This window comes from Pteronotus mesoamericanus, unplaced genomic scaffold, assembly GCF_021234165.1.
Source record: "Pteronotus mesoamericanus isolate MK-2021 breed Mesoamerican mustached bat unplaced genomic scaffold, CSHL_Meso_final contig_245, whole genome shotgun sequence".
NCBI lineage: Eukaryota > Metazoa > Chordata > Mammalia > Chiroptera > Mormoopidae > Pteronotus > Pteronotus mesoamericanus.
The window spans coordinates 688,868-760,956 of NW_026555103.1; the positions used below are offsets into that span (position 1 = coordinate 688,868).

Sequence of the window (72,089 nt, forward strand, 5' to 3'; positions counted from 1 at the left end):
CACTTTACATGGCCTTTCTTACAGTAAGTGCTTCACAGATACTTCCTGGCTTAATGAATGAATAAACTGCACAAGTATCCTTGCTAGTTAGTTTTCTTCTTTAAGATTTCAATACTTGGCTAAGTGAAGAGTAATTGATTCGAAAGTTCTCATGTGGAAGACGAAGAATTGCCAGCAAATGTAGATATCCTGAAAAAATTCTGGGGATCCAAGTGGCAAGCAAATTGTCCTTAAGCACCAACCAAGCAGCATGCTTTTTGAATCCTTCAGGATCACAACAGTTAACTGAGGAATATAGCTCTGGGCTTCACAGACAGGAGTACAGACCAAAGAAATGTTTTCTGCTATGAGAATATGCCAGGCTGCAATGCACTTAAAGGTGAACATTGCCATATTGATTTTAAGAATGTTAAGAAGTCACCTGCCTATAAATAAACCTTTAGAAAGGCAGCTTCTCCCAGGCAAAGATCAATACTGACCTTTACTAAGCCTAAATGTATGCCTAGTTATGCTGGCCTGAAGCTAAGAACACCAGCCTTCCAAGATCCTTTTTAACTTAGCTACTTCCCCAAGTCTGGGAGCAAATTTAGAGCCCTGAGGAGACAAGGCATGAGGACAGGGGTCTGGGACACTCTCAGTCCCCAGAGGCAGCCTCCTCTGCTCTCCAGCCTAGACTCCATTTTCTTACCTCCAGTTGACAGCTTTCAAGGACCCCAGACTTTGGTGGCACAAGCAGGAAGTCATGAAGTCCTCCTATATGCCTCCCATGCTCTCCAACCCCACTCCATGAAGCACAAAGAATGGCCTGATTTAGCCCTTCATCATTTCCTGAATCTGTTTTCCCTAATCCAGGTGCCTAGCTCAGTCCAAGTCACCACCCTCTATGCCTGGAAAACTTCAGTTAGCTGCTGAGTGGCCCTGACAGTGTTCAGGGCCCATTAGCCTGCTCCCCACTCCATGAAAGGAAGCACTCTTTTTCACGCTCATCTCAGAATGTCATCCCCTCACTGTTTCTCCATGGATTTAAGTAGCCCTAAATCTTCATTGTTTGGACTCACAGAGCTCCACCTTCCCAGACCTTTCATCTTATTCTTAGGATCAGTCTCACTGCCTTCCCATTACTCCCTGTGAAGGCCATGACCCTCCTACTACAGAGCCTTAGTATGTGACGTTCCTCCACTGTGGACATCAATTTCCCTTTCAGTTATTCCTCCCTAGACTCTGGATTAATTGCCATTTTTCCCCAGGGAAGCCTGGGGCTTCCTTCCCCCCGCCCCCCACACCCAGGCCAAGACATCTCTTGACATCCTGAACTTCTCCCTGTGGTACCTGTCACAGTTGCAACTGTTCAATGTATTCAAATATGTCTACTCAGATTTTAGGGTCATGAAGGCAGGATTTCCCTCCTAGAATCTTAGTGCTGAGCCTAGTATATAGTAGGGGTGTAATTAACTTTGGGTAGACAGATGGATGGATGGGTTGGTGGGCAGAGGGTGGGTGGGTGGGTGGATGGGTGGATATAGATGGGCAGATGGATGGGTAGGTAGATAGATATATGATGGCTGGATCTCCATAGACACCAAGGAGCACAAGGAAGGTCTCATGGGTTCTGAAAGATGGTCCCTGGACAACCTGAAATACCTTATTAAAATAAGCAGGACATAAGAAACACCTCTGAAAGATCTCCAACTGAAATCTGAAATGGACACCTTATTTATGCATTGGGGAGGTTGAAAGCCAGTGAGTTCCTAAACCCCATGAAACCTTAACTCAAATTTCTGTAGAGGGCTGAAATGGCAGATACTGGTACTACATCCACAGCCCTGTGGTAGTCCCCTGTGATTCTCCACCTGAGTGTTCCCTTTGGTGTACTGGGTCCTCACTGTCAGCCTAGAGCAACGAGGAGCTGCTGCTGCCCAGTGAGGAGGAGAACTGGAGGATACCTGTCCCAGCCCCCTCCCCTCAGCTGGCAAGGCTCTGTCATGTGGCCCACATCACCTCTCAGGGTGTCCCAGGGAATAAAGTTCCAGCAGCCTCAGTGTTATTTGCTCTTTCAACTCCCTTGTGTTGGCTCATTCTTTTTCTGTCTTACCTCTCCAAAATAAACTAATTGCTTCAAATCCTTATCTCAGAGTCTACTTCTGGAGACCCAAATCAAAGACAGCTCCAATAAGCACACTGGGTCTGTGATTCTGGAAAAGAACCCTTGTAGTTCAAAGCCTTTGGTGAGTTAATATGCAGAAGGTGGTCAGCAAAGCTGTCTGGCTCCTTTTAGGAATGACAAAACTATGATGAAGGCAACAGAAGTCAGGCCTGGATCCACCTTCCAGGCTCAGAGCTCTGACCCTTTCTGGGAATCCTGAGTAGGGGAGGCAGATGTCAAGCCAGTGCCAGGTCAGAAACATTTTTTTTCTTTGTGGTGCTTTTTGTGCATTGCCTTCTCCCAACACAACATTTGTACTGTGAAACCCTGGAAAATGCTAAATCTCACCCGATTTGCTTTAATGTTCTCAAGGAGCTTGGCACTGTATTAGAGATGTTCAGACATTCCCACGGCCCAGTTTCTATTTAAAAACTGCCTCTCTATTTAAAGTTCATCATGGGGGGAATAAAAGAAAAAAGACTTCCAAAACTTAAGGGAACATGAGATAGATGAAAGAAAAATCCAGTTTGCTTCTAAAAAAGGCTGAAAATTATAACCATCCATGGCCTTATGTCTCAAGCCTGAGGATTTTTCCCCTTTTCTGGTTCTCTGCAAACCAAAATGGAATTTTATTATGGGTTACTCAGTGAGCTTTTTCTTGGCTCACAAACATCTCTACTCATCTGTAGCATGCCATTTAAGTTCCTCGTCCAGATGGGAGAGAATGGAACCAAAATAAAGCAGCCAGTGTCCTAGAGTTGTAGCAGTCTTCCCCCAGTGTGGCCACATTTTCCCAGTGCTTAGCCAGGGACCCAGCAAAGTTGCCTGGATCCTTGTGAGAACAACAAAACCATGATGAAAGCAACAAGAGTCAGAAAACTATTCACTGCAGGAAGTCCCAGTATCCGGTGAGAAATAAGAAATTCAACAGCACAGGATGTGCCTTGGGTCAGGGGGATGTGATAAGCCCACAGCCTTTGTGTCCTTCCCTGTGCCAGAGTGTCAGTGCCTGAACCCTCAGCTCCCCTCTGAATTCAGCTGGAGCAGCTGCTGTCACTGTCAGGCTTCCAGCCTCTACGATGGACTCCTCCACCAGCCTGCTGCTGCTGCTGCTCCTGAGCCAGCCTTGGATGGGGGCTGGTGCTGAGAAACACGCTGTGGTGTGTGCAGGAACTGCCTGCTACTCAGCCCACTGGGGAAAGCTGAGTGCAGCTGAGGCCCAGCTTCACTGCAGCAAGAAAGGGGGCAACCTGGCGACGGTGAGATCTGAGGAGGAGGCGCGGCACATCCAGCGAGCACTAGCCCAGCTTCTAGAGCCCGGGGTGCCCCTGGAAACCCAGAAAGGCAAGTTCTGGATAGGACTCCAACGGGAGAAAAGGAAGTGCTTAGACCCCAGCCTTCCTCTGAAGGGCTTCAGCTGGGTGGGTGGCGGAGAGGATACATCTTATTCCAACTGGCACAAGGAGGTCAAGAGCTCTTGTATCTTCAAGCGCTGTGTGTCCTTGATGGTGGACCTGTCCCACTTGTCCCTCTCCAGCCACCTCCTCAAGTGGTCTGAAGGACCATGTGGGAACCCAGGCTCTCCTGGAAGCAGCATTGAGGGCTTTGTGTGCAAGTTCAGCTTCAAAGGCATGTGTCGGCCCCTGGCCTTAGGGGGCCCAGGCCAGGTGAACTACACCACTCCTTTCCAGGCCATCAGCTCCTCTTTGGAGGCTGTGCCCTTTGCTTCTATGGCCAATGTGGTCTGTGGAGATGGGGATAAGAGTAAGCAGCTTTTCTTCCTGTGCAATGAGAAGTCTACTGATGTGTTCGACTGGGACAGCTCAGGACCCCTCTGTGTCAGCCCTGAGTTTGGCTGCAACTTCAATAATGGAGGCTGCCATCAAGACTGCTTCGAAGGGGGAGATGGCTCCTTCCGCTGTGGCTGCCGCCCGGGGTTCCGGCTGCTGGATGACCTGGTGACTTGTATGTCCCGGAACCCTTGTAGCTCCAGCCCATGTGGAGGGTTGGCCACATGCATTCCTGGACCCCTCGGGAAAAACTACACATGCCAGTGCCCCCAAGGCTACCAGCTGGACTCAACTCAGCGGGACTGTGTAGATGTGGATGAGTGCCAGGACTCCCCCTGCTTTCAGGAGTGTATCAACACTCCTGGAAGCTTCCACTGCCAGTGCTGGGTAGGCTATGAGCCTCGTGGCCCTGAAGAGGGAAACTGTCAGGATGTAGATGAGTGTGCCCCTGGCCACTCACCCTGCGCCCAGGGTTGCACCAACACAGATGGCTCCTTCTACTGCTCATGCGAGGATGGCTATATCTTGACTGGGAAGGATGGCACCCAATGCCAGGATGTGGATGAGTGTGAGGGCCCAGGGGGCAGCATCTGTGATAGCTTATGCTTCAACATGAAGGGGTCCTTCCGCTGCGGCTGTTTGCCAGACATGGAGTTAGCGCCAGATGGGGTCTCCTGTATCATAAACCCCACGTCCCTGGCACCATCTACAGAGCCTCCCCAGGAGGAGAACACAAGAGATAGAGAGGGAAGACTTGTGCTTTCTATCACAACATCAAGTCCAACTGGGGACCCTGAGGATACCTCCAAAGTGGCACACACAATGAGGAGACCCTTCTTCCTACCCAATGCTTCCATCACCCCCACATCACCCCAGACTCTAGCCACCAGTGGGTCCCCTGGCATCTGGATGGAGCCCAGAAACCATCACCCTAAGGTCACCATGGGCCATGAGGAGTCTACAGGTGGGGATTTCATGGTCCAACAAAGGGATGACGGCACCGATGGACAAAAGCTGCTTTTGTTCTACATCCTGGGCACTGTGGTGGCCATCCTACTCTTGCTGGCTTTGGCCCTAGGGCTGCTGGTTTACCGCAAACGGCGAGCCAAGAGGGAGGAAAAAGAGAAAAAGCCCCAAAGTGCAGCAGACAGCTACTCCTGGGTTCCAGAACGAGCTGAAAGCAAGGCTATGGAGAACCAGCACAGGTAAGGAGGACGGAGGTTGCCTAGGGTTGGGAGGGGGCAGACACAGGGAGGTGGGTGGGCAAAGACTCCTACACAAACAGGCGGGGGGCAAAGGTAGCTGCTGTCCATACTGGATGATAAAACTAACCCTGTTGCCAATCTGGAGGCATGCTGGAGCTCTCTTAGGGCAGTTGCCCTGCTTGCAGCTTGGATGCACATGGACCTCCCTCAGGGTTTAGACATGCATGGAAGGGTGCAGCAGTTTCCAATGCTGTTATCTTCTGTTTTCCATAGTCCAACAGCTGGGACAGACTGCTGAAGATGAGGTGGCCCCAGAGACACTGTCAGTCAGCTACCACTATCCTCAGAGCTTGAAGTCCCTGTCAAAAGGCGGGACCCACATCCTTCTGAAAGACTGAACTGGAATCTTAGAAAACAATTGTAAACTTGCTCCTTAAAAGTCTGGCAACTTGGAACGTGCAGGTGTATTCTAAATGTGTATGATATTCCTGAAGTGGAAGCAATGAACTGTCATGTCATTGGGGGAATTTTTGAATATTAACAATTCGCACTCATTCCCTTTTTCAAGTTCAAATATGACTGATTTCATTTTTTTTTTGTACTGATTCTGAATTACAAGTTAGGTGCTAGTGGGCTTCCCTTGAACTGATTTTCTGCTAGCTGGACTCATCTAAAAAGAAAAGGGGTCTGATAATTCTAATTAGAACTGAAATAGTTTGTTCACTTTAGTATAATGAAGACTAAGTCAATTATTGCTTAAGTATATAAAAAAGTGTTTTGTTTTGTTTTGTCAAAGGGAACATATTTAGGACTGGAAACATGTCTTTGCATTTACATTTATTCATTTTTTTCATCATAAGTCTTTTGAACTTGATGTTGCTGAAATCATCCACAGTGACCAGAAATACACTTAATTGTTTAGTTAGTAAGGAGGTAAGGAATTTAGAGATCACATATCTCACTCTTAGGTTTCTGATTACATTGGATTTATTTGCCAGTGAAACCTGAAAAATGTGTTAAGAGTTGTATGAAGAGAGTCAAACGATTTTGAAAATAAATAATCAAAAGTGCTAAAGAGAGAGGCCAGGGTTTTTTTCACAGATACTTGAATCTAAATTGGTTTAAATATTCTGATGTTAACACAGACTTAACTATTGATGAAATGAACAGTCATAAGGAAAAAGCCCAGGACAACTTGTCTCTAAGCCTGTACATCCTCAAGACACCCCACTATCAGGCTGCCCTGCCTTTATCTCAGGCATCCCTGAATCTGGGTGATTTGGCTGTAGATGGAGGGTGCACTAGAATGTCTCTCATTCTGATTGTTTCCAAAGGATGTGTGAACTAAATGACTTTCTGAGTTCGAAAACTGTCATTGCAAAGCTTTTTAGCACAGTTCACGGTTGACATTGAATCCTGACAACTTGATCCTGATCTGTGGCTGTAGCATACAAAAAAGTCAGGGACTAGTCATGTTGGATGATTCTCCCAGTGTTTCTTCAGAAACTTGTGCCCCCTTTCTTTCTTTTCCCCATAAAGAAGGGTGGGGTGGGAAGGGAGAGAGAAAGAGAGAAAAAACTAAAATCATTTGCAACTACTAAAACTACTCAAAACAACTTTTATGTATATCCTCATTTTAAGGTGCTCACTTGCAAAGATTTCCCCTTATGATGTGATCGATAGCGTGAGATTCTGCCTGTGTAGACAGAAAGGAGCTGGTATGGTCAAACTTGTTAGAGCTGCCCAAGGGACACCATGAAGCCTCTGGTGGCCTGGGGGCTTTCTCCTGACACCATGCAGAAGGACAAAGGTAATGTTTTTCCTTCCAGAGACTCCAAACTATCTCTCAGAAAAAGGGTACCCTATCGTTTCTTTTTTTGCCTTAAAAATGCAACTGTCCCCAGAGTTCAACACTGTGGGTGGGAGTAGAGGCAGGTACATAGCCAGCCTTCAGAGTTAAGTACATATTTTTTTCCTTGGCCAATTTTGAAATGTAGATGCTACAGTTTATTATTTTTTTTTTAAGAAAATGGAAAACTGCAGGGGAATGTAAAAAGAAAGATGAAGGCTCTGAGGTTTGGAATTTCTGCTTTTTAAAGTCAGTTTTCACTTGGAATAAGTGATATTTAACACTCAAGGAGACAAAAGCTGTGTCCATTGGCCATAAGACCCTTGGCAGTCTGTTGTATGGGAAACAACTCTTCGGTCATTCAGATAATTTTAAAGACTTGGCCAGATGTGTTGCTGACCAGTATCTGCACTTACATGAAATAAATGCAAATTCAGAAGTTTTACCCCTAGACCTTTACAGTTTTTCTTTTCTTTTAGTATAAGGGAGAGATTACTACTCTCGGGTCTGCCCAAGTCCTCTGTGATGCTGTGGGCCTTAAATTGGCTGAGGTTACTAACGATTTCACAGTGTTTGATTCTTCCATAGCCCTGCTTCACTTTCTGGTCTATGTTTAAATTTTTCTGTGGTAGGAATAGGCAGCCTAGTCTCCTACCTTGGGGAGACCACACAGATTCCCAATGTGGAAGCCACAGGGAATAAATGGGTTAATAAAAAGCAGTTTTTCAAAATCTGCTCCAGCAGAGTTAGCCCTCCAAAGGCCAGTGGCTATTCTTTATCTCGCTCCACTGCCCACCAGTGGCCAAGATCCTTGACCTGGATGACCTTAGGCAGATTATCTGATGAAACTACTGACTTCAAACAGATGTTTTATTTTCCCATTCAGTACTCTTGTAATTCTGTCTGAGATATTCAAACCCTTGTACTGGGGAGTTCAGGGCCACAACAATGGATAAACAAGTGTCCATCAGCTACATGGGCATTGACAAACTGCCCATTTATTCACAGGGAACCCAGGTGGGTTTGGCCATGACATAGCCAGAGAAATGGATGGGAATAAGCATGTGAAGAGGTAGCTCTGCCATGTGCAGACCCCTCCAACTATGTCCCTGGGCAGGGACAAACCAGGTGCTATTTTGTCCCTGACCTGCCAAGAAGCCGAACAAGTGAGTCCACGGGGAGAGGGAGAAGGTTCTACTTGGTAACAGTCTCAAAGGTAATGAACTTTTTTGTCCAAATAGTATTTCCCATAGTTCAATCATTCTAGGAAACTTTTAGAAAACATATTTGGGACAAACTCACTTATTTTTACCCTTCACCTCCCAAAGCAGATAATTTGAAGGGAAGGACAACTTTAAACACACAGCCCATGAGGCCCATTTCTGATTTTTAGGGACAATCATTGCTCTTTTCTTCCTTATTATTTGGAGGGGCCTGATGCAAGAGGACAGTTCTCCCTAGGGAATCTGAATGCTGAACAACATGGCCTCGAGGTACAAACAGTCATTGAGAGCAGCTTGATTATTGTAGTGGTGACATTGTGATGTTATATATCTACATGGTGTTTTCCTAGCAGCATTCAGTAGATGAATTAAGCAGTTTCTGGATTGAGGACAGGAGTGCTCTGGAGTGTGGTCACTGCCAGGCTTTGCAAGGCCATCTCTGGCCCTAAGTGTTGTTCAATGGTAGCCTAGCAGACCTTGGCAAAGACTCCTACTCACATCTTCTCATGATCAGGTAAACAAGTAGAATAAAAAGTTAACCATATAATATATGCTCATGTACACCATGAAGAAGGAACTGAGTAGGAAATGAATATCTTTTCTCTTAAACACACTTTTGCATCACTATTCTGTTTCATGTTCTAATCATGAGCACTTATCTGAGCATATTGTGATAGACTCTTAGCACAGAACAAGCAACTTTTGCAGAACATGGATTTCATCATTACTTACATTGCAACTTTCTTTTCCATAAATATTTTTTTGTGAAGACTAGAAGAGGAGAGATGAGATTTGACAAAACAAAATGTAGTCCTAACTTCAGTATTTTAAAGCAAATATAGGAAAGCCTTTGTGTATTATTTTTCTTCTGCGCTTCTCCATTGTCTAGATCAGGGAAACAGGAAAACATTGCATTCTAGCAGCTGCAAATCGTGCAATGGTTCTGCATATTTCCATCATTTTAAACAATAGGTTCAGTGTGGGAATCTGAGATATGAGCCCTTGAAAACATCTGTTCCTAACTGGCTGCAAAACCAACTGCTTAAATCTGTGTGGTTTGTGGAGTCAACTAAAATAAAAGGACGATAATCAAAATTCCCCACTATACAACAACAAATATCTTATTTGACTCCAGATTCTGGGAACTAATATTAACTAAACTGCTTTTATAAAAAATCAGTTGTGTTTTGGTGTGTTCTTAGAGTTAATGTCCATCTATTTTAGGAAGAAACTCTAGATTCCTTTCCTGAACTATTCCTTTTATCTGTAAGGTGGCCAGTGTTTTCTTTCAGCAGATTTTGTCCTCTGCTTTACTGGGCTGAAGTCCTTTTCTGCATATTTGGCTTAAGCTTAAACTATGTTGTATGCAAGCTCTTGTTCTCTAATATTAGATGCAATTATAAATGTCTGTAACCACTTCATGAACGCTAAATGAGAATTTAATTATTTTTAAGTGTATGTATTTAAGATTTGTTCCACTAATTCTGAAATCATGGAATTTTAACGTGGGGTTTATTTTCATCTTAGGCATACGTTTGTGCAGGTTGGGGGGGTACACTTGAACACAGCACTGATCCTCAGAACACAGAGAAACTGAGTGGCATCTTGCATCAGCCTCATGCAGTGGCAGGTTTTTTGTTTTTTGTGTTTTGTATTACACATCTATTTTAATAAACTCTGAAATACATTTGTTATCAACTTGTTTTAATATATTTCATAACAACTCAAAATATATGGCAGACATGCATGTATGGTCATTAAATGTATCTGTTTTCCTTTTCAAGGAGTTGCTAAAAGAAGGTAACTTGATTGCCTCATTTCTGTCTCCACCTACTGGAGGCAGCAATAACCCCAGAGCACTGGGTGGGTGCAAGGCAGTGTCCTCCTGCCTGCTCTGTCCCTCAGCACTCTGGCCTCAGGAACATGGACATACAGAGGGACTGGGCTGCAGTGTGACCAGCAGCTGAGACCCAAACCTGACTTAATGCTTTCAAATTTTGCCTTCGGATTCAGAGTCCATTCATTGGTGACTCCATCTTCACCATTATATTCTCTGCATCATTTTAAATGCATGGGTAACACTTGGCGCAGGATTAAACATGTTCAACTAGAATGATGAAAAACACCATCCTCTCATTATTATGGGAGCATTATCATCACTTTGTCATAGAAGTGTTTTCAGTTTATTTAACTAATTGGACAGGTTGGCCAGATTGCTCATTGTTTGGCTGCATATATTTTGTTTTGAGTGGAAGTTGTGGCAGCAGATGGTGGGTCAATTCTGAGTCCATCTGTTTTGCAGATCGTGAGATCGTGTACTGGCAAGAACAGAACTTAGGTAGGATCAAGTGCTCTGCTGCTATGCTAATGGACAGAACACTTGGGATAAACAGTCATTACTCAATGTTAAATAAAGCTGATCTTTTAAGCAGTCTAGTCACTAACAAAATACATTTAGAAATTTTATCTTAATATGAACAACCTTGGCTGGGCCCCAACACATACACCTCTGTATGTGCATCATAAACACAACACAGAAAAACAGAAAACCACCCACAAATATACATATACACAAACACACAAACATACACCCATAAACACACACACAATTTTAACATTCTTCTGTTTCACACTGGAAAACCTGAGGCTAGTATTTTCTGTCTTAGGAAAACCCCAAATGAACAAAAACGCCAAATTTTAATGGTTACTCCTCTTGATGACTTTTGCTATCTGCTAACTAAAATGACTTTAATGCTAGATAAATCTATCAAATATGATTAATTTACAAAAAAATTCAATTTTTACAGATGTATCTGTTACACAATACGAAACACATTAGTAACAGACAACAGAGAAGGCTAAAAAGCAAGACTAACATATTATGTACATTTCATGACTTTAAACATGACTTGAATAAGCTATTTTAAGTTCTTAGCTAACTCAAGTATATTTAGTAAAAGAAGACAGATAAACCTGAAAACAAAAAAAAGGTAAGATTGCTTTTCTCTGGATTATATTTTGACATTACAGCTGCTTAGAAAGAGAACAGTTTTCTCAACTTCTTTATACCTCCTGGCTCATCCTTCTTGGAAAAAGAAGGAAGGACAAGTAAATGGTAAAAAAGAAAAAAAAGGCAAAGGAAGTGAAAGGTCCAGGATAATCCAGAAGGCCAACAATCACTCTCTGGGAATCTGACTTAACAGTATGCTCTCCACAGGATTACCACACATGTGCTCTCTGAGACTTCAGGTGCCCACAGCCAGAATTCACCACAGCTGTTGCCCTGCACTGAAAGCCATTTGTTGGATTTTTATTTGAGATTTGTCATTGTTGACTTGGCTGTTGTAGTACTCTTGTGGTTGAAATTGGTCCATAGAATTCAACTCTGTGGAATAAGGGAAGGGAAGGGAAGGGAAGAGGAAGGAAGGAAGGAAGGGAGGGAGGAAAGAAGAAAATGATTGTCTAACTACGATGATTTACACCTGAAACTAATACAGAATGATACCGAATGTTAAGTATAATTGAAAAAAAATGTTCTCCATTAAATAAAGAATGAGTGGATGAAAAACAGAAAAGGTGGGAAGGAGAGAGAAGAAGAGGGGCTGGGGGCGGACAGAGAGAGAGGGGGAGAGAGAGAGAGAGAGAGAAGGGGGCAAGGGATAACCTAGATGTTGTGAAGATCATTGGGTCACCATTCACACATCTTCTCTTTTTGTTTGAGATAATTAAGGACTATTTGCCCTCATTGCCTCTGTAACTTTCTGGTCAACGCTTGCAGAATGGCAGAATTATATTTCTGCTGACCTTGGTTGAGGACCAAGCACGCTTTTCATTGTGTTCTTGTCACCTTTTACTGAAAAACACTGTTTCTCTCTTCCACTTCACTTTTTTTTCACTTGTTCACATAATTTATATTATAAAGCCTTAAACTGGGTTCATCATTCTGTTGAGCTCCTTCTGTGTTCAAATATCACATGAAAATAATGAAACTGGTGAAGTGGAAGAAAATAATTGTTCCTTTTACCTTTTTTCTCCAGGGTCTTCCTTTCCCCCAAAAGATTATGTCCCAAACTAAATGTTTCATTTCACTTTCTTTTTTTTTAAATTTTATTTTAATTTATTTTTTCAAATATGTTTGTCTCTGCCTCCCCCCAACACTTTCCCTTGCCCCCTCCCTTCTTCCCTCCCTCAGCTCTTCCCCTTTGGTGTTGTCCATGAGTCCTTGCTATATGTTCCTTGACTTTCCCCTTCCCTTCTTTTTCCCTGCCCCACCTCCTTCCCTCTTGTCTCTGTTGATTTCTTTTCCTTTCAGTGTTGCTGGTCTTATTTTCCTTGCATCGCTTTTCCAAGGAGGAGATACAGAGGGCCCAGAGGCATTTGAAAGGATGCTCAGCATCATTTTCAAAACCATCACTGGCCCTCTGAAGCATATAATGTCTGTATATCTTAGCCCCATCCTCTCAGTCACAGTGTGTGTCTGTTGGGCGCAGGTTTTGCATATCAGTCACATCACACCTGTCCATTATCTTTGTCCATGTTATCATCGCCCACACAATGTGGCTTTGTCACTTCTTCTTGTGTTCCTATCAGTTTTGTCTTCTACTTAAAGCTGCGTGGTTAGGTGATTGATACTTATTTGACAGGTTGCTTCCTTTACCAATAAGAATGATAACATTTTGGACATTTTCACCTCAAAGTATATTTTGTCTAACTATTAAAACTGTTATGCCTGATTAATCTGTTGCATATGATGGTCGCTAATTTTTTCAGGATTTTTGGCAATTGGCTTTTTTTTTTAAACTTTTTTCCTTGTTTTTTTCTATTACAGTTGTCCCAGTATTTCTCCCTTTGCACTCCTCCATCCAGTCTACCCACTGCTCCCACAGTAAATTCCCACACCACTGTCCATATCCGTGGGTCATTCATACATGTTCTTTGTCTAATCCCTTCCCCTTCTTTCCACCATTCCCCTCTCGCCTGACCACTTGAGCAGCTGTCAGTCTGTTCTATGTTTCCATGCATGTGGTTCTGTTTTGCTTGTTAGTTTATTTTGTTTATTAGATTCATCTTGTAAGTGAGATCTTATGGTATCTGTCTGTCACTGACTGGCTTATTTCACTTAGCATAATGCTCTCCAGTTCTATCCATGCTGTAGCAAAAGGTAGGAATTTCTTTTCCTTTCTGCTGAGTAGTATTCTATTGTGCAAATGTACCACAGTTTTTTAATCCATTCATCTACTGATGGATACTTAGGCTGTTTCAAATCCTTGGCTATTGTAAATAGTGATGTTATGAACATAGGATGCATGAGTTCTTTTGAGTTGGTGTTTCAGAATTCTTAGATGTATTCACAGCAATGGAATTTCTGGGTCAAAAGACAGCTCCATTTTTAGTTTTCTGAGGAAATTACACACTGTTTTTCGCAGTGGCTGCACCAGTCTGCATTCCCACCAATAGTGCCCTAGGGTTTCCTTTTCTCCACATCCTTGCCAATACTTGTCGATGTTGACATTGATGATAGCCATTCTGACAAGTGTGAGGTGATATTTCATTATGGTTTTAATTTGCATCTCTCTGATGGCTAGTGATGTTGAGCATTTTTTCATATGTCTATGGGTTATCTGTATATCCTACTTGGAGAAGTGTCCATTCAGGTCTTTTGTCATATTTGGCCACTTGATCTTAGCCAAAAGGCCGAGAAGCGATCTTTTGTCATATTTTAATAGAGTTGTCTGTCTTCCTGGTGTTGAGTCATATGAGTTCTTTATATACAATGTGTATTTTGGAGATTAAACCCTTATCTGATATATCTTTGGCAAATATGTTCTCCCATATGGTCAGTTCCTTTTTCGTTTTGATAATGTTTTTACTTTTTTAAATTTTCAGCCTTTTCATGTCTCATTTTGTTCTTCTCTTGTAAACAATAATGCTGAATTTTGCTGTTTTTTCTTTAACCAAAAGCCATTGTTTTGCCCCCAGTAATGGGATTTGCTAGCTATCTGATGGCACGCTGATTATATCGACTGTTCTCATAAGAGAGAAGGCATCCTTTTGTTTTCACAGTGATAAGCAAATATTCTGGATATGTATTTTGTTTCTCTGTCGACATTACTTCTGTCAGTAATATTATTACAGAATGCCTTATCCATCATCATTGTATTCCACACAACAGTGCCTCTAAACAGGGACCCACTGACAGCAAAGGAAGTGTGGCAATGGTTTCAGAACCACAGAATACACTAACAACATGTGCCATCACCTAGAAACAACCGGCTCTGACAGAATGGTGGTGTCACTTGCTGAAGCTCAGGCAAGCCCCAGCTGGAAGACACCTGGTATAAGTCCGTGCACATGAATAACAATCTATTTTATTCTCAAAAAAATCTTAATCCATAAGTGAGCTCTATCTATTTCTAGTTATGTGGACATTTCCATCTCAAACTCCACAGGTCCAAAACTGAATTTCTTATCTTCCCCATCATAAAAATTGATTTTTTTCAGCATTCTTCCTAGTCTCAGTTTATGACACTATCGTGTACCCAGTCATCTGAGCCAGAAATGTAGTGGTTATCCTAGATGTCATACCTTTCATAAACTCCAATTTGAAATCTGTCATTAGGTACTATTAATTTTGCTTCCAAAGTAACTTTCAGTTCTATTTCCCCCACTCCTCACTGCATCATCTCATTGTTCTCAACTCTACTTCAGCTGTGCATTCCATTTAATTTTTCTGTTTGTCCCTAATCTGTTCCCCATCCCCTGTGTAAACAGTGAAGTGGTTATCTCTTTTAAAAAGAAATTTTTTATTGTTCAAATACATTTGTCTCCATTTTCCCATCATCACTTTCCACTGCCCCACCGACCCTCACCTCCCACCCTCAATCCTTCCCTACTTGAGGTTTGTCCATGGGTCCTTTAGACATATTCCTTGATTTGACTGTTCCCCTTCTTTTCCCTGTTATCCACTTCCCCCCTTCCCCCTTGTTACTATAGGTTTCTTTTTTTGTTCAATGTTGCCAGTTATATTTCCCTTGCTTGTTTGTTTTATTGATTAGGTTCCACTTATAGATGAGATCAATTCTGTTTGTCTTTCACCCCCTGACTTATTCTACTTAATATAATGCTCTTCAGTTCCATCTATGCTGTCGCGAAGGGTAGTAACCCTTCCTTCCTTCCTTCCTTCCTTCCTTCCTTCCTTCCTTCCTTCCTTCCTTCCTTCCTTCCTTCCTTCCTTCCTTCCTTCCTTCTTTCTTTCTTCTGTGTGGTATTCCATTGTGTAACTGTACCAAAGTTTTTTGATCCACTCATTTGTTGGTGGGCACTTAGGTTGCTTCCAGCACTTGGCTATTGCAAATTGTGCTGCTATGAACATTGGGGTGCATAGGTTCTTTTGATTTGATGTTTTGAGATTCTTAGGGTATAATCCCAGTAGTCGAATAGCCAGGTCAAAACCAGCTCCATTTTAAGGTTTTTGAGGAAATTCCAAACTGATTTCCACAGTGGTTGCACCAGTCCGCATTCCCACCAACCGTGTACTAGGGTTCCCTTTTCTCCACAACCTCGCCAGCACTTATTGTTTGTTGATTTGTTTATGATGGCCTTTCTGACCTGTGTGAAGTGGTATCTCATTGTACTTTTAATTAATATTTCTCTGATGGTTAGTGATGGTGGGAATCCTTTCATATGTCTCTGGACCTTATTTATGTCCTTCTTGGAGAAGTGTTTGTTCAGGTCCTTTGCCCATTTTTTAACTGGATTATTTGTCTTCCTGGAGTGGAGTCATGTGAGTTCTTTAGATATTTTAGAGATCAAACTCCTGTCTGGGTATCATTGGCAAATATATTTTCCCATACAGTTGGTTCCCTTTTCATTTTGCTGATCTTTTCTTTAGCTGTGCAGAAGCTTCTTATTTTGATGAAGTCCCATTAATTCTTCTACCCTTTATATCCCTTGATAGTTTCCTGCCTGTGTTCTCCACTAGGACTTCTATGGTATGATGATATATATTTAAGTCTTTTCTCCAGATTGAGTTTATTTTTGTGTATGTTGTAAGTTGGTGGTTGAATTTCATTTTTTTTTGCATGTAGCTGTCCAGATATCCCTACACCATTTGTTGAAGAGGTTATTTTTATTCCATTTTATGCTTCTGTCCCCTGTGTTGAATATTAATTGACCATAGACACATGGGTTTATTTCTGGGCTCTCTATTCTCTTCCATTGATCTATGTGTCTGTACTTATGCAGGTACCAAATTGTTTTGATTACAGTGGCCTTGTAGTATAGTTTGATGTCAAGAATTGTGATCTCTCCGATTTTGTTCTTTTTTCTCAAAATTGCTGCAGGTATTTGGGGTTGTTTATGGTTTGATATAAATTTTTGAAATGTTTGTTCTATATCTGTGAAATATGGCATTGGCATTTTAATAGGGACTGCGTTGAATCTATAAACTACTTTGGGAAGTATGGACATTTTGATGATGTTAATTCTCCCAGTCCATGAATGTGGTATATGCTTCCATTTATTTGTGTCTTCCTTAATTCTTTCTTCAGTATTGTATAGTTTTCTCCATACAGGTCTTTTACCTTCTAGGTTAAATTTATTCCTAGGTACTTAATTTTTCTTGTTGGTATAACAATTGGATTTATTTCCTAAATTCTGATTCTGATATTTAATTGTAGGAGAACAAAAATGCCTTTGATTTCAAAATATTGAGTTTGTATCCTACTGTTTTGCCAAATTCACTTTCAGGTTAAGTAGGTTTTTGGTGGAGTCTATAGGGTTTTCTATATACACTATCATGTCATCTGCCAAAAATGATAGTTTAACTTCTTCCTTTCCTATTTGGATGCCTTTTATTTCTATTTCTTGTCTGATTACTGTGGCTAGGACTTCCAATATTATGTTGAATAGAAGTGGTGAAAGCGGATATCCTTGTCTTGTTCCCGATCTTAGTGGGAAAGCTTTTAGTTGTTGCCCATTGAGTATGATGTTGGCTGTAGATTTTTCATATCTGGCCTTATTATGTTGAGGTATGCTCCCTCTATTCCCACTTTGCTGAGTGTTTTATCATAAATGGATGCTGTCCCTCATCAAATGCTTTTTCCACATCTATTGATATGAACATGTGGTTTTTGTCTTCACTTTTGTTTATGTGATGTATTATGTTTATTGATTTGCAAATATTGTACCATTCTTGCATCCCTGGGATGAATCTCACTTGATCATGGTGGTTGCTCTTTTTAATGTATTGTTGGGTACGGTTTGTGAATATTTTGTTGAGGACTTTAGCATCTATGTTCATCAGCGATATTGGCCAGTAGTTTTCTTTCCTGGTTGTGTCTATATCTGGCTTTGGGATTTGGATGATATTGGCTTCATAAAAAGAGATTGGGAGGCTTCTCTCCTCTTCAATTTTTTGGAATAGTCTGAGAAGTACAGGGGTTAGCTCTTCTTAAATGTTTTGTAAAATTCTCCTGTGAAACTGGCTGGTCCAGGGCTTTTGCATGTTGGGAGGTTTTTGATTACTGCTTCAGTATCACCAGCTGTTATCAGTCTGTTCAGGCTTTCTTCTTCTTCTTCTTCATTTAGTGTTGGAAGGTTATTTTTTTCTAGAAATTAGTCCATTTCATTGAAGTTTTCAAATTTCTTGGCATTTAATGGTTCATTGTAATTTCTTAAAATCCTTCTATTTTTGTAGTATCAGTTGTTATTTCTCCCCTTTCATTTCTGATATTACTTATTTGGGTCCTCTCCCTTTTTTTTCTTGATGAGTCTGCTTAAAGCCTTGTTGATTTTGTTTATCTTTTCAAAGAATCAGCTCTAAGATTTGTTGATCCTTTGAATTGTTCTTTTATTCTTTATGTCATTCAATTTTGCTCTGATCTTGATTATTTCATTCCTTCTACTTGCTCTGGGAATTGCTTGTTCTTTCTCCATTTCTTAAAGCTTTAGGGCAAGGTCATTTATTTGAAAAATTTCTATCTTTCTTTGTTAGGCCTGTATTGCTATAAACTTCCCTCTCAGGTCTGCCTTCACTGTGTCCCATATGGACTGTTGTGTGTTCACTTTTATTTGTTTCCAGAAACATTTTGATTTCCTTCTTTATCTCATTATTGACCATTGATTATTTATTAGCATGCTATTCAGTCTCCATGAGTTTGAATATTTGTAAGTTTTTTTCCTTGAGATGGGTTTCTAGTTTCAACCCCTTTTGGTCTGAGAAAATGCTTGTTATGATATCAATTTTCTTGAATATTTTGAGGCTTGTTTTGTGTCCTATTATGTGGTCAGTCTTTGAAAATATTCCATGTGCATTTGAAAAGAATGCGTATTTTGCTTCTTGGGATGTTAAGTCCATTCGATCTATTGCATTACTTATTTCCACAATATCTTTGTTGATAATTTGTTTGGAAGATTTATCCATTGTTGAGAGTCAGGTGGTAAAATCCCCTACTATCAGTGTATTGCTGTCTATATCTTTCTTGAAGTCCTCCAAGATTTTCCTTATGTATTTGTGTGCTCCTCAGTGTGCATATAGATTTAAAATGTTTATGTCTTTTTGTTGGATTCTTCCTTTGAGTATTATGAAGTGTTGTTCTGGATCTCTTTATATGGCCTTTGATTTGCAACCTATTTTGTATGATATAAATATTGCTACCCTTGCTTTTTTTTTTTCCTGCCCACTTGCTTTGAATACCTTTTACTTCCCTTTACTTTCAGTCTGTGTAGATCTTTTGTTCTGAGATGGGTCCCTTGTAGGCAGCATATGTGTGGGCCATGTTTTCTTATCCATGCAGCTACCCTATATATTTTGACTGGAGCATTTAATCCATTTACATTTAAGGTTATTATTGTTAGGTACTTATTCATTTTTTCCCTTTGTCCCTGTGTTTCTCTCTTTCTCACTCTTTTTCTTCACCTTCTTAAAGCAATCCCTTTAGCATATCTTGCAGCGCTGGTTTGGTGGTGGTGAACTCTTTCAGATTTCTTATTTTTTTCCTGGGAAACTCCTCACTTCATTTTCTATTTTAATTGAGAGCCTTGCTGGGTAGAGCAGTCTTGGTTCCAGTTGTTTGTTCTTCATTACTTGGAGCATTTCTTGCCATTCCCTTCTGGCTTGCAGTGTTTCTGTTGAGAAGTCAGCTGACACCTGTATTTGGGGCCCCTTGCGTGTTACTACCCTTTTCTCCCTTGCTGCCTTTAGGGTTCTCTCTTTGTCTTTGATATTTGCCATTTTATTTATGATGTTTCCTGGAGTGGACCTCATTGGGTTCCTCTTGAATGGGACCCTCTGTGCTTCCTGGACTTGTGTAACTTTTTCTCTCCTCCAATTAGGAAAGTTTTCCATCATTACTTTTTCCAGCAGGTTCTCTATCCCTTGCTCCTCTTCTTCTCCTTCTGGTACCTCTATTATATGGATATTATTACATTTCAGGTTGTCCTGCATTTCCCTCAATACCTCTCCATTCTTTTTGAGTCTTTTTCATTATCTTGATCTTTCTGGGAGCTTTATTCTACCTAGTCCTCCAGCTCACTGATTCGATCCTCTACATCCTCTAACCTCCTTTTGATCTCTTCTACTGTGTTCTTCAATCAAAAATTTTATACTTTATTTCCTCTTGCCTCTTATTGACAGTTTATGTCCTTTTTTATGCTGATATAGTTTGCAGTAAGTTCCTTGTAGTTTCCCTGTGGTTTTGGGGATTCTCTTTGAGCTCACTGAGCTCAGCGAGCTTCCTTAGAACCATTGTTTTCAACTCAGTATCGGAATGTTGATTTGCTTCTATTTCATTTATTTCTTTCTCGGGATTCTTCCTTTCCTTTTGATTTGGGTGGAGTATTTTGTCTTCCCATTATTTGTGAGACCCTTCTTTTTTACTTCTTCTTAAATTGACCTGTCTTGATCTCCTGACTTTGTGATGTGAACTTCTATGGTAGAAGATCATTCCTTTTTCTTTCTAGATCTGCTTGTGATAATGCCAAACATTGACTCTCTCTGACTTTAGGCAGTCTTTTTGAAACTTCCGGGAATCTACTGTCTGTGGCTATCTCCTTTAGTTGTTAATCTAGTCACTCTGCACTCAGCTGTCAGGCTTAGACACCACAGGCTGGGGCAGAAACCCTCCTGTGGGCAGGGTTATTGTGTCCTCTCACACTGCTGGCCACAGTGGGTGTGGTCTGCCTGAGAAATATGGCTGCTGCTCTATGGGGCAGGATTCAGCACTAGAATCCCACTGGCTGCTCCTCAGTTCTCTCCCTAAAGCCTCCATCTCCAGACTCTCTTCAAGTGTCTTTAGACCACTCTGTGTCCCCTTTATCCAGGTATCTACTATTTGTGGCTGCAACTCTGTACTCAGCAATCAGATTTAAGCACCATTGGCCAGGGCAGAGCCTCATGAGGGTGTGGCTTTTTTGTTCTCTCATGCTGTTGCCCCTCAGGGGAGTGGTCTGCCTTAGCAAGATGGCTGCTGCTGTATGGGCAAGGAGTCAGCATTGGGACCCAGCCAGCTACTCTCTCAGTTTTCTCCCCAAAGCCTTCTTCCCTAGTATCTCCTCCAGTGTCTCTAGCCTACTCTGCTTCTGCCTTTGCTGGAGCCCAGGGTAAGTGGCTACAAATGAAAATGTATGCATTGGCCCTTTAAATGGCTCTTTACATTCCAGCCACCCATCTCTGGCAGACTTCAACCCCACCACTTTTCACAGCTGGCATTTATCTGCATACTTTTTGGGCTCTGGTGCTGTAGGCTGGAGGTCCCCATTTATGGTTCAGACCACATTCTTCTCAGGGGGATCCAACTGGCCATTTATATATATCCTTCTGGCACTGCTGCCCATGGGCACCCAGTCAGCCTTCTCAAGTCTCTACTACACTCCTTACCAGTTAGGTTGTGCTAAAGCCGATTCCCTTGTCCAAGATTATAAGGCTCCTCTCTCGCTATTGTTCAATTGTTTGTTCTAGGTGATTTCTCCACCATTTATTTGTAATTCTAGAGTGTTCCTGCGAGGAGGTCAGTGTGACCTCCATTCACTCCTCTGCCATATTGAAGTCCTTGGAAGTCTATTTTTCTTTTACCCAATCAAAAAGCTGTCATTTCATGGGAGGAGTTAACCTGTTTACATTTACTAAGGTTACTCGTGTGTGCTGGCTTATTTTCTATTCTAACATGTTTCTTGGTCGTCCTTTTTTTGTTTCTTTTCAATATTAGTTTAACTTGAGGTTCTTTGTTCTACTCTTTCCCTCTAATCTTTTAAAATTTTATAAGGACTATTTGCATTCTCCAAATACTTATCTTAATTTTTTACCTCATTTACATAAACCCATGCCTTCCTCTGAATGTCTAGTGTTCATCATTAGTGATAGCGTTCTCCCTGAAAAAGAAAGACAAATATTACAGCTATCTGTTATTTCTCTGTCCCTTCTTCTCAAACTACCTGAGCCTGTGTCACCATCATCTACCTTGATTGTATCTAAATTTTATTTTTCAACTATGTAGTTTTACAATAAACAACTCTTTAGATGCCATAAATTTTTCAAGATTCTCTTCTCATATTCCCTGATTATCTTGGGTTCAGTTTTCATAGACATGGAGCTAAAACTGAGTAATTGTGTTTGTTTGCTTTTCCCTTTTTCTGAGAAAGTTATGGAAAAACGAATTTGTTTTTTGTATCCTTGCATGACTGAAATGTCTTTTTTCCCAACCAAATGATGGTTTTCCTAAACATCGATTTCAGAGATGTAAACAATAAGTACCTAACAATAAGTACCTAACAATAAAAAACAAAAGAAAATTTTATTATTTTCCTTTTCTGTTGTGTTCTGAGGTTGCACTTCAGGGGAACAAGTGGTTATTTTTCCCTATCCTGCCTGCATGAAGTGAGCACTTTCCATCTCAGGAGGGTGTTTTATTCCAGTAGTTTTTGGAACACTTGTTGGGGGTCCCCTGAGGCCCCCTGAAGGGCTTGTTAAAATATAGACACCTAGGTCTCAGCCCAGAATTTATGAGACAGCATGTCTGGGATGGAGCACAAGAATTTACCTTTCTGACAGGTTTCTGAATGAAGCTGCTGCTGCTGGTTAGGGACTCCACTTGGAGAACCTCTGTTTTATTCAGTTTGGGATAAATTTCTTCTCTTATTATTGTGAGTATACACTCCTAGGCATTCTCTTGACTCATTCTGGAAACAATTTTTAATTGGTACGATATCCCATGTCTCCTTTTCTTGTCTTCAACATTTTCCATCTTTTTTCCCTCTCACAGAGCATTGTGAAATGTTATCTTTTCCTCAGCCCTTCAATGACCCTTGCTTGTCCTACTTTTTTTCCCGAACACTGATCACCTTCTAACATAGTATATAGTTTCCTTTCATACAACTTATTATTTATTGTCTATATTTATATACATGTACACTCTATCAGAGCAGCAATTTTTGTCTTTTGGTATCTGATATGCCCAAGGTACCTGAACACGAGCTAGGCACAGAGTCGTGCTCAGTAAAAACCCCATTCCTTCCCCCAAAGCCATAGCTTGATTTCCTCAAGAGGAAGCTGGGTCTCTGAAGAAGGACTTCTTTTTCAGGAATTCTGTAGTGGCCTCACATGAAGGCTCAGTGGCTACATGACACACCTTCTTAAGAGACTAAGGCACTTGAGGGCAGAGGTGTATCTTTACTGTGCCTCACATAGTGCTTTACAAGTTGAGTTCAACTATTTTTTAAACTGAAGACCAGCTGGATATATTATTTCATGAAACGTGTTATTAAAGCAATGTGGGGAAAAATTCATTGAACTTTTACTTACAAGGTATGAAAGTAGTATTTATTTATTGAGAAACAGGCAGTACTCCTATCCCCACTTTATAGATAAAGAAGCTGAGTCAGAGAGAGTTTGGAAAACTTGCCCATAATCACACAGCTCATAGGTGATGAAGTGGGGGTGTGAAATACTACCGTCCCACTCTTAGCCATGAGGTCTCATTGCCTTCCATTATATCTGAATGGGAACTGGTCCTGTAATTTAAAAGTATCATTTAGTGATAAGCTGTTTTCAACCTATTCAAAATAGGAAAGGTGGAACATTAAGAAGTTATGGGTATTTTTAATACTCACACTTGTGAAGTACCCAAATGCACACACACTCACATTGGGGCTAGAACTACTTAAAAGCTCTGCCATCCCCAGAGAGATTGCATAACATGAGATGCATGATCTGAGGGCAGATCCCATGATTGCACCCTCATTGATCCACCATAGTGATCGTGTGCACTCTGTCTTGGTCAAATGATGTTTGTGTGTAGTAGAGGAGGAGGAGGAGGGAGTGAAGTATACATGAATCACCCTGTAGTTACATCCCGCCATTAAAGGCTACCTCTCAACTGAATTTTCATAGACACTGATGGAAATGTAAATGCTGCAAACTCTTCAAAAACTGTTGATTTCTTAAAGAGTTAAATATGCACATATCACTCAGAAATTCCACTCTTATAGTTAAAGGATATGAATCCATGACCCAAAGTCTTGGCTATAGATATTTACAGGAGATAGAGTCTCAATTTGGAAACAATTTAGATATTCATCAACAAGTACATAGATAAAGATTGTGGTTTATCCATACAGTGGGATATTCCTCATGAAAGGAAGGAAGGAAAGAAGGAAGGAAGGAAGGAAGGAAGAAAGGAAGGAAGGAAGGAAGGAAGGAAGGAAGGAAGGAAGAAAGGAAGGAAGGAAGGAAGGAAGGAAGGAACTTCTGATATACACAATGACCTGAATGAACTTCAAAAGCATTGTGGTGAACAAAGTAAGCCAGACACATAAAAGTACACCCTGTATAACTCCATCTCTATGAAATTCTAGAATAGGTAATAGTAATCATTAGTGATATAACGTAGATCAGTAGATATGTGAGGGTGGGAGCGATAAGTGACCACAAAGGACACTGAGTCACCTGCATGGATGGAAATAGTCTTGATTGGGTGGTGGTCATATGTGAATACTTGCATTTGTCAAAATTCATTAAGTCAAACATGTAAAATGTGTACATTTTATTGTATGTAAATTATACCTCAATAAAGTTGATTTTAAACTTATGTTTATCAATGTTGTGAATAAAATAAATACGTGCAAGTTGTAGTCTGTATTTTTTTAAAAACAAGGAAACATGATTGCTTTGGACTTAATTTTTTCACAAGTAGTAAATAATGAATGGCTTTATTGTGGACTGGTTAGCCTTCTATTACGTGAATTTTGTCTGTTGTTGTTTGTCTAAGTCTTCTGCTCAGCTTTAGTGATTGGAAGATACCTCTTTCCATGGCCAGTCTTTTCACTACCTCTCTCCAAGCCAGCACAAGAATGAACCCCCCTCATTTTATTGGCCTCTATCAAAACATTCAAATACACCATGAAGAAAAGGCCTCTTCTGTCTGCTCCAAGTTCCCTTTTCTCTCTCTTATACTGAATATTAACTTTTTAAATGTGCAGTTAACATTATTTTATCCTCCATCTTTAGAATCACCTAACTGTATTTCCTTCCTTGAAATGGCCACCGGCAAACCCTACCATTTGGATTTGGGCCCAGTAATTTTAAGCGATCATCTTTTTCTATAGAAATAACCTTCCATGTTATTAAAATCTATAAGTAAAACAACCTTGAAAAAGCTCTTGGGCACTGCAGATGCCAAGTTTGAAGTGAAACCAGTGTCAAAAATAAAGTCATGGACTTTCCTTAAAAAGCTTTTTCCCTTGCACAGAGGAGTATAGATTATGAGAAAAACTTCTTTGATGCTAAAAGATTGGATTTGATGTTTAATGATTTGTGGCTGCAACTGAATGTTGCTTTAGTTACGTATTGAACGGTTTTCAGCACAACATATTTATCTTTTTCGAGTATAGGAAAAGATAATTCATTTGAAGCTTGTTATTTCAAAATCTGGAGTCACATGGTCTGGCATGAAGTCATCTATTAGCTTAACACACAAGAAAACAACCCAAAAAATAAAATAATAAAATAAAATAAAATAAAATAAAAAATGTTTGTTGGGGAAATGAGGTTTATTAGAGATTTTCAGCTAAGCTGTTTGGCCTTAAAACTTCATCTTTGGGGACACTTATCTGAATGTTTACATCTATTTATGTAGAATAGGTATGTTATAAATTATTCTTACATAAGTGTTAATGGATAAATACTGTTCAGTATCTGTTCTAGGTATTTTATTCTGCTTCTATTTGTTTTTTTAAACAGACTTGTAATATTTGTCAGTGATTGTGTCTGAATTTTATAGAGCCTGGTTGACAGAAGACTTATTTTTCTAACTCATGACAGAGTTCAGAGATGGGAGCCCCATTGCTGCTCCAGCCAAGCTTAGCTGTCCTCCATCTTTTTTGTCCTCCATCACCAGTGTGTCACTCTCACCCTTGTGCTTACAACTTGGTCTTGCAAGGCAGTCCTTTTCATTTTTATTTTTTAAATTATTTTTAAATTGAAATAACATTTATATGCAATGAAAGGTACTAATTCCAACTATACATGAGTTTTGATACATATATACACCCTCCAAATAATTGCTTTAATCTAACATAGTACATTTCTTCACTCAGAAAATTTCATGTGCTTTCTCCCTGAAGTTAATCCCCACCTCCATAGACAAAATAGTGCTCTGCTTTATATCACTATGACTTATTTTTGCCTGTTCTATAAATTCATATTGATGGTGTTACAGTTTAACAAGTCTAAGTATGCCATTTTGTTAACTAGATTTTTGCTTATATGACCTAATTTTTTTCATTTGATAATCTTTTCCTGTTTCTTGGGGGGGATTCTATTCAAGTATTCTTTTTAAATTATTATTATTTTTTTAGAATTTTCAGTTCTGCAGACAAATTGAGCTGAACATACAGTTACTATATGCCTCCTTTCGTCATTATTGCACAATTTCCCTCACTATTAACATCTTGCATTGGTACATTTATTACAACTCACTGGCCAATTTGATGCTGAAGTTTATAGTTTACATTGGGGTTCATTCTTCTTTTGTTGTACATGCTTTTTGTTGACAAATGTGTAATGGCATGTATCCACTTTTACCTTATCATACAGAATACTTTCACTACTCTAAAGATCCTGGTGCTATATCTATTCACTCTCCTCTCTCCGTCTCCCCTGAATGCTTGGCAAAAGATGATATTTTTAGTGCTTCCATAGTTTTGTCTGTTCTAGAATATCATTTAGTTGGATTCATGCAGTGTGTTGCCTTTTCACACTGGTTTAATACATCATTTCTTTTTAGTGCTGATTAATATTTCATTGTCTGGATGTGTCACAGTTTATTTATTAACCTACTGAAGAACATCTTGGTTGCTTCCTTCTTAGTTCTAGTAATTGTGAATAAAACTCCTGTAAGCACTTGTGTGCAGATATTCATGTGGATATAAGTTTTCAATTCATTTCTGTAAATAGCAAGGAGTATGACTAGTAGATAGTATGGTAAGATTATGTTTATTTTGTGGGAAACCAACAAACTTTCTCCCAACCAAAGTAGCTGTACCAATTTGCATTCGTACCAACAATTAATGTGAATTCCTGTTGTTCTAGCATTTGGTGTTGTCAGTGTTTGGGACTTCAGCCATTCTATAGGTGTGTAATAGTATTTCATTGCTTTAATTTACATTTTCCTCATAACATGTGATGTGGAGGTTTTTCATATGCTTACTTGCCATTTTTTTGTATATCTTTTCTGGTGAGGTGTGTGTTCAGTTTTTTTCACAGATTTTTAATTGGGCTATTTGTTGTCTTATTGAATTTTAGGAATTATTTTGTATATTTTGGATACTAGTCCTTTCATCAGATATTTGTTTAGCAAATATTTTCTCCCAGTCTGTGGGCTGACTTTTCATTCTTTTAACAGAAGTTTTTAGTTTAAATTCCTCTAGTGGATGTCAGGAGCTCAGTTGAGCTGGCAAGAGAGGGAAAGATAAACTGTAAGATGTTGGAGTAGCTGGATAAAGAAATAATGAGCCAAAATGAATAAAGAGTGAAACCTCTAATCACTTACTGAAATGGTATAAGCAAGAATCCAAAAACAGAGAGTGCCAACTCCCTTGTTTCATTTCCCTTTGAAAGGTGCACTGGTAGAGGTGAGCTGGATCTGCAGAGACATGGAGGTGTTCTCACTGTAGAGGGAGCCCTGAAAAAAGGACTCCAGCCATTTTATGGACCTGAAGGTGGAGGAGAGATGGGGATTATTAGGAATTAACTGAGTCAAAGTGGGGAAAAATGTCTTCAAGTTTTCTCTTCCTCTAGAAATAGACCTCAGCAGGGGTGCCTAACGAAGACCTCTGTTGCAGGCCTCAGTAAACAGACCTAGATATGGAGGTGCCCAGGGCTAGGAGTTCAAATATGCAAAGAGTATGCCCAGCTATGCATGAGTACTGGGTCCTCAACCTCACCTCTCATTGCTGTGTTCCAAGCATAAGGTGGGGAGGACAGCTTCCCTCATGATGTCTGTTAGGTAAAGTATCTGCAATTACAAGTGGTCAGGCCTGAAAAATCACACCAAGGCTGTGGCCAGGAGTTGAACTCCTCATTGGGTTTTCCTGATTTCTTTTTATATGATCATTTAGTTGTTGCTCTAGAAGTTATATCATCACAGTCCCCTTAGAATTAATACTGTACCACTTCATGTAAAATATAAGAAACTTGCAATAAAATAATTGCATTACCTATGTCTTTTGCACTATTTTTGTTATATGTTTTATACCTACAGATTGTATAGATCCTACAATACAATATCAAGTTTTTGTTTTAAAGAGTAAGTTGTTTTATCAGGGAATTGAGTGAATATTGTCTTTTTTTGTTTTTGTTTTTAAATTATTTATATATATAATTGACTATGCTATTACATTGTCCAATTTACTTTTTCTCTCCTTTTTTCTCCTCTGCACTGCACCCCTCTCCACCAGCATCCCCCTGCCCAGCGCCCCCCCACCCCGACTTAGTCCATGTCCATGGGTTGTACATATAAGTTCTTTGGCTTCTCCATTTCCTATACTATTTTTAACATCCCCCTATTTTGTACCTACCAATTATGCCTCCTATTCCCTGTACCTTTCCCCTATTCTGTCCCCTCCCTCTCCCCTCTGATCTCCAGTTCTGTTCTTGTTCTAGTTGTTTGCTTGGTTTGTTTTTGTTTTTGTTTTCTTTAAGGTTCAGTTGTTGATACTTGGAAGTTTGTTGTCATTTTACTGTTCATAGCTTTTATGATCTCATTCTTTTTCTTAGACAAGTCCTTTTCACATTTCCTAAAATATGGGCTTGGTGATGATGAACTACTTTAACTTGACTCTATCTGGGAAGCACTTTATCTACCCTTCTAGTCTAAATGATAGCTTTGTCAGATAGAGTAATCTTGGGTGTAGGTCCTCGCCTTTCATGAATTTGAATATTTCTTTCCAGCCCCTTCTTGCCTGCAAGGTTTCTTTTGGGAAATCAGCCACTAGTCTTACAAGGTCACCTATGTTGGTAATTGTCTCATTTTCTCTAGCTAAAAATAAGATTCTTTCTTTATTTTTAATCTTCAGTGATGTAAATATGATGTGCCTTGGTGTGTGCTTTCTTGAGTCCAACTTCTTTGGGACTCCCTGAGCTTCCTGGATCTCCTGGAAGCTGGAAGTCTTTTTCCTTCACCAGATTGGGGAAGTCCCCCATTATTTTTTCAAACAAGTTTTCAATTTCTTGCTCTTCCTCTTCTCCTTCTGGTACCACAATGGTTTGGATGTTGGAACATTTAAAGTTGTTCCAGAGGTTCCTAAGCTTCTCCTCATTTTTTTGAGTTCTTGTTTCTTCATTCTGTTCTGGTTGAATGTTTATCTCTTCTGTTTCAAATCGTTGATTTGAATCTCGGTTTCCTCCCTTTTACTGTTGGTTTCCTTGTGTGTGTGTGTGTGTGTGTGTGTGTGTGTGTGTGTGTGTGTATTTTTAACTTCACTTTGCATAGCCTTCATTTTTTTCTCTATTTTGCTATCATACTCAACCATTTCTGTGAGCATCCTGATTACCAGTGTTTTGAACTGTGCATCTGGTAGGTTAACTATTTCTTCATTGCTTAGTTCTATTTTTTCTAGAGTTTCGATCTGTTCTTTCATTTGGGCTATATTTCTTTGTCTCAGCACATTTGTTATACTGCAAGGGATTGAGTCATAGGTATTTGCCAGGGTGGGCTACCCAGGTACCTGCAGGTGTGACGCTGTATGTCAGGGAGGGGTCCAAGAGGGAACAATGACCCTTGTTTGGCTCTCAGTTGACTTTCAATCACTTCCCCTGCTATGCACAAACAAATTTGGCTCTTCTGGTGCTGATTCCTGGGTGGGTGAGTTCATGCAGGTTCTAGGACTCCATGGGTCTCTCCAATTAACTCTCCTTTGAGACTGGGAGTTTTTTCTGCTGCAATAACCCCCATAGATTTTTATAGCCAGAGGTTTTGAGGCTTTATTTTTTCCATGCTGGAAACCTGAGTTTCATGGTCTCTCTCCTCAGCTGTTCCTCCCAGTTTATCCACACACAAATGTGGGACTGCCTGGTCCACCAGCTGTCAACTTGCCATGATCCTCTCCATCCTGGGTGCCCATCTCTGCCCCTCCTACTGGTCTGGATGAATGTTTCTTCTTTAACTCCTTGGTTGTTATACTTCCACACAGTTTGACTTTCTGGCATTTCTGGTTATTTTTTGTTTTTAAATTTGTTGTTATCTTCCTTTCTTTGTGTGAGGAGGCAAAATATACCTACACCTCCATCTTGGCTGGAAGTTGAATATTGTCTTTTATACTTATTCATATATTCACCATTTCTGGTGACTTTTGCTTCTTTGTGAAGATACATATTTCTATCTGGTATCTTTTCTTGTCACCTAAATAGCTTCATTTAACTTTATTGCAGTTTGTGTTTGTTGGTACTGAATTATCTTGGTTTCTTTTATCTAAAACTATATTTATTTCTCATTTATTCTTAGAAAATATTTTAACTATTTCACAGATCTGGAACAAATATTCCAAGAATTTACATAGAACCAAAAAGACCACAAATAGCTTCATCCATCTTGATAAAGAAGAACAAAGTTAGAGGGATTACAATACCAGGTATGAAACTATATTACAAAGCCATGGTAATCAAAACAGCCTAGTATTGGGACAAGAATAGGCATATAAATAGATGGAACAGAACAGAGAACTCAGAAATCAACCCATGCCTTTATGGTCAATGAATATTTGACAATGGAGGCAAGAGCATACAATGGAGTAAAAACAGTCTCTTCCATAAATGGTGTTGGGAAAATTGGACAGGTACATACAAATAATGAAACTGGATCACCAACTTACACCATACAAAAGAATAAACTCAAAATGGATAAAAGACAAATGTAAGTTGTGAAACCATAAAAATACTAGAAGAAAATATAAGCAGTAAAATCTCAGATATATTGCATAGTACTATTTTTGCCAATATATTTCCTAAGGCAAAGGATACAAAGAAAAAAATAAGCAAATTGCACTACAGCAAACTAAAAAGCTTCTATACATCAAAAACTTATCAGCAAAATAATAAAGGAACACACTATATGGGATAACATATTTGCCAATGATATACCTGACAAGTGGGTAATTTCCAAAATGTATAAACTACTTATACAACTCAATACTAAGAAGGTAAACAACCCAATTAAAAAAGAGGCAAAGGACCTGAATACACAGTTCTCCAAAGTGGAAACACTAATAGCCAATAGGCATATAAAAATGACCAATATCATTAATCATCAGGGAGATGCAAATTAACACTGCGAAAAGGTGTAACCTCACAGCTGCCAGAATGTCTACCATCAACATACCAACAAAGAGCAAGTGTTGATGAGGATGTGGAGAAAAGAAGACCCTAGTACACTACTGGAGGGAATGCATAATGGTGAAGCTACTGTGGAAAACAGTATGGAGTTTCCGCTGAAAATTAAAAATGGAACTGCGATTTGACCCAGTGATCCCACTTCTGGGAATATAACAAAGAATCTCAAAACACCAATCAAACATTATACTCCCCTATGATCATAGAAGCATTATTCACAACAACCAAAATCTGGAAACAGCATAGTAGATGAGTGGATAAAAAAGCTGTGGTACATTTACACAATGGAATACTACATGACTGTAAAAGAGAAGGAACTCTTATCCCTTGCAACCATATAGATTGACCTGGTGATTATTATGCTAAGTGGACTAAGCCAGTTAGAAAAAGATGAATACCAGATTATTTCACTTACATGTGCAATCTAATGAAAAAACTAGTCTGTTGAATGAAATAGAACCAAAGTATGGATACATGGAACAGACTGACAGATCTCAGAGTGTGTGTTTTGGGGGAACTGGATAAAAGAGGGTAAAGAGATTAGCTAAAGAATATGTTCAAGGCCTATCTGGAAAAAGTCCAGTTGTTAATATAACAAGAACAGTTTGAGTGACATCAGTGTAACCTGGCACCCAAGGAGAGTGGACTGGAATGCACATATGGACTAGTAAGTAGGGATGGTAGATGCCATTGAGTGAGCGTGTGTCTGTGTGTCCATCACACTCAAATGACTAGGTGAGTATAGCAACAAATCTGCAACAACTTTTGCATTAAGCTTGGACATTCCCCCATGGAAACTATTTGGATGGTTCAGAAGGCAGCAGCTTTAGGCAACTAGTGAATGGCAGCTTCATCACGAAAACAGGCCCACTCATGCATCACATCTTGTGCAAAGTTTTTTGGCAAAACATCAAATCACCCAGGATACTCAGCCCCATTGTAGCCTAGATTTGAGGCCTGTGACCTCTGGCTTTTCCCAAAACTAACATTACCTTTGAAATGGAAAAGATTTCAAACCATCGATGAGATTCAGGAAAATATGAAAGAGCAGCTGATGGCAACTGGGAGAACTATGTGAGGTGCCAAAGTGCATGGTTTGAAGGGACTGAGGTATCATTGCCCTATGCACAATGTTTCTTGTATCTTGTATCTTCTTCAATAGATGTCTCTACTTTTCATGTTACATGACTGGATACCTTCTGGACAAACCTTGTATGCATAGCCCATGGATACAGAAAATAGTGAGGTGAACACCAGGGAAGCGGGGGAGGAGACTGGATGGAAGTAGACAAAGGAGGAGGGGAAATGGGGAACATTTGTAACAGTGTCAACTATTAAAAATATTTATTTTAAAAATTAAAAAAATATTTTAGCTAGAAATAATGTTTTGTGCTGACAGTATTTTGTTTGTTTGTTTGTTTCAATAATTTAAAGAGATTATTCCATTGTTTTCTGGTCTTTATTGTTTCAGCTGAGAGATCAGTTTGTTTTTTATTCTAATTGCTTTCAAGAGATTCCTCTTATTTTTGTTTTTCATCATTTTTTTAAATTTATAAATCATGTTTATTCTATTTCAGTTGTCTCAATTTTTACCCCTTTACCCCCCTCCACTCATCCCACCCTCACCCCCCACTCCCATAGTCAATTCCCACTCTGTTGTCCATGTCCATGGGTCATTCATACATGTTTTTTGTCTAGTCCCTTCTCCTTCTTTCCACCATTGTCCTCCTTCTCTATCCCCTCTGGTCACTTTCAGTCAGCTCCATGATTTCATGCCTATGATTTACTTTGTTCATTAGTTTATTTTGTTGAATAGAGCCCACTTATAGATGAGATCATATGGTATTTGTCCTTCATCAACTGGCTTATTTCACTTAGCTTAATATTCTCCAGTTCCATCCATGTTGTGGCAAAAGGTAGGAGTTCCATCTCTCTCTCTCTCTCTTTCTTAAATGCAGATTGATTTTATTTATTTCTTAAATGTCAAAGTTAATTATAAAATATTAAAAAAAATTAAAACCATTATAAAGTCTCAGGAATTAAACCAACATGACACCAGCACAGAAATAATCAACTAGATCAATGAAATATAATGAGCATTCTAGAGATAAACGTATATATCTGTCTAACAATGTAATATATGATTAAGTTGATATTTCAAATCGATGGGGAAAATAAGGCTTATTAAACAAGTAAGGTTCATGAATCATTATTACTTGAAATAAAACATATATAGCGTCCTATTTCACACATTATACAAGAAATATTCAGGTGAGTTAAAAATCGACATGTAGAATCTAAGGAGTTTTAGAAGAAAATAGAACTAATATTTTTCATGACCTGAAGTAAAATATTCAAGCCCAGAAGTTATAAAGTAAATATTGACAATATGACTATATTAAATATTTAACTATATAGTAGTATACATATAAAAAAGTTATAGGACAAGAAATAGAATAGAAAAGTATTTGCAACACATCTAAAACATGGTTAATACGTTTTTTTTTGTTTGTCTTTTGGGGGGGAGTTCTATAAACTTTTAATCAATAAATGGATAAAGACTACCAAAAAGTCATTTAAAGCTTTTTTAAAAAAATAATAGAAAAGTCAAGAAACATACTAAAACAGGTTTAGTTTCAACAAATAGTAAAGAACAATTAAAATGACATCATTGTCACAGTCTGATTAATGAGTATTAAAAATATTGGTGATATCAAGTATTGGCAACTCTGAAAGGAACTGGGTATTCATAGAAACTTTTTCTTCATCTTAAAGCAGTCCCTTTAGCATATTTTGCAGTGCTGGTTTGGTGGAGGTGTATTCTCTTATTTCGCCTTCCATTTTTAACTGAGAGCCTTGCTGAGTAGAGCAGTCTTGGCTGCAGGCCTTTGCTTTTCATTACTCGGAATATTTTTTGCCATTCCCTTCTGGCTTGCAGTGTTTCTGTTGAGAAGTCAGCTGCTAGCCATATTGGAGCTCTTTGATATATTACTACCTCTTTCTCCCTTGCTTGCTTTAGGATTCTCTGTCTTTGATATTTGCCATTTCAATGATGATGTGTCTTGGTGTGGGCCTCATTGGGTTCTTTTTGAATGGGACCATCTATGCTTCTTGGACTTGTGTGACTTTTTCTCTCCTCCAATTAGGGAAGTTTTCCATCATTACTTTTTCAAACAGGTTCTCTATCCCTTCCTCATCCTCTTCTTCTGGTATCCCTATTATACAGATACTATGATATTTCAGGTTGTCCTGCATTTCCCTAAATGTCTCTTCATTCTTTTTTAGTCTTTTTTCATTTTCTTGCTCTTTCTGGGAGCTTTTTCTACCTTGTCCTCCAGCTCTCTGATTCGATCCTCAGCTTCATCTAGCCTGTTTTTGATTCCTTGTATTGTGTTCTTCAAATCAGAAATTGTATTCTTCATGTGCTCTTATCTCTTATTGATAGTTTCTATGTCCTTTTTCATGCTTATATAGTTTGCAGTAAGTTCCTCGTAGTTTCCTTGTAGTTTTTTGTAATTTTCTCTGAGCTCACTGAGCTCATTGAGCTTTCTTAGAACCATTGTTTGGAACTCAGTATCTGATAGTTGACTTGCTTCTATTTCATTTAGTTTTCATTCTGGGGATTCCTCCTTTCCCTTCGAGTGGGGTGTATTTCTTTGTCTTCCTATTATTTGTGAGACTCTTCTCTTTTCCTTCTGATTATCAAGTTGATCTGTCTTGATTTCCTGACTTTGTTGTGTGAACTTCTATGGTTGGAGACCACTGTTTTTACTTTCTGGATCTGCCTCTGATGATGTCTGATGTTGACTCTCTCACCTTAGGTAGTCTGTTTGAGACTTCCAGTAATCTACTATTTATAGCTATCTCCTTTAGCTGTTAATGTCATCACTCTGCATTCAGCAGGCAGCTTTAAACAGCTCAGGGCAGGGCGGAGTCCCTTCTGGGGGCAGGGTTATGGGGTCCTCTCACACTGCTTCTGTAAGGGGGAGGAGTCTGCACTGGGGTCCTGCTGGCTCCTCTCTTCTTCTCTCCCCAAAGCCTCCATCCCCAGTCTCTCCTCAAGTGCAGCCCTTTTAGCCAGGGATCTACTGTCTTTGGCTGCCACTCTGTACTCAGCAGGCAGCTTAGACAGCATAGGGCAGGGTGGAATCTCACCTGGGGATGGGGCTATTGGGTTCTTTGATGCTGATGCAGCTCAGGGGGAGTGGTCTCTGCCTAAGCAAGATGGCTGCTGCCACATGGGGGATGAGTCAGCACTGCAATCCTGCCATCTACTGTCTCAGTTTCTCCCTAAAACTTCCTTCCCCAGTCTCTCCTCAGGCGTCTCTAGTCCACCTGCCCCAGCCTTTGCCAGAGACCAGGGTAAATGATTGCAAATAAAAATCTATGCGTTGGCCCTTTAAACTGTTCTTTGCATCTCCAGCTGCGTGTCTCTGGCAGAGAGCAACCGTGCCGTTTTTTGCAGCTGTTTTCTTTGTACTTTTTGAGCTCTGGTGCTGTAGGTTAGAGATCTCTGCTTGTAGTTTAGACCCTGCTCTTCTCAGGTGGATCCCACTGGCTGTTTCATTATCCCTCTGATGCTGCCCCCGCCGGGCGCCCCGCCTGCCTTCTCAAGTCTGTACCGCCCTCCTTACCAGTTAGATTGTGTTAAAGCTGATTCTTCTGTCTCTGAGGTTACAAGGCTCCTCTCTTGCTATTGTTCAGTTGTTTCTTCCAGGTGATTTCTCCCCAATTTAGTCGGAATTCCAGGTTGGTCCTGGGAGGTCAGTGTGACTCCACATACTCCTCTACCATTGTGATTCTCCCCTGTTTTTCATTATTTTGACTATAAATAATCAATTATGCTTTTCTTTGTTCTTATCTGCTTGGGGTTTACTGAAATTTTTGGGCCTATACATTTATTTTTTTAACAAAACTTGGAAATTTGGGAAATATTTCATTAGCTACTTTTTTTTTTTTTTTACATTCTCTCCTTTCTATCTAAACTCCAATTGTAATTGAAGCTTTGTTAATTTTTTCTAAACCTATTTTTCCTTTTCTTCAGACTGATTAATTTCTATTGATCCATATTCAACCTCATCAGTTCACTGATCTATTTTCCCTACTATTCCACATATTTTTTCTTTTTTATTTATTACATATATTGGGGTGAAATTGGTTAATAGTTCATATAGATTTCACAGACTTCTAGTGAAAATGGAGGTGTTGATAGATACACTTGGCCTCTCACCCACCTGAAAGAGGGATGACAAATTTAAAAACAAAAAAAACAACAAGAACTGCAAGAAGATTGAAGTGTATGGAAATTTTCTCCAACAACCAAAGAATTAAAGAAGAAAAATTCATATAGGCTTGTAGAAGGGGCAGAGGCAGGCAACTGGGGGAGAGAACATGTGTCAAGGTGGCAATTGGAGGACCAGGTGGGTGAAATGGCAGCTGGTGGACCTTGTGTTCCCACACTTGCATGCAGATAAACCAGGAGAGACAACTGAGGAATGAGACAGACTGCACAGCCCAGGGTTCCAGCACAGGAAAAGAAAGCCTCAAAACCCATGGGTATAAAAACCTGTGGGGGTTTTGCTGGAAGGAGAAACTCCCAGCCTTATAGGAGAGTTCACTGGAGAGACCCACAGGGTCCCAGAGTGTGCACAAACCTGCTCACCTGGGAATTAGCACCAGAAGGGGCCAATTTGTTTTTGGGTAGTGGGAGGAGTGACTGAAAGCCAGCTGAGAGCTGAGCAAGCAACATTTCTCCCTCTCTGACCCTCTCCCCGACACACAGCACCACAACACAGCAATGTGGGTGGCCCCGTCCTGGTGAATACATAAGGCTCTCCCCCTTACAACATAACAGGAGTGCTAAGACAAAGAAATATGGTCCAAATAACAGACCAAAACTCCAGGAAAAAATACAACTAAACACTGAAGAGATAGCTAACCTATGAGATGCACAGTTCAAAACACAGGTAATCAGGTTGCTCACAGAAATGGTTGAGTATGGTAGCAAAATAGAGGAAAAAGTGAAGGCTGTGTAAAGTTAAATAAAGAAAAGTATACAGAGAACCAACAATGAAGGGCAGGAAAGTGGGACTCAAATCAGCGATTTGGAGCAGAGGGAAGAGATAAACATTCAACCAGAACAGAATGAAGAAACGGGAATTCAAAAAAAATGAGGAGAGACTTACGAACCTCTGGGACAGCTTTACACATTCCAATATCCAAATCATAGTGGTGCCAGAAGAAGAAGAGGAAGAGTAAGAAATTGAAAAATTATTTGAAAAAACAATGAAGGAGGACTTTCCTAAACTGGCAAAAGGAATAGACTTCTAGGAAGTCCAGGAAGGTCAGAGAGTCCCAAAGAAGTTGGACCCAAGAAAGCACACACCAAGGCACATCATAATTACATCACTGAAGATTAAAAATAAGGAGAGAATCTTAAAAGCAGCAAGAGAAAAGGAGACAGTTACCAACAAAAGAGTTCCCATAAGAGTATCAGCTGATTTCTCAAAAGAAACCTTGCAGGCAAGAAGGGCCAGGAAAGAAGTATTCAAATTCATGAAAGGCATGGACCTACATCCAAGATTACTCTATCCAGAAAAGCTGTCATTTAGACTGAAAAGGCAGATAAACTGCTTCCCAGATAAGGTCAAGTTAGAGCAGTTCATCATCACCAAGCCCATATTTTATGAAATGTGAAAAGGACTTATCTAAGAAAAAGAAGACCAAAGCTATGAACAGTAAAATAACAACTAACTTCCAAGTACCAGCAACTGAACCTAAAACAAAAACAAAAAGAAACTAAGCAAACAACTTAGAACAGGAACAGAATCACAGAAATGGAGATCACATGGAGGGTTATCAGTAGGGAGGGCCAGTCGAGAGAAGGGGGAAAAGGTACAGGGAATAAGAAGCATAAATGGTAGGTACAAAATAGACAGAGGGAGGTTAAGAATAGTATAGGAAATGTAGAAACCAAAGGACTTATATGTATGACCCATGGGCATGAACTACGTGTGGAGCGGGAAATGCTGATGTGAGGGGAGTTCAGGGCAGAGGAGAATAAAGGGGAGAAAAAATGCGACAACTGTAATAGCATAATCAATAAAATATACTTTAAAAACACACACAAAAAATGAAATAAAATTTTCACAGTTAAAAGAAAATGGGAAATGGGTTGAAAGAGTCTCTAAAAAATTCAATGAAGCCAAACTCAGCCTCTCACAACAATGCCAGATAGTACACTGATACAGATGGGTTCCTAGGACACTCACTTAGGGGGAGAAGCCATAGTACAAGGACCTGTCTTCCAGGAGATATTTCCATTTTGGGGGTTCCCCTCATAAATTTGCCCATAGGCTAAACTTGAAATGTTAGTTCAATTATGTTATCTGGGAAAAATGATTGTTTGCCTTGGTTTTATTATTGTTTCTGGCTATAGGACCTTAGTCTGGTGGGCCCAATATAATCTCAAGACCTTGAAGGATGAAAGAAGGACACAAAAGAATCAGAGAAAGAGAGATGACAACTGAAGCAGAAGTCAGAGAGTGAGACAGATTGACAGATGCTGCGCTGTTCGCTTTGATGATGGAGGGAGGGGCCACAGCCAAGAAATTTGGGAGACCTCTAGAAGCTGGGAAAGGCAAGGAAAAGAATTCTCTAGATTTCCCAGAGGCAATGCAGCCCCACTGACACCTCAACTTTGACTTCTCACCTTCAGAACTGTAATATATTCATGTGTGTTTTCTTAAACCACTACTCTGATAATTGGCTACAGAGAGCAATAATAGGAAGTAATAAGCTCCATCACAGAAAATACTAAGCTACTCACTATCAATGACAGATATTTCCATGTTTTTTAAAAAATATAACTTTTCATTAATATGGAAATAATGGACTGCTCACTGAAGAGTGATTACAGAAAATATGAAATGTGATGTCTGAACTAGTGAAATGGCTGTAGTAGAGTGACGTTGACTACCATTTGCCAATCTTGTATAAACTGATTTATGGCATGGAAACACCATCTGTAGTAGAACAGATTGACCATGTTAAGTAACCAATGATGAAGCAAGGTTATCCCTATCTTGGGACTTGGTGAGTTCAGGGCCAGAAGAAAATGTCAAGCATAGACTCACAATTTACTGAAGCTATATCATGGAGGATTCTAAGTATCCAATGGGGATGAGTCTTAGCCAAGTTAACTTTGACATCTGTGGTTTTATTGAGGAGGCAGGTGGAGGCTTTTTGGCCTTTAACTGAAAGAATAAAACAGTATTTCCTTCTTTGCAATTCAAAACCTGTTGTCATTTTGTTACTGCATATAGTTCATTGGAACACCCAGAAGTCCCCCCTATTTGCCAAAATGTTGTTGGGGGAGGTTCTTACACTGAGCACTTGGAAATTGAGTGAGATAAATGAACTGGACCAGAGAATTGCAAATAGTTAGAAAGATTAATGGATAGGAACTCAGCCACCAAAATTTAGCAAGATAATTGGATAGAAAAAAAAGGCCTTCCCTTACTGTCCCTATAAGAACTCTGGGCTTGAGCAGGAAGGGGAGACAGGAGTCCACTATACTTCCAGACTGTGCCACCTGAATAAAATCTCCTTTTACACCAGCACCCCCCTCATAAGTCTGGCTTTTGTCAAGGCAGGCAAATGAATCTGCATTTTTTTATTACAATTTTAATTCCTACTATCTCTCTACTACTCTCTAAAAACTCACTGAATTTTGCTTTTCCTTTCTTCCTTTTCCTTTCTGATTCTAACAACCTCTCTTTCACCCACAAGAATTGCACAACAGTAATAAATACATAATGGAGCAAAAATTAGAGATGGGGAACCCTTTTCCTACCATTGTCCTTTATATTTAAATAAAATGCTTCTTAGTCATTGGGTTTTTATCCTCCTGTCTGTATATGTTCTTTGAATTAAAGAAAGCTTTTAAAGGCAAGGTCTGGCCTACTGACTGTTTTTGTATAGTTCATGAGCTAAATGTAGTATTTGCATTTTATTTTGTTTTATCATATTTTACTTTGACACTATCAAATATCTTATAAAAGAACATGTTTTATCTTCTGTACAAGTATTTTTCTTATTGTTGTTCAATTACAGTTGTCCCAATTTCCCCCTCATTACTCTCCCCCACCTTACCCACCCCACCTCCCAAATTCAATCCTGCCTCCCCATTGTCCTTGTCTATGGGTCCTTTATACATGTTCCTTGATGACTATTCCCTTTCTTTCCTCTGTTGTCCCTCTCCCCTCTTGTCCCTGTCAGTTTGTTCTTTATTCCTATGTCTCTGGTTATATTTTGCTCACTTGTTTGTTTTATTGATTAGGTTCTGCTTATAGGTGAGATCATACGGTATTTGTCTTTCACCTCCTGGCTTATTTCACTTACTGCAATGTTCTCCAGTTCCATCCATGCTGTTGCAAAGAGTAGGAGTTCCTTCTTTCTTTCTGCTGTGTAGTATAAATTGTGCAAATGTACCATAGTTTTTTGATCCACTCATTTACTGATGGGCATTTAGGCCGCTTACAGCACTTGGCTATTGTAAAGTGTGCTGCTATGAACATTGGGGTGCACAGGTTCTTTTGAACTGGTGTTTCAGGATTCTTAGGGTATATTCCTAGCTGTGGAATTGCTGGGTCAAGAGGCATCTCCATTTTTAGTTTTCTGAGGAAATTCTGAACTGTTTTTCACAGTTGCTGTACCAGTCTGCATTCCTACCAAAAGTGTACTAGGGTTCCCTTTTCTCCACATCCTTGCCAACATGTATTGTTTGTTGATTTGTTTACGATGGCCATTCTTACTGTATCTCATGGTGGTTTTATTTGCATCTCTCTGATGGCTAGTGATGATGAGTATCCTTTCACAAGTGTCTGGGTCCTCTATATGTCCTCTGTGGAGAAGTGTCTGTTCAGGTTCTTTAGGTCTTCCTGGTATGTGCTCATGTGAATTCTTTATATATTTTGGACATCAAACCCTTGTCTGAGGTATCATTGGCAAATATATTTTACCATATGGTTGGTTCCCTTTTCATTTTGCTGATATTTTCTTTAGCTGTGAAGAAATGTTTTAATTTGATGAAGTCCCATTTGTTTATTCTTTTCTTTATGTCCCTTGTGCTAGGGAACATATCAACGAAAATATTGCTGCATGGAATATCTGAAATTTTTCTGTCTATATTCTCCTCTCAGACTGGTAAAAATAAAAAAAAATCATGACGTGAACATTATAAAGAAGTCACAGTCCACAAAAATGTTTTTTTGGGGCATAGCACCTTCACTTATTTACAATGGTCTAAGCCTGCTTTCATCTACAGGCAGAGACCAAATGGCCTGCAAAGTTTAAAATATTGACTAGAAGGGGAGACCCTTGAAAAAAATGGAATTATCTTCTGGAGGGCAGGTCCCTTGTAGGCCCTCCAGATGAGTATTTTAGGAACCAATCTGTATCAGTGTACTTGCTGGCATTCTTGTGAGAGGCTGCATTCAGCTTCGGTGAATTTTTTTGAAGACTCAATGCATTTGCCCATTTCATGATGGGTGATTTCACAAACACACCTGCCCACACTACGCTGAGTGTTCAGCAGTTTTTGACCAAAAATTGCATGAACCCCATGCCCCACCCTCCTTTTTCACCAGGCCTTGCCCTGATTGACTATTTTTTGTTTCCCCAGATGAAGAAATTCCTCAAAAGGAAGCATCTTGCCAATGTGAAATAGGTGAAAGAGAAAACAGCAGAAGCACTAAAAAGCATCAAAATTGACAAGTCCAAAAATTCTTTTAAAAAGTGGAAAAAAAATCTCAGGTGTATTGCATCAAATGGAGAGTACTTTGAAGGTGACTGAAGTTTAAACATGTAAAACTAAGTACACAATATTTTATAAATGAATTTTGTGTTTTTGGGGGTCTCCCCTTGTATGTGTTCTTTCTTTTGACTTCTGATTTAAGGGATATGACCTAATGAACATATATTATTTAATGGGATGTTTGACTAAAAACAGGGGCCAGGGCTTGAAATTTAAAGAAATTAGATCAGATAAGTGGCAATTCAGGAAGCTATAGTTGAACTTACTGAAGTTTGTACCAACTAGGCAAGTGATTGTTTGCATGTAACTTTCTAGAATTCTGATTATAGTGGAAGAACCAAATGAGGATTTCTTTCTTTCTTTCCCCTAACTAGAAGTTCAGAGGATAGTCCATGGGTGGGGCTATGAATTCTTAATGCTTTCACAATACTGAATTTCTTCAATCTTCCTGCTTTTATCTCAGTGCATAAGTTTCAGCTTCGTAATCATGATAACTGCTGGACTTTCTGTCTTTGTGGCAGAATTCTACAAATTCTGCTTAGCTAGGTTTAATAGTATTTTTCCACCATCTCATCAGAATACCAGGTTTGGGAAAGCTGTACTCCTGTGGGTTCCAGTGTTCTTTGACAGAACTAGAACCTAAAGTGGAAGGCCAAGGAAAAAAGAATAGATGGGGGTGGTTTGAATGTAATCAGAACCTTGGAAGCCACTCCAGTCATGTCTCACATCCACTGAGCCACTGGTTCTCATGCTTGTGAATCGGAATCCTTACAAGTGCTCACTCAAACCCAGAGGGCTGAGCCCAATACCTGGAGTTTCCAATTCAGGAATAAGCTGGGTCTAGGAATCGCCTTTTCTGATGGGTCCCAAGGTGATGAATAGTGTTTACAGAGAGAAGACATAAAGGTGATGTTGATGGTGTTAGGAACTCCTTTCCACTCAAATAAAGAACATCATTGAGACTTCAGTAGAGGGAAAGAGAAGGGGCTAATTCCTCTAAGAATGCTCCAGTGAGTACATTTGGTTGTTGCTAGCTCCTTCACACGCACAGCCATGTGTTAGTGCACCCAAATGCCAGGTTCTTGTCAAAGGCAGATTCTGATTCAGAAGGAAAGGGGTGGGGTTAAACATGCTGTATTTTAACAAGTTTTTAGGTGATGATGCTGTTCTGGAGATCACATGTATGGGGAGCAAGTCTCCAAGAGCTGCCTTGGTTAGTAAATTCCCTTCTCTTCCTCAGTCTGGGTCACAACAGGGCCACCCTGTTTCCAGTTCTAGCTGCCCCCTACACTACTAGAAGCAGTGACACTTGAACTTTCTGGGGCAGGTTGTCCACATCTTTTTCACTTCTCCTGAGCCCAGGGGAATAATTCACTTGAATTATACTCTCCATTTTTTGGAAGGAAGCTGGGCCAGAAATTGAAACAGCATCAAACACTTTCTGGAAAACAGAAAGCCAAATATATTTTCTTAATCATTATTTCTCCAGATTCAGAGACTACTTAATTCCCAATGAAATACAATGTTTATATTGCCAGACAAAATATGAAAATGATGTCTAAGCTCAAAACCACAGGAAAACATCAGGAAGAGCACACTCTTTGAGAAAATAGAGTTGAAAAATGTCTCTGTAGCAAGTTCTGAATTTACTTATTATCAGCTGTGTGCATTTATCCTTCTTGCAATAGAACCGGCTGGAGATTTAGATTTAGACGATAATGACGCCAAAATTCACCCTTGTATCTGTTGGCTCCAAGGTTCTTTAGTGGCCAGCTGGTTATCAGAAACATAAAAATAATGGCTAACACTCCATTGTCTGTGGCATAGGAGATGAGTAGTGTCCCATTTACCCTCTTTCCAAGAGTGCTTTTTAAGGGACTCTAGAAGTCTGGGCCTTGCTAAATGTCCCAATGGTCCCTTTCAAAGAGGAATAAACTATAAAGAAACGCCTTTGCCAGCGCTGCTCTGGGAACCAGCTTCAGAATTATTCCCAGTATAAAAATTATTGCCAAATATTTGGGTATAGACTGAATGTTTCTCTATCCCTCGGTGGGTGGGCTGGCTCTGAATGCAGGTGAGTGGGGTCTGAAGTTCTCCCAATGAGGAGCCACTCCCTTCTCTCTTCCCACAGAGTTTGTTGAAGCCTCTGGCACCCACAGGCCTGTGGGTGGAAGTGGGATTTCTGAGTGATAGACTCAAATGTTGGCAGCCCTTCACCCCAGGGTAAAGCTTCCTCCCTGCAGTTGTTCTCTGTGACTTCTTTACTCCCCAGAAAGCCCATTTGCCCAAGTTCAAGATGTTCTCAGTCAGTTCACCCAAAGTTGTTAAACCATACTGAAGTCCTGTTCTCAGCCACCAAAAGTCTTGCCGTAGTTAGTCTGCAATCCTGATTGAGCCAGGTAGTGGTGCAAGTAAGCCATCTACCTGCTCTGGTACCTGTAAATTGCTGAAAAAACTCATGTCATTATTGTTCAGTAATGACATGGCTAGATAATGGTGGTTTGTAAATATTGATTGCTACCATCACTAAATTTGGAGATTTGTTACACAGCAGTAGATAACCAATTGTACTGGACACTGCCATGCTCATCCATGTTACAGCAGAGGCCAGAAGGCCTGCATAGCCCAAGACACTTACTCTCTGACCTTTAACAAAAAGAGTTTGCTGACATCCTGCATCCACAAAATTCCTCTGATATCTGGGTCTTAAATGATGCTCTTATTGTCTTGCTTCTGCAACACAGATCAGGTCTCTGTTACATGGTCTGGTTGAATCCATGTAATAAAAATATGTTCACTTGTGAAATTTGTTTTTGGGAAAACCCATGCACTGAGCTCAGGGAGCAGAAACAGATCTTCCTAAGTTCACAAGAGCTACTCTTTCATGAAACTGATCAAGATACTTTTATTAAAAACTTTAAAAGCAGTGAACTAAGAGTGGCTTAAACTAAGCTCTACTTTGCATAAGACTTAAAAAATTAGATTGTATATTATTAACCAAATTACTTTTCAACTCACCAACTTTCAATTGCCAAAAAATAATGTTAGTTTAAAAAAAAACAAACTAGAGCCCTTTAGCTATGAAATACATGATTGTTGTAGAAAACACATGAAATATAATTATATATTAATATAAAATAATATAATATTATATATAGTTTTTTCCAAGTTAGGTGAATATATTTCTATGGCTTTCCATCTGACTGAGACATTAATTATTACTCATTAAATATTCTTCTTATCCTAACAAAATGTTCAGGTTTCTAATTTTCAAAAAAATATGCATTAGTTTTATAATATCGTGTTGCTGAATTTCTTACATTTAAACATTTAAAGCATCTATTAAAATAATCACTTTGTTAAATATCATTAAAAATATAATTTCCTTTTTCTTATTTTCCTAGCTAAATGGTGTGTTCTCTGTATGTTTCACTTTCAAACCTCTCTTCATATATGCTGTTGAGCCAAGGACTTGAACCACAGGAAATGTTTGCCAGATGTCAAAGCATATTTGATGGGTTTCAAATAACACTTTTAGATTACTTGGCTGCATTATGAAGATTGTCTTCAAGGAAAGACCATTCCTTTCAAATATGCATCGTGTTTTCAATAAAGATATAATCTGCTGTGAAGAAATATACAGAATAAAGGGAGAGTCTAAATTGGCATAAATACACCTTGACAAAAAGTTCTAGAGACTTCTTTTTGACTAAGATATTTCTGTATTCTTTTAATTCAGTAGTTCTTAATTCAGCAGTTCCATGAACTTAATGGAGAAAATATTGCATCGTTATTTTCACTAATCTCATCATGAAACTTAGCAAATCATTCCATTATTGGAAAGTTCAGGACCTGAGACATCAGCACTGAAATCACAGATACTTCATACCATACTACAATTATTGCATATCTCTCAAAATAGATTTACATTGATCACTACTTTGAAATTATGGTATTTAAGGGACATGCCACCAGGTCTTGTGATTTAAAATATCCATAAAAAAGCACTATGGATATCTGATCTATGGTAAGCATATCTTATCACATATTTCCTTCTTTTTGATATTTTTATAACTATTTCATTATGGTTGGTTCTTTTGGTAATTCTGTGCATTTTATTCTATGCATTTAGTTAAAATATTATTCTGAGAAGGTGTCCAGGGGTGTCTTCACTTTACCACAGCAGAGTCCATGGCTCAAATGCCTGCTCACCTCTTACTCACCACCTATGGACTAAGCAGTGATCAACACATTCAGCCAGAAAGGGCACTGTCCACTAGGCTGGGCCTTTGGGGTTGTCGTGCTACTTTCTTTTGTACTTCTCTTTTCTCAGAAAACACCTCTTGATAGGAAACACATCAAGATATCTTACAGAGAAGACCAAAATAATGGCCCATGGATCTACAAGACACAAATTTTCTCTAGTCTCCATATGGGCCACATTAGACCATCAACCCTAAGCAAGTCACTGGTCATCCATAAGCCACCTTTGGCTTATACAAAGATCCACTGAGATGAAAGATACAAAACTCTATTTAATGGTGGACAATTATTAGTATCATTTGTTGCCTCATATGACACAACCTCCAGTGGTATGAAAAGAGGGCTCACAGATGCATTTGGTGGTCTTTACACTTGATTGAATGCAGGAATATAGTTTCTTCTTTTCTTAATAGCTTGACTGAGATGTAATCCACATTATATACAGTTCCCTCATTTAATGTATGCAATTCAAATGCTTTCAATATATTTACAGAGTTGTGAAAACCATCACTGCAAGAAATTTTAGGACATTTTTTATCACCCCAAAAGAAACTCATACTCACTAACAGTCATGTCCCAAACACCCCAAACTCTCAGTCTTTAGGCAATCAGTCATCTACTTTGTATCTCTTTAGATTTGTCTATTCTGAACACTTCCTGGAAATAGACTATATAATATGTGGTCTTTTGTTACTGGCTTCTTTCATTTTGCATAATATTTTTAGAGTTTACCTATGTTGTGGCATAAATCAGTGCTTCATGTCTTTTCATAGTCAAATAAAACTCTTGTATGGGCATACAATATTTTATTTACACATTCATCGGGTGATGGACATGTGGGTTGTTTCCACTGTTTGGCTATTAATAATAATGCTATTATGAATATTTGTGTACAGGTTTTTGTGTTGACATATACCCTAGTACATCTTGAGTATGTGCCTAAAATTACTGGATTATATGGTAACTGTAGTTTAAAATTCTGAGAAATTGTTAAACGGATTTCCAAAGCAGCTGCACCATTATGTACCTCCACTAGCATCATATGAGAGTTCCAAATTCTTTACATCCTTGCCAGCACTTGTTATTATCTGTCTTTTTGATCCTATCCATCCTAGTGGGAGTGAGATGTTATTTCATAATGGTTTTGATTTACATTTCCCTGATGACTAATGATGTTGGGCATTATTTCTTGTGCCTAATAGCCATTTGTATATCTTTGTTAGAGAAATGTCCATTGAGATCCTTTGCCTGTATTTTAATTGGGTTAGTTATATTTTTATTATTTAGTTACAATATTTCTTTTTTTGTATCATTAATTTTTTAAATTAATTAATTTATTTTTCCAAACACATTTGTCTCTGCCTTCCCCCAACCACTTTCCCCTGCCTCCTCCCCCCACTTCCTCCCTCAGTCCTTCCCCACTTTGGTTTTGTCCATGAGTCCTTGTTATATGTTCCTTGACTTGCCCTTTCCCTTCCTTTTCCCCAGCCCACCCCTCCCTCCTTCCCTCTTGTCTCTGTTGGTTTCTTTTCCTTTCAGTGTTGCTGGTCTTATTTTCCTTGCATCTTTGTTTTGTTGGTTAGGTTCCGCTTATAGGTGAGATCATATGGTATTTGTCTTTCACCCTCTGGCTTATTTCACTTAGCATAATGCTCTCTAGTTCCATATACATTATTTACAAATATTTTCTCACATTCTATGTATGGGTTATATTTTCACTTTTAAGCACAGAAGTTTTTAACTTTGATAATATTCTATTTATGTTTTCTTGCTTGTGCTTTTTGTCATAATTAAGAAACCATTGTGTAATACAAGACAATGAAGATTTACACCCTTGTTTTCTTCTAAGAATTTTCTCCTTTGGCTCCCTACATTTAGGCCTCTTACACAGTTTGAGTTAATTTTTGTATGTGAGACAAAGTAGGAGTCCAGCCCTACCTCAAGTGAATATTTAGTTATCCCAATACTGTTTGCTGAAGAGACTATTCTTTCTCCCATTTAATTTCTTGGCTCTCTTGTGGAAATTAATTGACCATAAATGTGGGAGTTTGTTTTTGGATTCTCAATTCTATGCCATTGATATATATATGTCCATCCTTATGCTACTACTATACTGTTTTGATTCTTGTAATTTTGTAGTAAATTGTTAAATCAGCAAGTGTGAGTTCTTCAGTTTTGTTTATCTTTTCCAAGATTGTTTTGGTTATTTGAACCCCCTTGAATTTCTATGTGAATTTTAGGATCAGAATGAAAATTTTTACACAGAAATCAGCAGATATTTTGATAAAGATTGCCAGGAATATCTAAATCAAATCTGGGACTCAACCATAAACATAGGATGTATTTTCATTTATTTAGGCCTTTATATGTATTTTTAAAAGACTTTATTTATTTATTTTAGAGAGAAGGGAACAAAAAGAGAAAGAGAGGGAGAGAAACATCAATGTGATAGAGGAACATTACCTCTATCACACACCCCAACTGGGAACCAAACCTGCAATCCAGGCATGTCCCCTGACCAGGATTTGAACCTGTGACCTTTTGCTCTGCAGAACAATGCCCAACCAACTAAGCCTCACCAGTCAAGGCTATTTAGGTCTTTTTCAACTTCTTTCAACATTGTTTTGTGGTTTTGTAAGTATATAGTTTACATTTCTTTTGTTAAATCTATTCCTTAGTAGTTTTTCTTTTTGTAATGCTGTTGTAAATGAAATTGTTTTTTTGAAATTATTTTTAGTTTGTGCATTGTTACTATATGAAAATACAATTGATTTTTGTATACTGAGTCTGTATTCTACAACTGCTAAACTTGATTAGGTTTTGTTTTAGTTTTTAATACTTTCCTTAAGGTTTTCTATATAAAAACAAGAAATATCAACAGTGAATAGAGATCATTTATTTTTTCTTTCCCAGTATGGGTGTTTTTTATTTGACTTCCATGCTTACTTAAGCGCCCTGGCTAGAATTTCCAGTACTCTGTTAAATAGAAATGGCAAGAGCAGACATTTTTGTCTTGTTCCTGATCTCAGGGGAATAGCTATCATTCTTTCACCATTAAGTGTGATATCAGTTGTGGATTTTTAGCAAATGCAACATATTTCCTTTTACAAAGAATGGGCCAATAAAGGATTGTCAATTTTTACCTTTCTTTCTGAAGAAAGCCTGCATGAGATCCAATATTTAGTAATATATTTTCTCTGCTATATTGACATAATGTTGTCTATTGAATAACATTTGTTCACCAGGCATTTTATTTTTTCATCTTTGGATTCATATATTGCTGCATAGCTGCAGAGAAAAAATTTTTATATCTGAATTTTAGTACTGTTATTGCTTATGAATATTATTTTTAACTTTTTAAAATTCATTTATTTCTAATATCTGTTATTATAATTAACATCAAGGTTAAAATAATATTGATGTACTTATTAGTCAAGTACTAATAATGGTGACAATATATCCTTTTAACACTCTTTTAAATATTTTCTTTATAGATTCTGATTGCAGTTCTGACAACTATTATCTTGAAAACAATTGTTATAAAACTGTTATTTGAATCCAGGATGGTGACATACATGTGCCCTTACCAATGTGCCCTTCCTTGAGGTGACATTATCTGGCTCTATGTGTATACCAGCACCATCTAATAGTAACTTCTGTGATTATAAAATGTTCTCTCTCTGTACTGTCCGGTTTAGTAGTCACTAGCCTACTGGGCACTTGAAATGTGGCTCTGAGAAAGAGGGACTGATTTTCAACTTTAGTTTTAATAAGTCTAAGTTGAAATAACCATAAGGTATTAATGGACAGTATTCTCAATTTTTACCTGTCTTGCCCTAAATGCTAGTGACAGCAACTTCCATCCAAGAGCCTGGAAAGTTTATCACCAGCAACAATTGATTTAGTCATATACCTTAACAATCCTTGTGTCCTTACCACCAATAATTGTGCATTTTGAGAGGTAGGTTTTCTTTTCTTCCATGGGAGAGGCTTATGTTCTGAGCCAGCATGTTTTTCAGTGCAGGGGTACATGGTCCACATGCCTGGAAGAGAAAAAGAGTGTGAAGCAATGGTCTATGTCAGAGAATCTAGGAGTTAACAAGTCTAAGAGTAAGTGTTCATGCTGAAACTAGAAAGCTTTTGTTATATCTCTTAAAAGAAGAGCTGCCTTCTGCACCTGAGAATGCTCTTTGGCTAAAGTGTATCTGAGGCCAGGACATTGTCCTCAGGCCCCCTGCTGCATCTGGACTCCTCTTCATCTCTATTTTAACAACATTCACATGATTTTGCCTTCAGTACAAATGCCTGGGTAGTTGGTTTAACCTCTTCCACAGACATCAAACAGAAACTCCCACCTGAAATCCAGACTTTCCAGCCAGATAGATCCAAGTGACCCCAGGAGCTGTTCATAAAGCTTTTCACCAGTAGTAACAACTATTTGTTGAACAGTTGTTGTGTTCTAAGGAAAGTAATAATCACTATTTGTATATTTTCTAATTTTCACATCAACCCTGTAAATCATATATTATCCCTTCTGTTGTGAGGAGAGAAAAACCAGAGTTGCTTAATCAAGTTTTACAAACAGGTACAATCAGAGCTCCAACATATTTTATATACTAGTTCTTTCATTTTAATGTGGGCTGAAGAATCTTAACTTTACCACTTACTAGCTGTGTGGCCTTGGCAAGTCATTAATTCTTTTTTATCTTGTTTCCACATATGGAAAATGAGGAATTAACAATGGATGTCTTTAGGGCAGATGAAAAGGGAGCCTCCTGGGGCCCAGGGTCCGGGCTGCTTTCCTGGCTATCTTCAATTTCTTTCCTGTTCCTTCTGGGTATTTCAACTTCATTTTCCCCTTAATTTTTTTCACATTTTCTTCTTATTATTATGGGTAAAAATACTCAGCTGACCTAAATTTTACCAAGAGACATTTACTGAGTCTCCACTAAGAATAGGAACTCTGCTGGATGTTAAACACAATCAGTGGCCAAATTCAATTTCTAGGGACCCAACTGTAATCTTTTTCTTTAGCTAAAGTTTGCTGAGAGTTTACTATGGCTGAACTGTTCTAAATGCTTTACACATATAACTCATTTAATCCTCATAATAACACTATGGAGGGGTGACTATTTTAAGTCCCATCACACAGTTGAGGAAACTGAGGCACAGAGAGGCTGAGTTACTTGCTAAATATAACATAACATAAATGACAGAGCTGGATCAAATCCAGCCAAGTTGGCTTCAAAGCTCACACTCCTAACTTTGAGCTTCTGAGGTCCCCAATCTTGTGTTTGCAGGTTAACATGGAAAGGTCACACTGAAGGAGGGCACAAAAAAATCTTATAAAACAGGCACTCAAATAATTCCACCTATGCACACAAAATCTGTGTGAGGATACAAAGATGTATAAGAACAAGTTTCCACCCCCAGAAAAACTATATTGTAAGTCTAGCAAAGAGCCTAAGTATGTGATGACTTATAAAGCAGGGAAGGTGAGGTAAAGGCTAAAGTGTTGATAGAAAGTTCTATGAACTTCACAGAGAGATCAGTTCTGGTTTAGTTACTGAGAAACCCTTTATAATAGTTTTTCATTACCACCTGTGCCTTGAAAGAAGGGTCAGATTTTAGTAGATGGAGAGGACATAAAGACAAGAATGTTTCTTGCAGAGGCAAAGACAGGAACTTTGGAATGAAGGTGAGACAAGATGAGGCATTTCTCCCACAGTCAGCAGAGCCCCCTTTTGGTAGGACTTCCAACATACATGGGTACCAATGGGATACCAGGCTTTAAAAAACCCATGAGTGAGGAGGGATTCCTGGTCCAAACTACAGCCCAGACCTGTGAGTGCAAACTTCCCATTTTTTTGGCCACAGAGTAGAGACAGAGTGAGTGAGCATCTTCAGCATGGCAAGGCTCAGTGCAGAGGGAGTGGAAGCCACCTGGGCTCTCTCAGCAGGACGTGAAGCTTGTGAGGATCCAGGTGCTGTCAGCAGGAGTGAAGAGCCAGAAAGAAAAGAAGCAAAGAAACGAGTTGTCTTACAGAAGCAGTGATAAGGGCAAATACAAGACAGAGAAACTGATGAAGTCTGAAGGTGATGATTTCAAGTGGAGTGGCTCAAACATTGATACAAGAAAAGATGATTTGAGGGTCATTTCTGGGCATCCCACTCCTAGTCTGCTTTGACATCGATGTCATTACAAAGGGAATGTGTTAACATGACAAAGAGTGGATGTGAAGAGAGTGAAGACCACAGGCAGAACCCTGAGGACTGGCCACCTTCATTGGGCAGAAGGGTGAAAGGGGCAGCCCTAGGCAGGAGGAGAAGAGGTGCGGCAGGACAGATGTTTCAGAAGACTTGAGAGGAAGAGACTTGGGAATAGTGAGGACTCAAGAGTGCAAACAACACAAAGGTGTCTAGAAAGATGACTAAAAACAAGTTATTGACTTCAGTATTTAGGAAACAATCAAGTTTTCTTTAAGGGGCTGTTCTAGTAAAACAAGCCTGGGCTGGCAAACTCTGGTGAGGGTGGTGGGCTCAAGGGAAGGCCAAGGAGAGGGAACTAGTATGTCATCCACATGGAGACAGAGGGAGTGGCTCATCTTGTGCAGGAGGTGCAGACAAGATGTGGGTAGCTTAAAGTATGCAAAAAAGTTTCAAAGTGGCATTTGGAAAAGGGCAGAGTTTGACAAGGATTGTCCCAAAAGTCAGGATGATGTGCTCTGAGGGCTAGATGTAAAGTTTGAGGGATAGGAAAGGCCAAATGGGTGTCTCTATCCATCCTTTTGCAGGGTATCCCACCCATGCTCAATGCTCTACTCAATTTAGTTGTTGCCATGGTTCCTTCCTATATGGAAACATCCAACACTTCTTTATGTAGGATTGGCCCAAGTATCACAGACATCATTGAGTTTTCATGTGGACTCAGCTACTAAAGCTGTTCTCAGACTTCTAATCTTCTTTTTTATCTTTTTCTTTCAATAATCAGTAATGGGAATAAGGAGACCAGAACAGGATGTTCTACCGAAGACCATCATGGTGAAACTAGAACCCATCCAAGAAGTGAACCTCCATGATGTGAGGCAAGACCAGATGCTTGAATGTCCTACAGCCTCTTTTAGGGCTGGCAGTCTCAGGAGGACCCCATCCTTTGTTTAATATTTTTCTTGACAATCTTGAAATTCTTAGTTGATTTGGAACCAGCGTGTCCTGTTCCCTTTCTTGTCTCATGCACCCAATGCCCCTCCTTTCTGACATGTTTCAGCAGTGTCCCAGTGGGTTCCAGACCACGTTTGCAGGTCTGAGGGCTGCCTGCACATGAGGTAGCCTCCGGGAAACAAGCTGTGCACAGGAGTCATGACACCTGACTCAGCCCAGGCAGCCAGTCAGTGTCAGGCCAGCACCTGCTCTGGTCTTACTGGGAACAGCCTGACTCTCTGATTCACTGCTCTTCCCTTCCTCTTCCCAAAGAAGCAGTCTCCTTGTTCTGGGGAGCTTCAAACCTGTTCTTCCAGTATCTGTGAGAGAGCTGGATATCTTTTCCAGGACCTTGCAGAGCTCAGAGGAATGTTGTGAAGCTCTGTGGGTCCCAGCTCTCTGCTCCAGGCTTCGGGGAGTGCAGGAAGGGACAGACTATCTACCTCCTTTCACTTGACATTGTCCATGACCCACCCCTCACTGTAGGTCAGTGCAGTCCAGCCAACAAATGCTTGTCCTTCTCTCATGAGGTTGCCACCACAGACTTTCTGGCTTGAAAGTCTGTGCTCTGCAGGACCAGGGAGGCAAGACATTGGGTGGGTCAAGGAATAGATGTGGTCTCCTGCAGTTGAGTCGAATGCCCCAGGGGTAAGCTTAGGTCGTCCTAACTCTCTTAACTCTTTTCAGCCCAAGTTTGGAGATCTCCAACTTCTTTAGCGTTGTTTAGAGTTCAACAGCGCCGCCTCCTGGTGCTTTGTGGTGGGTGACCATAGCAAAGAGAGATGGCACAGGGTGTTATAAAAAATTACAAGTTTACCACTCTCTGCTACTCAGCTATGTTTTGGACCCACCCTTCTGCATTCTTGTAAAGTGAGTAAGTAGAAAGGGTGTTGAAAATGACAAGATTCCCATCTCCTTCTCCCAGCACTCCCCACCCTGCCAGTCCACAAGGGCCGCCCCTTTTCAGTGCCCTTTGCTGCTCAAGTAACATTTATGAGCACCTCTGTTTCGTTCTGATCTTTAAGCCTAAAGGAAAAAAAAAAAATCCTTAACAGACCCGATTGGGATCCACTTGGAGCCCACAGCGCCTGCCAGCGAGGGCTCCCGTGCGCCCCTCTGGGGTTCTAGATGGACTATCCCTCTGTGAGCCTAGGCAAAAACAGACTAGACTGGCTAATGTGCTCCCAAACCCCTTCGCACCTACAGGGCTCGGCAGGAATTTGTCTACCGACAAATTCTGCAAGGTGACCTCAAGGTCCTGACATTATCCGCGAGACGTTTCCTGGCCTTGGCTACTCATGCTTAGGGACTCGTGTGTCTCTAGTGTTCCCTGGGGATCGCGGACGTTAGGGTGTCTAATTCTCCCTCCTTTACCCATTGTCTCCCTGGCCACACTCTCTGTCTTCTGGGACCTAGCACACTCTTGTTTTCAGAGCTAGGGTGGGGCTCAGCTCTCTCTCCTTGGGATCCGGTCTTTGGGGAAGTCCACCTGCTAAAGAGCCCCTTTCAAAGTCCTCCTCTTGGCAGACACCTTCTCCCAGAGACCCTCAGGTCCTGGGCACTATTTCCTCACAACTTCAGTCAAAACCCTCCTCCCTCCCTCACTTCTTTCCAGAATTCTGCAATACAAGCTGTCCTTAAAATTGGTGATAACAGCATATTTATGAAGAAAAACAAAGAAGGGCAAGAGATTAAGATGGGCTGCGAATGTGGGAGCCCCAATGCATGGGGTGGAAGTGCCGCCTTGCTGAGAGAGGTGGTGTCTCTCCCCACAGCCCAGCCTGGGGACCGCCCAGTGCTCTGGCTGCATTTACTCAACTCCGCGTGGAGATCCCAGGCTTGAGGGCGGGCACAAGGAGTCCAGAGAACCCAGTAATCCGAGAATGCAGCATCAGCCCTTCCCACCCAGCACTTCCTTCCTTTCCCCGAACGTCCAGGGAGGGAGGGTTGCGCTGTTATAAAGTCTGCCTCAGCCCACCGGCTTATCAAAGGCTGCTTCATCTGGGCTGTGTTCAGCGGCAGGAAGTGTCTGCTCTGGGACAGACGCGAACGCCTGTCGCCGCCAGCCCACTGAACCTTTCAGAACCAGCCGGACTCGGACCGGGTCTTGGCGTCTGTGCTCTCCCCGGCGCCTGCACGCGGCGTGCGGGGACAGCATGTTGCAGGTCTTACTCCTCAGCGTGTTGGGTCCTGCTGCTCTGGGACTCCTGGAGTTCCCAGAGCCACAGCTCCAGGGCAGCCAGTGTGTCGAACAAGACTGCTACGGGCTTTTCCGGGGCCCTGCGACTTTCCGATTCGCGAGCCAGGCCTGCCAGGGCCTGCGGGGCCACCTGATGACCGTGCGCTCTTCAGTGGCAGCTGATGTCATCTCCCTGCTACTGAGCGGTGACAGCTCTCGCCTCTGGATTGGCCTGAAGCTCCCGCCCGGCTGCAGGGATTCGGGACAACTAGGTCCCTTGCGCGGCTTCCAGTGGGTTACTGGCGACAACAACACCAGCTACAACAGGTGGGCGCGGCTCCCCCAACCGTCTCTCTGCGGTCCCTTGTGCGTCGCAGTCTCGGCTGCTAGGTCTGCGTCTGGCGAGCAGGTTTGGGAGGAGGAGCTGTGCACGGTGGAGGCTGATGGCTTCCTCTGCGAGTTCCACTTCACAGCATCCTGCAGGCCTTTAACTGTGGAGCCTGGTGCCACGGCGGCCACCAGCGTCTCGATCACCTATAGAACCCCGTTCGGTGGCCGAGGCGCGGACTTTCAGGCGCTGCCAGAAGGTAGCTCCGCCGTGGTGGCGCCCTTTGGAGTGGAGCTGGTGTGTGAGAAGAGGCCAGGAGAGGCCGAGGCACGCTGGGGCCGAGAGGAGCCGGGCGCTTGGGACTGCGGTGTGGAGAACGGTGGCTGCCAGCATGCGTGCAACCAGAGCGCCGGGGCGTCACTCTGCCTTTGCCCCGCGGACACGGCCCCTCAGGCAGACCTGCGCTCTTGCGCCGCGCCTGAGGAGCACTCCTGCGACAAGCTCTGCGAGCACTTTTGCGTCCGCAACCCGGATGTGCCCGGCTCCTACTCCTGCATGTGTGCAACTGGCTACAAGCTGGCTGCTAATCAGCACGGGTGTGAAGACGTAGACGACTGTATGCAAGTGCCCAGTCCGTGCCAGCAGCTCTGTGTCAACAAGCAGGGCGGCTTCGAGTGCCATTGTCACCGTGGCTACGACATGGTGAACGGCGAGTGCGTGGAGTCAGTGGACCCATGCGTCGGGAGTAACTGCGAGTACCAGTGCCAGCCCTTGGGCAAAACTGACTACCGCTGCGTCTGCGCCGAGGGCTTTGTGCCCAATCCCCAAGCACCACACAAGTGCCAGATGTTCTGCAACCAGACTTCATGCTCAGCAGACTGCGATCCTAACAACCCGGACACCTGCCAGTGCCCTGAGGGCTACATTTTGGATGAGGGGTTCCTGTGCACCGACATCGACGAGTGCGACAATGGCAACTGCCTCGGTGCAGATTCGTGCAGAAATCTCCCCGGCTCCTACGAGTGCATCTGCGGGTCTGACTCGGCCCAAGCTGGCACCGACTGTGATCTCACCACGGTGAGCAACGGTGTCGTAGAGGGCGGCTCTGGGGAGGCCCCAGTGAGCCCAACTCCTGGCGCCACCTCAAGCTCGTCTCCTGCAGGGTCTGTGCATTCGGGCGTGCTCATTGGCGTCTCCATCTTGAGCTTGTGTTTGGTGGTGGAGCTTTTGGCACTCCTCTGCCACCTGCGTAAGAAGCAAGACGCCATACAAGCCAAGCTGGAGTACAAGTGTGAGGTTCCTGCCAAGGAGGTGGTGCTGCAGCATGTGAGAACAGAGCAGACGCCTCAAATACTCTGAGAGACCTCACTTCCTGGCCTCAGGTGTTCGCTTGGCATCTTCTTCTCTCCTGGCCCTCATTCCCCCACCTCCTCCCCTAGCCTTACTCCTTGGCTACCCCAAAGCATTTTAACTGGCATCAAAAAGTGGAAGAAACCCCCTATGCCTTCTTTCCATGATTGTAGGAATAGCTCGTTAAAGGGTTACTTTCATGGTATCACCAGACTAAAGGGCAGAGATGGCAGTTTTACAATGAAGATGCAGATTGCATAATGTCCCATGCCCTCTGTGGGGCAGGAGGAGTGAGCATTATTGGTCAGTGGCCTTTGGGGAGATTGTGATCTGATGGACTAGTAAGTGTAATTGTGTCATGGATGATAACTAAGATATTTATTTTTTAAGTATTTAAGACTTTTTTCTTTTTCGTTTTTTCCTACTTATACATCTTCATACTCACTTTGAGTTCCTTCCTTCTGCTTTCTCACTTTCCTATCTATATATTTATATACTCCTACTTATCATGTGGTAACTTTCTTGGTGATTTATTTTTTCAGCCTTTTGCACTTATAAAGCCAAGCCTGATTTTCCCCTCTCATTCCTACCAATTTTCCCTTCCCAGGAACTTGACCCACCCGACTGAGTCATCCTACCTGTATCTGACACTACTTTTACTCTTAGCTGTCTGCGTTGGCAGAACTCTTATGTGACACAGGGAAAAAAAAAAAAAAAAAAACCACTAAAAACAAGAATGGTTGGGCATTTGTTCTTTCTCTAGTTTTGCTCAGTTATCCTGAAGTTTCATGCATCAGCAGAGATATTATTTTAACAAAGGTTAAGATGTGAGAGGCATTTGTTATATTAGTGTTGCTGGACTGTCATAGAAATGAAACCCAAAGAGTTTTTATTTTTATTTTTTTTAAACAGTGAGCCTGGGTTGTATTATTGTTGTTGTTTTATTTGGATTGAAAAGTGGTAATTGTTGTTAAGCTTCATCTGCAGTTTTCTTTATTATTATTAATATTTTTATTATTAGCTATTTTAAACAGTGTTCAAATGTTCACATAACTGCTCTTGATTGAAAGAAAAAGAAAGGACCTCCCAGAAGAGAGTTTAAGAAAGTTTTAAGCTGCATGATTCATGCCAATTACCTTTTTGACTCTCACAGTTTTTGTAATTTGTAGGCCAAAATACGCCCAGCTTTACTGTTTTGGGGGGAATTTGGGCATTTAAATATAAAACCTGGAAGATACCCAATTTAGGGTCTCACCTTGACCAGGCCTTTGAGAATTTCTCCATTTTAGAGGGGTCTTCTAACCTCATTCACTTGGAACATGCTCTCTGACAAGAAATGGGGGTTGACTCCCTCCTCCCTCAGCAACTGGTTAGAAATGCAGAAACTTGAGCTCCATCCCACCTACTCTATGGAAATCTGTATTTTAACAAGATCTTCTGGGGGGTTGTCTGCCCAGTGTAGTATGAGGAGCACTGTTCCAGACAATTTCCAATTTCTGGAATACACTAAATATGGATTAGTAATAAGTAGCAGGCCAAATCAAGCCCTTTATTATCAAGAAACTGAAGAATTTTTATTTCATAGCTTTGCTTTCCAGTAGAAAAAAACTAGGTACACTCCTTTAGACATTGCCAAACAAGGTTTTTGGTTCAACTAAGTTAGGAATGAAATCATGAATGGAAAAAAAAGTGTATCTTTTGTGACACAAAGATTTTCCTGTACTATTTTGTAAACTCAGCATATTCGTACATATTTATTTATTAATGATAAACTAGAACACAGGCAAAACCCTTGTTTATGATATCACATGTAGAAAATAAACAAATAACAATGTGTTCTTATGTTGTGTGTCTGTCCACCTCCCTTCTCCCAATCCCCTCCACCCTGTTCATACCATTAAAACAAGGTTATTGAATAGTGCAAATACCATGAATTTCATTTGAGGCTGCTCCATACCCATTACTAGCCTCCATCTGCTCATGGCATCGTTTCTGACTTCCAAAGATTTTTTTTCAGAGGTGGTTGTTTTCACTGAAAAAGATGTCATGTTATATCTATGCACACAAATATTTATTTATTTTCCTTCTGTAACTATAAAAACTTCATACACAGGACTTGTGTCCATGCATTTTAAAATACATTATTTGTTATTAAATGAAATAAGTCAGTCAGAAAAAGACAAATTCTATATGATTTCACTGATACGTGGAATCTAAAGAACAAACTGAACTAACAAGCAAAACAGAAACAGAATCATAGATGGAGAGTAGATGACAGCTAGTAGGGGAAGGGTCAAGTGGTGGAGGGATTGAGCAAAAAGGAAAAATACTCATGGACATGGACAACAATGTGGGAATTGCTAACGGGAGTGGTGTATAAGGGGTCTATATGGTAATGGAAAAAATACAATAAAAAAAAATCCTGCTTTGGGCATCTCTAGATCCCATTTCTAGATCCCATCTCTGTGCCCTTCTGAACATAGTTTGGTGTTATCTGCTCCTTGAGATATGCAAATACAGCAGTCATGAAAGAGTCTCAGTCTGTGGCTCAAATGCAAATAATCACTTTTACATAACACGGTCTCATGTAGTATTAAAACATTCTCATTTCTGTTGATGAGAGACACTGCCTTTTAAATACACAAACCTCTTTGGCCCCTTTTTCTGGCTTGGTGGAACTGGCTGAATTTTATATGCAGTGCATTGGAAGTTTTCATAGAGCACAAGATAACGAAAATTGAATTCATCAAATATTCAAATACTTTTATACATCTGGATAATGCAGAATTCTTCAGTTTTAAACTTAGTAGTTAACTATTGTGAAGGTGCAGTTGGAGATTTCAACATCCATCTTGGATAAAGTTGACTGTTTTGGCATGTGGAGGGTGAGAGATGGGTGCTACTATGAGCAGTGCCTTATCCAGACAAGTGGTTGAGCAATGTTGCATTTAGGAGTTTGGTAGATTAGCAAAACATCAAATTCAATAGAAGGTAATATGAAGGAAGAAGTCGCTGAGTGGGGCAAAGCAGGTACAGATAAATTGTTCTGGGTGTTCAGAAAAGAGAGGGGTACCTTACAAATTTGTCCTGACTACCAGACCTTCCATTTTTCAAAAGCGCCTGTTTCCAACTTGCTGTCAAATTAACAATTCCTTTAAATTTTCTTCCTCCAGAGAAGGGGCATTTTCTTAAGAAGAGAAGACCAAAACACACATTTAGGACTCAGAAGCAAGAACTTTTACTGGGGTATCTCGGACTCCAAAACACCGGTGGAGTAGAGGCCCAGACCCTTCCTATCCTCCTCGCTCCCTGTTTCCTGAGAGATTAGCATGCCTATTTACAGGTTTTATTTAAACATGAGGTTCTCAAAAACAATTAAGAACCCCCAGTCCCTCTCTGAGAAAGACACTGAGTCCATATAAACAAGATGTTAGCTAAAAAACTAGCCCTCAGCATTTAAAAGAGGGTAGATCTTATGGAACAGTAGCCACAAGTCAATCTGTACAATCTGTTTCCTGTTCACATTGTTGGACATCCAGGACTGAAGGGGATTCCCAAACCTAAGCAAGCTCTACATGTTTGTTAATGATGTTCCACAGTGGACAGGGCCTGGGGGAGAAGGTCAAAGTGGTATTTCTGCATGAGTCATAATTTTATTTTATGAGTCAAATGGCTTTTTAGTATTCCCTTTGGACCTAATCCCTTTTCTTGGATAAAAGGTAACATTGTCACTTAGCTTTGGAAAGCACTATTATGTTCCAAAAGATGAATTTTAAATCTCTTTCAGGAGTACAGATCCCGCTTTCCCTTGCTGTATTAACAGTAGCAACAAGATTTGAGTCCTCCTCAGGCAGCACCCGCTTTATCCATGTGTAGTAGATGCAAGACTCCATTCCCTTGAGTTTTAAGGAAGAATGTGTTGTCAGCAGGACAGCACAGGTCCTGTCCATTGCTTGGCTCACAGGTCCTTAGCAAGACTGTGTCTTTCTGCTGGAATGGATGTAAGGGCTAATCAGGCAAGTAAGTAGATAGACCAGCAATAAGCAAATTTGTGGAAAGTTTTTAGTGTTTGCCCTAAATGTTGTACATATTGTTTGATTTTTGATTCAAGTTCTAAATCTAAAAGGGGTGTTCTTAAAACAGAAACTTGGAAGGGTCTCCCATAAACTATTTAAAAAAGGTTTAATTTAAGCTTGCTTTGGGACACTATGATAATCCACAGCAAGACAATAAGGAGTGCTTGGTCTCATTTCAAATGTGTTTTCTGGCATATTTTTGCCACAGTTTTCTTTACTGTGTGGTTCATTTTGTCATTCTTCCCCATAGATTGGAGTGTCCAAGATGCATGTCATTTCCATTGAATCTATAGTACCTGTCCTGTCTTCTGGGAGGTTTCTGAAGTGAACTCTGCTCAATATCACTTTAAAAGCTGTAAGAAAGTACAAATTTAGAATTATTTATTTATTTATTTATTTTACTGGCTTCAGGTCTAATTTTTATTCTGGAATATAAAGCTCTTTTGAGTTAAAGTAGAGTTGACATACAATGTTATATTAGTTTCAGGTATATAAGGTTTCACATTTATTTTCCTTACAAAGTGATTGCCATGAAAAGTCCACTATCCATCTGTTACAGTACAAAGTTATTGTGATATTATTGATACTCCCTCAGCTGTTCTTTACATTCCTGTGACTTATTTATATTACAACTATAAGTTTGCACTCCTTAACCCCCTTTACCTTTTTTCCCATACCCCCCACTGCCCAATCCTCTGGCAATTCTCAGTTTTTCTGTATTTATAGGTTGTTTGTTTTGTTTGTTCATTTCTTTATGTTTTAGATTCCATATGTAAGTGAAATGATACAGTATTTGTCTTTCTCTGACTTATTTCACTTATACCTCGTAAGTATATCTATTTTGCTGTAAATGGCAAGATTTCATTCTTTTTATGGCTGAGTAATATTTCAGTGAGTGTGTGTGTGTGTGTGTGCATGCACACACAATATATATCCACTTCTTCTATATTCATTCATCTATCGATGAACACCTTGGTTGGTTCAGTAACTTGGCTATTGTAAATAATACTGCAGTGAACATAGAAGGGAATATATCTTTTTGAGTTAATGTTTCATTTTCTTCAGATAAGCCCCCAGAAGTGGAAATGGTGGATCTTTCTTTCTCTCTTATTATATAGCCTTTGTTTTAAAGTCTATTTTGTCTGATATGTCTTCCTATCCCAACTTCTCTTTTTAATTTTCATTTTTATGAAACATATTTTCTATCCCTTTATTTTTAATCTCCATGTATCTTTCAATCTGGAGTCTCATGTAAGCAGTATATGTATGGGGTCTTGTTTTTTTATTCATTCACTCTATGTTTTTTCAATGGAGCACTTAGCCAATTTCTATTTAAAATAATTATTGATAGGTATGTGCTTATTGCCATTTTAATAATTTTCATACTAGATTTATAAGTGTTTGGTCTACTAACTTTACAATACGGTTTCCTTTACCAGTAATTTTTTTTTTCTTAATTCTAGATTTGGTCTTTCTTTTCCACATAAGAATTCCCTTTAAAATTTCTTGTAATGCTTGTTTAGTGCTGAGGAATTACTTTAAGTTCTGCTTGTCTTGGAAAATCTTTATCTCTCCTTCAATTCTGAATGATAACCTTGCTGGGTATTCTTGTAATTTTTTCCCCTTTCATCAGGTTGAATACATCATGCCACTTCCTTCTGGTCTGCAAAGTTTCTGTTGTAAAGTCAGCTCATAGTCCTATTGTTTTTCTATTTTTATTGCATTTTTTTTCATTACCATTTAAGCCCCATATATTCTCCTACCCCTGAGCAATCACCACACTGTTGTCAATGTCCATGAGTTATTTTTGATCTTAGATTGATCTCTCCACACCGTAACCTCTCCTCTACCTGAAAGCTGTCATCCTGCTTTTTATCTGAGTCTGTTTCTGTTATTGCTCGCTAGTTCAGTTTGTTCATTAAATTCCACATATAAGAGAGAGCATATGGTTTTTATCTTTCTCTTAGCATATTTCACTTAGCATAATGTTCTCCAGGTCCATACATGCTGTCACAAAGGGTAAAATTTTCCTTTATGCCTGAGTAGTATTCCATAGGGTAAATGTCCGATAGTTGGTTTACCCACTCATCTACTGGTGGACACTTGAGCTGCTTCTGTACCTTGGTAATTATAAATAACACTACAGCGAACAGAAGGGTGCTTATGTTCTTTTGAATTAGTGTTTGGGTTTCTTCAGATATATTCCCAGAACAGACTATGGCATCAAAAGGCAGTTTCATTTTTAATTTTTTGAGGTATCTCCATACTGCTTCTCACAATGGTTGCACCATTTTGCATTGCCACCAACAGTGCAAAAGGGTTTTCTTTTACCCACATTCTTGACAGCACTTGTTGTTTGTTGATTTATTGATGACAGTCATTGTGACAGGTGTGAGATGATATCTCATTGTGGTTTTAATTTGCATTTCTCTGATGATTAGTGATATTGAGCATCTTTTTATGTCTATTGGCCATCTGTATGTCCTCTTAGAGAAGAGTTTAATCAGGTCCTGTGGCCATTTTTAATAGGATTGTTTATTTTTCTTTTTTTGTGTGTGTTACATTTTCTATGTTCTTTAAAATTTTGGATATTAACTCCTTATCAAATGTATCAGCAAATATATTCTCCCATTCCATGGGTTGCCTTTTTATTTTGTTGATGGCCTCCTTTACTGTGTAAAAACTTTTTGTTTGTTGTACTGTCATTTGTTTATTTTTTCCTTTGTTTCCCTTGCCTGGGGAGATATATCAGATAAAATGTTGCTACAAGCAATATCCAAGATTTTGCTGCCTGTATCTTCTAGGACTTTTATTGTTTCAGGTCCAATGTTTAAGTCTTTGATCTATTTTGAGTTTATTCTTGTATGTGGTGTAAGATGGTGGTCTAGTTGCACTTCTTTGCATATATCTGTCCAATTTTCCCAACACTATTTATTGAATAAACCATCTTTAGTCCACTGTATGTGCTTGCTTTCTCTATCAAATATTGACTATAATGTTGTAGGCTTATTTCTGGGCTCTCTATTCTGTCCCATTGATCTATGTACAGTTTTTATGCTAATACCATGATGTTTTGATTACTATGGCCTTATAGTACAGTTTGATATTAAGTAGCATGATTACTCCAACTTTGTTCTTCTTTTTCAGAATCACTCTTGCTGTGTGTGACCTTTTGTGATTCCATACAAATTTTGAAATATCTGGTCTAGTCCTGTGAAATATGACATTGGATCTTTTTCTTTTTAATTTATTTTTTTGTTCAAACACATTTATCTCTGCCTTCCCACCACCACTTTCCCCTGCCCCCCTCCCCCATCTCCCACCCTCAATCCTTCCCCACTTTGGCTTTGTCCACGAGTCCTTGATATATGTTCTTCAACTTGACCCTTCCTTTCCCTTTCCCTGTCCACCCCTCCCTCATTCCCTCTTGACTCTGTTGGTTACTTTTTTCTTTCAAAGTTGCTGGTAATATTCTCCTTGCATCTTTATTTTGCTGGTTAGGTTCCACTTATAGGTGAGATCATATGGTATTTGTCTTTTGCCTCCTGGCTTATTTCGCTTAGCATAATGCCCTCTAGTTCCATCCATGCTGTCGTGAAGTGTAGGAGGTCTTTTTTTCTTTCTGCTGAATAGTGTTCCATTGTGTAAATGTACCATAGTTTCTTGATCCAATAATCTACTGATGGGCATTTAAGTTGCTTCCAGCACTCGGCTATTGTAAATTGTGCTGCTATGAATATTGGAGTGTACAGGTTCTTTTAAATTGGTGTTTTGGGGTTCTTAGGGTATAGTCCCAGCAGGAGAATCACTACATCAAACAGCAGTTCCATTTTTAGCTTTTTCAGGAAATTCCACACTGTTTTCCACAATGGCTGCACCAGTCCGCCTTCCCACCAACAGTGCACTAGGGTTCCCTTTTCTCCACAACCTCGCCAGCACCTGTTGTTTGTCAATCTGTTTATGATGGTCATTCTGATCAGTGTGATGTGGTATCTCATTGTGGTTTTGATCTGCATTTCTCTGATGGCTAGTGATGCCGAGCATCCTTTCAAATGTCTTTGGGCCCTCTGTATCTCTTCCTTGGAAAAGTGTTTGCCCAGGTCCTTGGCCCATTTTTTAATTGGATTTTTTGTGTTCTTGGAGTAGAGTCATGTGAGTTCTTTATATATTTTGGAGATCAAATCTCTTTGATGTATCATTAGCAAATGTATTTTCCCATATGTTTGGCTCCCTTTTCATTTTGCAGCTCTGTGTCCCCTTTGGACAGGGATCCACTATTCCTGCCGGCTGGGCTACACTCAGCACTTCAGCCTGTGAGTGCAAGCCCTGGGCAGAGTTAAGACTGGCTATTGAGTGCTTTCCCACTGCTGCCTCCTTGGGGCATGACCTACCGTGCAAATGGAGATGTAGGAATGGGGAAAGAGTCAGCTTCGTGAATCCCCTGCTACTCCTCCAGTTCTTTCCTTGAGGCCTCTGTCTCCAGTCTCTCCTCAAGTGTTTTTAGGCAGCTCTTTGTTCCCTTTGGCCAGGGATTCTCCTTTTGCCAGCCGTGCTGTGCTCAGCACCCCAACTGATGCTTGCTCAAGCTCTAGGCAGGTGCGCAGAAGACAAGTTTATTGATTCCCTTATGCCTGAGTGAGTTGGTAGCTACAGAGTGGGAGGTGTGTTATCACTGGGTCTCTGCTGGCCACCGTCTCAGTTATCATCGCAAAGTTTTCCTCACCAATCTTTCCTCAGGCACCAGCCTCTACCCAGAGATCAAGGAAGGCAGCTGCCACTGCAAATTTTTGCGTTGGCCCTTTAAACATCACTGCATCCCCAGCCACCTGTTTCTGGCAGAGAGTGCCCCTAGGCTTTTTGTGGTTGCGTTTTGTCTGTGTGCTTTTCTGGTTTCAGATGCTGTAGTCAGGCGTGCCTGCTTATGATTCAGATCCTGTTCTTCTCAGGGAGATCCAACTGGCCTTTTCAATGTCTCTGCTGCTGATGCATGTGGGCGCCCAGCCCACCCTCTTGAGCCTCCACTGTACTGCTCACCCATTATGATGTGTGAAAGTCAATTCCACTGTCTGCAGCTCCAAGGCTCCTCTCACTCTATCGTTCCATTGTTTTCCAGGTGATTTCTCCACAATTTAGTCACAATTCCAGTTTGGTCTTGGGAGGAGGTCAGCGTGACTTCCACTCACTCCTCCACCACCTTCCTCTCCTCTGACATTGGATCCTGATAGGAATTGCATTGAACCTATAGATTGCTTTGGGTATCATGGGCATTTTAATGATGTTAATTCTTTCTATCCATGAATAAGCACATCCATGGTAATGTGCTCTCACTGATTTGTATCTTCTCCAATTTCTTTCTTTAGTGCCTTAAAATTTTCTGAGTGCATGTATTTTACATACTTAATTAGTTTTATTCCTAGGCATATTTTTTTTGAAGTCATCTGAATGGGATTGCTTTCTTAATATTCCTCTCTGTTAGTTCATTATTAATGCATACAAATGCAAATAATTTCTGAATATTTATTTTGTATCCTGCTGCTTTCTTGAATTCATTTATCAGTTCTAGTAGTTTCTTAGTGGAAACTTAAAGTTTCTCTATGTACAGTATCTGTCATCTGCAAATACAGTTTTACTTCTTCCTTTCCAATTTGGATGCCTGTTTTTTCTTCTTGTTGTCTGGTTGCTATTGCTAGGATTCCAGTGCTATGTTATGATAGGTGAAAGTGGACATCCCTGTCTGTTCTAATTTTAAGGGAACCAATTGTATTTTTTGCCCACTGAGTATGATGCTGGCATTGTGTTTGTCATATATGTTCTGTATTGTGTTGAGGTATCTTCCCTCTATTCCTACTTTGTTGAGAGTTTTTATCATAAATTGGTGCTGGATTTTATCAAGTGCTTATTCTCCATCTATTGATATAATCATGTAGTTTTTATCCTTCATTTTGTTTATGTGGTTTATCACATTTATTAATTTGTGAATGTTGTACCAACCTTGCATTTCCAGAATAAATTCCGCTTGATCATAGTGTATGATATTTTTCATGTATGCTGATTTTAGTTTGCTAATATTTTGTTGAAGATTTTGGCATCCATGTTCATCAAGGCTATTGGTCTGTGATTTTCTTTTTTTGTAGTGTCTTGATCTGATTTTGGAATTAGGGAAATGCTGACCTCATAGAGTGAGCTTGAGAGCTTTCTCTCTTCTTGGATTGTTTGATATAGTTTGAGAAGGAGGGGTGTTATTTCTTTCCAGAATGTTTGGTAAAATTCATCTGTGAAGCAATACAGTCCAGGGCTTTTGTTTGTTCGGAGATTTTTGATTACTGCTTCAGTTTTACTAGGCGTAATCTGTCTATTCAGCTTCTCTGACTCTTTCTGATCTAGTTTTGGAAGAGTGTATATTTCTAGAAATAAATCCACTTCATCCAGGTTATCCAATTTGTTGGCATATAGTTGTTCATAATATTTTCTTGCAATTCTTTATATATTTTTTTGGTGCCAGTTGTTCTTTCTTTTCTTTCACTTCTGAAAGCATTTATTAGGGTTCCCTCTCTCTTTCTTTTTCTTGATGAGTGATTAAAGATTCGTCAATCTTGTTTATCTTTTCAGAGCACCAGCTCTTGTATTCATTGATTTTTGTATCATTTTATAGACTATTTTGTTTATTTCTGTTCTGATCTTTATTATATCCTTCCTTTTACAGAATTTAGGCTTTGCTTACTGGTTATTTTCAAGTCTCTTTAGGTGTAAAGTTAGATTTTTTTTTTAGCTTTTTCATTTTCTTTCTTTTTTCTTTTGAGTTAGGCCTCTAATGCTATGAATTTCCATTTTAAGATTGCTTTCCCTGTGTCCCACATATTTTGGGTTGTTGTGTTCTCATTTTCATTTATTTTAGAATATCTTTTGATTTCTTTTCTTAATTTTTTAAAAAATTTTATTTAAATTTATTTTTTCAAATACATTTGTCTCTGCCTACCCCCCACCACTTTCCCTTGCCCCTTCCCTTCTTCCCTCCCTCATTGTTGACTCATTTATTATTTAATAACATATTATTTAGCTTCAATGTCTTTGTGTATTTTTCAGTGTTCTTTTTTTGATCAATTTCTAATTTCATAGCATTGTGGTCAGAGAAAATGCTTGATATGATTTCAATCTTTTAAAATTTCCAGAGACTTCTTTTTTATCCTAACATTGTCTATTCTGGAGAACGTTCTGTGTGCACTTGAAAAACATGTATATTCTGCTGCTTTGGGGTGAAATTCAATAAAGATATCAATTAAATTCATATGATCTAGTGTGTCATTTAAGGCTTTTCTGTTCTTGTTGATTTTTTTTTTTTTTTTGGTCGAGAAGATCTATCCATTGAAGTCAATGTGGTGTTAAAATTCCCTAGTATGACTGTATATTTGTTGATGTCTTCCTGTATGTCCACCAAGATTTGCTTTACATATTTAGGTGCTCCTCTGTTGGGTGAACATATGTTTATTAGGGTTATATCCTCTTCTTGGGTTGCACCTTTTACCATTATGTATTATCCTGCTGTGTCTCCTACTATATAGTCTTTGTTTTTTTTTTTAACTTCATTTTCCCAATTTTGTTGTATATAAGTGTGGCTACCCCACCTTTTTTTCCCTTTTTATTTTCTTGAAATATCTTTTTCTATCTCTTTTCTTTTAGTCTGTGTGTATCTTTTGATGTGAGGTGGGTCTCTCATATAGCATATGTATGGGTAATGTTTTGTGATCCATTCAGATACCCTATGTCTTTGGTTGTAGCATTTAAGCCATTTTTATTTAAGTTGATTATTGATAGATATGTACTTATTGCCATTTTATTTTTAAACTATTTCTTTTTATTTCCTGTTTCTCTTTCTTCTTAAAACAAGCTCTTTAACATATATTGCTGTACTGGTTAGGTACTAACAGACTCCTTTAGCTTTTTCTTGGAAACTCTTTATTTTTTCTATAATTTTAAATGATAGACTTACTGGGTAAAGTATCCTTGGTTTTAGGTTCTTGCTTTTCATTACCTTGAATATTTCATACCATTCCCTTCTGGCCTGAAATATTTCTGTTGAGAAATCCAATGAAACCCAAAACACCAATTCAAAAGAACCTATGCACCCCAATGTTCATAGCAGCACAATTTACAATAGCCAAGTGTTGGAAGCAACCTAAATGCCCATCAGTAGATGATTGGATCAAAAAATTATGGTACATTTACACAATGGAATACTATGCAACAGAAAGAAAAAAATAACTACTAAACTTCGCAACAGCATGGATGGAACTCGAGAGCATTATGCTAAGCAAAATAAGCCAGGGGGCGAAAGACAAATACCATATGAACTCACCTTTAAGTGGAACCTAACCAACAATACAAAGATGTAAGGAAAATAAGACCCACAACACTGAAAGGAAAAGAAACCAACAGAGACAAGAGGGAGGGGGCACGGAGGAAAAGGAAGGGAAGGGGAAGGTCAAGGAACATATAGTAAGGACTCATGGACAAAACCGAAGGGGAAGAGTTGAGGGAGAGAGGGAGGGAGTGGGCAAGGGAAAGTGGTAGGGGGTAGGCAGAGACAAATGTATTTGAAAAAATTAATTAATTAATTTAAAAAAAAGAAGCTGAATTTCACACTAAAAAAAAAAAAAATCTAATGGGAGCTCATTTCAGGTAACTACCTGCTTTTCTCTTGTGGCTTTTAGGATTTTTTCCCTTGTCTTTAAGCTTTGCTATTTTAATTTGATATGTCTTTGTGTAAGCTTCTTTGGGTCTTTCTTGTTTGGGACTCTCTGCACTTCCTGGACTTGTATGTCTTATCTTTCACCTGAATAGGAAAGTTTTCAGTCATTTTTTCTTCCAATAGGTTCTCAATCTCTTGCTCTCTTTCTTCTTCTGATATTCCTGTGATGTGGATATTATTATTCTTCATGTTGTCTCAAAGGTTTCTTAAGGTCTCTTCAGTCTTTTTAATTATTTTTTACTTTTTGTTGTCGTGCTTGCATGTTTTTTCTTCTTGTCTTCCAAATCACTGATTTGATCCTCTGCTTCATTTAACCTACTGTTTATTTTGTCCAGTGTATTATTTATTTCAGATATTTCATCCTTTATTTCTGATGGGGTTTTTTTGTTTGTTTGTTTGTTTCTATGTCTTTTCTCATGCTGTTGAATGTCCTTATCATTACTCTATCCTTATATCCTTATAATACTCATTAATTACTTATCTCCATTTCATTTAGTTCTTCTTCTGGAGGATTTTCTTGTTCTTTCATTTGGGGTTTGTTTCTTTGTCTTCCCATTTTAGCTGTCTCTTTGTGTTTGTTTTTACATATTTTGTAGATCTGCAAAGACTCTAGTTCAGACCTATGTATGATGCTGCCTGTGACTGGCCCTGGGCAACCTATTTGGAGCAATGCAGAGTTTGTGGCTCCTTCTACTTGGCTTGGGTGTGTGCAGAAAGAACAAAGGTGCCAGCTTTTACAAGCACCTGGCCAAGTAGTTGGTCAGCTAAAGTCTCGGAGCTCTCTGAGATCCACTTTAGTTATAAATCTAATCACTGAGATAACTTCAACTGTACTCCTCAGCATCCTGGCTTTAGCTACACAGGGCTGGACAGAGTAATTTCTGTAGGTAGGGCTGTTTCTTCCCCTGAGGCAGATGCCACTTGGAGGGGTATTCTTTGCCTGAAGAAGATAGCCTCTGCAGTATGGGGAATGATCAGCAGCTGTTCCTTCATTTTCCTCCAGAGTCACCAGTCCCAGACTTTCCTCGTTCGTCTCTAGGTTACTCTGCCCTCCCTCTGCCAGAGTACAGGGCAAGTGGCTGCAGATGGAATTTTGTACATTGGCCCTTTAAGAAGCTCTTTGAATCTCCAGCCATCTCTCCTTGATAGACAGGAACCCTGTTGCTGTTCACAGTTGGATGTTATCTGGGTTTCACTGTTGGCTCTGATGCTGTAAGTTGGGGGAGCCCAGCTTGGGGTTTAGACCTCACACTTCTAAAGGGAAACTCCTGGCCACTGAAATAGCTCTCTGTAAATTCAGCTACTATCTCTCCATGCCCAGCCAGCCCTCTTTTGCCTCTTCTGCACTCCCTACCTGTCTTTAACTTTTAACAACTTAATTATAATGTGTCTTAGTGTGGGTCTCTTTGGTTTCATCTTGTTTGGGGCTCTGGGCTTCCTGGATTAGGAAGGCTGTTTCCTTCAAGCAGGTTAGGGAAGTTTTCAGCCATTATTTATTTAAATATTTTTTTTATTCCTTTTTCTGTCTTCTTCTCCTCCTGGGATCCTTATGATTCTAATGTTACCACACTTGATGTTGTCCCAAAGGTCCCTTATGCTATCCTCAGTCTTTTAAACTTTTTTTTCCCTTAATTTTCCAATTGGATGATTTCCATTATTCTGTCTTCCTGATTGCTGATCAATTTTCTTTGTCATCTGATTTGTGTTGATTCCCTCCAGTGTATTTTTCATTTGTTATATTCCTTAGTTCTGATAGGTCCTTTTTTTAGAATTTTTATCTTTTTGTTGAAGTTACCACTAAGTTTATCCATTTGTCTGGAAAGTTGGATGAACATCTTTATGACTGTTACCTGAACTCTTCATCTAGCAGTTTACCTCAGTTTAATTTAGTTTTTTCTGGGGTTCTTTTTCTTTTCGTTTCTTGAACATATTCTTTTCTATCCTCATTTTGCCTGTTTATTTTAATGTATTAGGTAGGTCAGCTAAATCTTCTGGTCTTGAAAAAGTGGCCTTATTTAGAAGGTGTCCTGTGGGACCCTTAT

The 72,089-nt window shown here is 39.8% G+C and overlaps 2 protein-coding genes across 4 annotated transcripts; both read left to right on the forward strand.

Annotated features, from left to right (window-relative positions):
* The first annotated feature begins 3,128 nt into the window (after window positions 1-3,128).
* CD93 (CD93 molecule) lies at window positions 3,129-41,918 on the forward strand. 3 transcript variants are annotated; one of them, XM_054572903.1, is made up of 2 exons: window positions 3,129-5,138; window positions 41,774-41,918. In XM_054572903.1, the coding sequence occupies exons 1-2, from the start codon at window positions 3,223-3,225 to the stop codon at window positions 41,775-41,777; spliced, it is 1,920 nt and encodes a 639-aa protein (XP_054428878.1). In that variant the 5' UTR covers window positions 3,129-3,222; the 3' UTR covers window positions 41,778-41,918. The 3 variants fall into 3 exon arrangements, with proteins under 3 accessions (XP_054428878.1, XP_054428875.1, XP_054428876.1); XM_054572900.1 differs by lacking the exon at window positions 41,774-41,918 and adding an exon at window positions 38,528-38,682; XM_054572901.1 differs by lacking the exon at window positions 41,774-41,918 and adding an exon at window positions 5,412-9,859.
* Window positions 41,919-55,369: 13,451 nt separating this feature from the next.
* THBD (thrombomodulin) lies at window positions 55,370-61,543 on the forward strand. Its single transcript, XM_054572904.1, has one exon. The coding sequence runs from the start codon at window positions 55,525-55,527 to the stop codon at window positions 57,232-57,234; it is 1,710 nt and encodes a 569-aa protein (XP_054428879.1). The 5' UTR covers window positions 55,370-55,524; the 3' UTR covers window positions 57,235-61,543.
* The last annotated feature ends 10,546 nt before the right edge of the window (window positions 61,544-72,089 follow it).

Coding starts and splice junctions, on each gene's coding strand:
- CD93 (XM_054572900.1), top strand. CDS start 3,223: ATGGACTCCTCCACCAGCCTGCTGCTGCTGCTGCTCCTGAGCCAGCCT. Junction 5,139..38,527: donor GCTATGGAGAACCAGCACAG/GTAAGGAGGACG, acceptor TTCTGGCTATAG/GACCTTAGTCTGGTGGGCCC.
- THBD (XM_054572904.1), top strand. CDS start 55,525: ATGTTGCAGGTCTTACTCCTCAGCGTGTTGGGTCCTGCTGCTCTGGGA.